The 71,666-nt window shown below is 44.3% G+C and overlaps 1 protein-coding gene across 1 annotated transcript; it reads left to right on the top strand.

Annotated features, from left to right (window-relative positions):
- Positions 1 to 12,568: 12,568 nt before the first annotated feature.
- NCALD (neurocalcin delta) lies at positions 12,569 to 69,138 on the top strand. Its single transcript, XM_041412865.1, has 4 exons — positions 12,569 to 12,674; positions 52,031 to 52,427; positions 58,734 to 58,839; positions 59,038 to 69,138. Exons 2-4 carry the CDS (start codon positions 52,050 to 52,052, stop codon positions 59,133 to 59,135), a joined length of 582 nt encoding a protein of 193 aa, XP_041268799.1. The 5' UTR covers positions 12,569 to 12,674; positions 52,031 to 52,049; the 3' UTR covers positions 59,136 to 69,138.
- Positions 69,139 to 71,666: the final 2,528 nt, after the last annotated feature.

Raw genomic sequence — 71,666 nt, 5'->3', positions numbered from 1 at the left:
AGCTATTTATAAATGAATAGTTTATTGAAGTAAATCAAAATTAACAATCTTCCACCCAGTGATATCCAGAGACATTTCAGTCCTTCTTTATGCAGCTGAATCAGTTCAGACATCCTGCTAAACCAGCCATGCAGCACGTGATGAGACCTCCATTGCTCCCATTATCCATGTCCAAAACCAGCAATGTGGAGTAGCAGGAGGCTAAGGCAGAGTACGGCTGGCCCATGGACACTGGGGGTGAGCTGGGTGCCCCACAGAGGCAACTCAGAAACCAAATGGAAGAACTGGAAGGATTCTGGAGCTGTCTGCAGATGTGAAGGAGTTTGGGGCTCTTGTGCAGAAGAATCATAGGGGACATGGAGCAGGTCTGGGGTCACTGTGGTAGGGAGCATAGGGGCCATGAACACAACTCTAGAGGAAACTAGGTATTGCCTTTGCCCCCTTTCACAGCAAAATAGATTTATTTCAACAAGCAGTAGGAATCAGCTCCTGCTTATCCTGGGAGATTCCACTGTTGCCTTTCCCAGCATTATGTTAATTTTAGATGTATTTCTAATGGCTTATTTTGCTTGCTGCTTCAAAAATGAAAGGCAATGCTCATGATAAGACAAGGCAATAACTTTTCCCCTTCATTTGGGCCTACTCCCTTTCTTCTGGTTAGCTACCTTGATCTAGTCTGTCCTGTCAGTGTCATGGAGGCACTTCCTCTGTTGTATAAATGTCATTTATTGTGTACCCACAGTTTAACTGCTTTATGTTTCATTGTTGCTAATCCACCAAAGACCTTAAAATCCTCTAAAAATTACCCTTTGGCAATGTGAAAATCTCCCTCATCCAATTCATTTTCCAACTGAGAATTTCCAAGAGATAAATCCAGGCTTATTTTATATTGTTTTTGTTTTTGCATTGCCTAGTTATGAAAAGTTGCGTGACAACAGTTTAAAACAGTGACTAACTACCAGCATAGTGGAACTTGCTTTTTTTTTGCCTTTTAGGAATGACTTGTGCCTTTTTTCCAGAGCAGAAGTACCTTTTGGTAAAACAATCCAAAAGAGATGCAGACAAATATGCAGACAGTTGAAAGAAATAAAATGCTTGAGCTGTGTCTCCCTTTTATTGTGGACTGTAGTTTCAATGTCATTGCTCTTTGCCACATATCTTGAAAAGGAAAGTTTTGAGTCAAGTCTAACCATCCCAGCAGAAGGGTAAAAGGGTAAATATGTCTTTGCCTCCCTTGTGATGTGTTTGGAGACAGTGATGGCCACTGCTCCATACCCTCCACACCTTTTTGCAAAATGTTTTTTAGCTCATCCAGTCTGACCAGAGCTGAAGGGAACAGAGCTCAGAACTAGCTTTTTTTCCTCCAGCCAGGTAGCTTCCCATTCCTCAAGCATCTCTGCCCCTTCCTAGTTTGAGTTTGTCTGTCCGTCCTCTGCCACTGTGATCATCTTGCATGTAGACAACACCTTCATCACCATATTTCACCAGCAAAACATTTCTTTTTATGCCATTATAAATTAGAGCACTCCCAGGCTCCACCCTCAAGGAGCTCTGCCATCACCCACCTGCTAGCCTGCTCCAGGTGCAGGAAGTTGTTGTCCACTGGCCAGTTCCTCCTCACCTTACAGTCCTTATAGCTTGCATAATCTGTTTTCTCTAATACTTACCCATATGGTACCATGTTGGGGGTTAGCAGAGTCTAAGTAAATAACATTTTCTTTGGCCAGTGAAATCTTTTTATCAAAAGCAGATATTGGCTAAACTGAATGCTCCTGTTTCATAAAGATATGTGCTTGCATTCTCTTCCTCTGTGTTTGTTCCTCCCTTAAAATCTGCCTTTACGCTACATAGACCAGATAAAGGGACCCATATTTGTAAGCAGTCCTTTGATTAGAGACAGCCTAAACTAGAAATATTTGTTAGAAATAAACTTGTTTGCTGCCAGACTTACTGTTTAATTTGCCAGCTCTTTTATTATTCTTTGATTCTCAGATACGGATCATCTGGTCTTTTGATTCAAACAGATTAGAAGTCTTCAAATGTTATTCCATTGGTAATATCCCCATATTCTGATTAGCTACCCTATCTTTGCCCCTCTGTTCATTGTCCTGTTGTACCACAGATTGAGATGAAAGAATAAATTTGTTTTGGGACTATACTCAGATCATCTTTAACTTGGATGTCACCCTTTCTCTACATAATCTCTCCTCTCCGTCTTTGTTCTTGTCTTGCTGGGCTGGCTTGCAGCACTTAAGTACTTGGGTGAGTTTCATTTGCAAAGTTAACATTGTTTTGGGGCAGTTTTTATTCAATACATTTCAAAAATTTCAAAAGTCTCTTTTTCACCAGTTTCGGGTAACATTTCATCAAATTCAGCATTAATAAAATTTCACTCTCCTGTTTGAATCTTCCTGAAGCAGATAAAACATGCAGCTGTAACACCTTGCACAGCCCTGGAGAGCACAGGGCTCTGCTCTCCAGCCCCATGATGAGTCTCCAGGGACCAGGGCAGGGAAGGAAAGGACTATGAAGGAGCAAACAGGTGCCACTTAATCCCTGGGAGGGTCTGTGACCATCTGGGAGAGGAAGCTGAGCAGGACTGGGTGACAGCAGTGCTCAGAGTCGGTGAGTCAGGAGCAGAGATTCTTGCACCTACCTGTATTTGTCTAGTCTTTGCAACTTCTTAAAAAGTTATTGCATTTGTAGCCTAGAAGCCATCCTCAAACTGGGGTGGCATTCACCTCCTGAAGAACAAAACAGGGCACACCAGCTGGAAAATGCTGCTCTTGACAAGAGTGATGAGGGGATGAAGCGAGGCCTGGATCTGCAGTGTCCAGCCGTGGCTTGTCATCTGGCTTACCGGAGTTATGTCCCTCTCATGCCAGTGACAGCTTCACTTTTGCTCTGGTTTGTTTTGTTTTGATGAGTTTAGTTGCTGGGATTTAACACAACTGGGCGACTGTCCCGCTCAGAGATAATGTGGGAAAGCAGCCAGTTTTCACTCTCTGAGGAGTCCAGGGACATCTGTTGTGCCTGCACGAGGTCATCTCCACCAGGAACAGGAAGGAACTTCATGCAATAAGGCCTTTCACTCAAAGGACAACATAGTTCTTAGTCCTGTTAAAGACAGATAGGAGCCAAAAATGCAGCAATATTGGTAACTGGATATTACAGAATTTGGCTGTTCCTAGGGGTTTTTCTTTTTTTCTTGGGGTATTTCTACATGTTTCTGGTAGGCAGTTGTCAGCTCTGTCTTACTTGTGTGCTGCAGCAATCAAATATTGTCTAAGTGTGGCTGCCTTTGCTCAGTTTTGGTGGATTTTTTTCCATGTAAACCACACTCATGTGGTTTCCCGTCAATTGAAACCAGGGCAGAGTGAGCTCACACCTGCCTGCAAAAAACCATGTGTGCATGCATACCCATGGAGTCACTAAGTCAATGGAAAGTCTGATTGAGTTGACTTGTGGGAATCTGCCTTTACATTCCAGGCCACATGAAGCACTGTTGGGCTCAGAGCATGTCTGCCTGTTTGTCTGTGGGGTCCAGCCATGGAGCTGCCTTACACACAAGATTGCTTTTACACGGGGACAGCCACAGCATCAGGTCTGGTTTCAGGAGAGACACAAAACACCAACTGGAGACTGGAAAGGTCTCAAACATTTGGCTTAGTGTCCAGAGTCCTAACAGACTGCATGTTTTTCATCACCTGTGGGGAAGGAGGGGAAGATGATTAGAGAGAGGGTATTCCATTATTGTCTGCCCAGAGACTGTCAGCTTTTGGTTTTGTTGCTGCCACAGATGCCTGGCCATGCAGTAATCATTCCTGCTGCTCTGTGCCTTCCTCTTGTTGCACTGCCAGGCTGCAGAGCCTGCAGTATGAAAATTCATGTGTTTGCCTTTGGGCAATTGCTGCGAACTCAAACTGCAGGTATGTGACCAACTGGTGTCCACATCCATCCTGCTCAGCAGGGCCAGGGACACAGGCAGGCACCAGCAGCAGGTGCTGGAAAAGGAAAAAGTGAGAAATGGGATGTCAGAGGGATGGAGCTGGCCACTGCTGTTGGAGTTGCTGATCAGGCACGGCCAGGTCCTTCCTCAGCTTGGACAAAGTGGGTACTGAAGCAGTAGGGATGGGCTGCGTCCCAGCACAATACCTTCTCTGGCTCCTACTGCAGTGTTTAGGAAATGTATGACAAACTTATCACCACTTACCTTTTGGATATCAAGGGGAGAAAGGGGAAAAGTGTATGTGATCAAGGAAAGGGCAAAGACACTTGGTGTAAGCCAGAAAACAGATGCCAAAAATGCTTTCATTCCTATCTCTTCAGCAGCTAGTGACACTAGGAAACCTTTCCACATTATCTGTGGAGGAAGAAGTTGAGGAAGTGTCTGCCAGAGACGCTGTATAACAATGTATACAAGGACAGCAAGTTGCATTCTGAAGAGCAAAACTCCAGAGCATGCTGAACTGACCTTTTGTTCCACTCTGACCCGACCTTTTGTTCCATTCTGACCCCTGCTTGCACACTGATAAAAAGCCAGGCAAAGCTGGTGATTTAGACTTTACCCATCTAGCACTGAGTAGAGATTAGCTGCTGGGGAGGTGCTGGGTAACTGGGAGGGACACAGAAATGTCCAGGTCAGGACTGGCAGAGAATAGAAGCAGAACAAGTTGTTTACTGTGTCCCAGTTCAACCCAGGGGAGGTTTTCCTCATGGCTAGATAGTGTCTGGGTGGCAGCCTTGAGCTGGGTGAGGAGGAGGCTGGCAGTGACCAGCCCAAAGGTCCCACGTCCCCCAGCGTTCTTCTGGGGAAGATGTGTGGGCAGAAGACTTCTTTGCAAGGGTGTAGACAGGCACTGTCTGGGCTCCTGGGAGTGAGCTGGAGAGGAAAACAGATTTCCAACACCAAGGGCTGATATGACCCTGAGAGCTTCAGAGGCATGGGAAGCGCTGGTACCACTGTGGATCCATGAAGGAAGGATAACACCCTGCTCTCATTCCTGACGGCGGGCAGTGAAATGTGATGTCAAAGGTGTGCTGAAAATCACTGTTTTATAAATTGGGTTATTCACAAACTGGTATATTTAACAGAAGTGTGATAGAGTATTTCCATGTGCAACTGCAGGATGGTGGCTGGTGATTTGCTATTACAAATTAAATAGTAGCAGCTACTCGGATAAGATTAACTACACAGAAATGGACAGCAGCAACTCAGTAAAAGGGGAAGAAAGAGAGGGAGTGAAAGCACAGGAAAAGAAATGTAAGAAGAAACCAAAAACATTTGAAATTTGACAGATGTGATTAACACTGCAAAGAATTTTTTTAAAAACTGGAAATGTTCCTTTCAATATATGTGGGACTAAAATACATATGACTGAATTCCTGTTACTGATTTCTCTCCCATTCTCCCTATTGGTGAAGGATTTCTTTGGGAGGAAGAGGGTATTTCTATCTTGTTTTTCTGCACCGCTATCACTGTGTGCATAGTTGGTTTCCACGATGCTGTCAGGCTCTTGGGCTCTCATCCAGCAAATACTTAAGCACATGTGTAACATCCCAGCCAGCGTAAGGTTATCCATGAGCTTAGATGACTTTGGGTCAGGATCTTCATTTCTCTGCAGCTCAGATGGGACTTCCACACAGTAAGGAGGAGACGCAGAAGAGCCAGACAATTAGAAAATGTTTTTCTGAGACCACAGAGATCCTAGCAAGAAGGCTCAGGGGGTAATCCACTACCTGAAATATTATTTTTGTCTGGATGAAAAATTGGTAAATCAATTGTTCTCCAGACAGTGCTGCTTTCGGGAATTGCAAACAATCAGCAAACTCAGTCCAAATGATCTGGGCTAGGTTAGACCATACAAATACCAGAGTTTGAGAGGAGAGGGGTGGTCTGTGCTTCCCAGCCAAACAGGCCTCAAGGATGAGGGAGGGTGACCACCAGCAGGACAAGCAGTGGTGGCCCCTCCTGCCCACACAGGTCCTTGCTGAAGCACCAGTGTAGATGAAGACCTTTGCTTCCAAATATCTTTGGCTTGTTTTAAAACACCCTCAATGCTTTCTTTGATCCAAAGTGCATTTTTCCCCCCTGCATGTTGCCATATAATAAATTCTTGATTAATCCAAATTACTTTTCCTTGTTTTCTTTCAGTTTGGCCCCTAGATAAGGACACACAACTGAAGTGCATCAATTAATGGAAAGCATCCACATTCAGAAGCAAAATCAGTCTTCTGGCTGGTCCCTTAGGTGTCACTGACTGTGACTGCTAGATGATGGGATTTTTTTTCCAGCTAAGAATATTTCATCTTTTATCTAGTCTCTTAAGTTTTTGAGCTGGTCTCCTGGTATTTCTGTGCCAGTGAGATGGGATTCCTACAAGGGTGAGATGGGATTCCACTCTGGCACACCTGCTACTGCCCAGAGGCTAAATGACTATTGGGGTAACCAACCTCAACTCCTCTCACTCTCCTGGCTGCAGATTAGGGAAGAGCAGAGGCTTGAGGTCATTCACAACAGGAGGAAAGGGATGAGGCCACCCTCTCGGGGAGAGGTTTGTCACTGCAGTCTCCAATGGTGCTATGACATCTGATCTCTGGGCCAGGAATTGGGTCCTGGCTCCTTTTAGCTGCTGGAGTAGATGATGTCCTGAAAGATGTGCAAGGGTGGCTGAAAGCAAGTTTTGTCTTACTCATGGTTCAAGATGCTTTTCCCATCTAAAGTGAAGCTGAGGGAGTTTCCCAGAGTGGAGGTGGGGGCATTGCAAGGGAAATGCAGGAGAATAAGTCAAGAAAGGAGCGGCTGGCATAGAGGAGGAGATGCAGAGGGGATGCACAAGCCCCAAAAATGATCAGTTCCTATGAGGAAGCAGGTGCAAGCAAAACTTTTAAAAGAAACAGTTGCATATCTCAGCAGTAGAAACAATCAGTGCAACACTGCTTAAGGATAGATGATAGCATCATTAGGCTCAAATGCCAGAAAAGTTGTTGCAGACCAGGTGATCCTTTCTACAGAATGTGTCACAAAAAGGCAAATCTCACTGCAAGAGCCTTTCCCACCCCTCAGCAGAGGCCTTTGCTGGGACCAGGTCCTCACTGCTGATGCTTAACCCTGGCAGAGTCTCCCTTCAGTCTGGGGGCTCTTCTCACCATTAGGAAGGGTGCTGGGGGCCCCCCCAAAGCCACTGGTGCTGTACAGGAAACAAAGAATATTGCTTTGGAAAGCAGAATCTTTCACCCTCCCTGGGAACAGGAATTAGTGGCAGTAAAGAGTCATGCCAAATATATGGAGAGTGTAGGATCTTCTTACGGTGCAGCATTCCTGGAAAACCATCTTCCACCTGATTTGACTCAAACAATAACTCTTTCACTGAGCCACCATCAGTGAACAGGGTGGGCTGAACCACCTTCTCTTCTTGTTTTTGTTTCAAAACCCCCTGTGCTAGTAGTGCCATGACAGCTGTATCAAAACTAAAATGTCTTTTCCTGTGGGTTTTTTTTTTTCCATGTTGTTTTTCTACAAGAGCAAAAGTCAACATGACAAGTTTGCTGAGCCCTGTTTCTGTCTCTTTTTTATCTATGTAACCAATGCCAATGGAAACATTAGCCACTCTTTCAAACAGCAAGCTGCAGAGGCCAGCAAAACACATGTGGTTTGTTCTTTATTAGATCAAAATCATGCCTACTTGCCTTTTTCCTTCCTTTTATTTTTAAAACCAGTAAAAAGTAGTGGATGTTTGAGGGAAGATTCCAAGATGAAACACTTTCTAAGCATTGTTTTGATAAGAGGAAAGCCAATAGTAGATTCTCAGCTGCTTGCATGGATGTGGCTCCTTCCTGAGAGCGGGGATTGACGCCAGGGAAGATCTAGTCTTTTGGGTTCAAAGAGCAACCCATATAGAGTTTCTGCTCCCTGCGTGTCTTCCATTTAATGGGCAAACAAATGTTATCTATTGTTAGCTCTGCAGAGACAAAAGAAGTGCAGGGGGGAAAGCTGGATGGTGCCCAGCCTTGTAGTACTGCATTTGTGTGTAAGTTCCTACACAGGTCCTGATACATGTGTGTTCTGGGCTTAGGTGTATGATATATCAGTGTGTGTATTGTGATACATACAACACACTTTGCTGCAGTCAGTGAAGTTCTGGCAGACTGTCCATCATCTAAGGATGAAGGAGCCAGCCCCTGTTCCCTCCTACTGCCCTCCATGGGCCCCAGACCTGAGGGGTGGGAGGGATGGAGCTGCTCCCAAACGCACAACAGAAACCTCTCCCCAGGAGGCATCATATTCTTGCAGCAGGAGGAGTGCCTGTGTATCATGGTCCCAGATAGAGGCAATGCATTTGTTTCTCAGCAGGCTTCAGATTTTTAATTGTAGAATGTTAAGGGTAGGAAGGAACCCCAAAGATCATCCAGTGCTGATTCATATTCAACCTTCCATCAACCAGGACCCCCAGGTCCTTTTCTGTGGGGCTGCTTTCCAGCCTCTCCTTCCCCAGCCTGTCTGTACATCCTCTCTACACCCCATCCCAGGTGCAGAATCCTACAATTTCCCTTGTTGCACTTTAAGCTGGTGATTGTTCAATCCCTTATTTCTCTTCTAATTTGCTCCTTTTGATGCAGCCCTGAACTCAGTTGGCTTTCTGGGCTACCAGCTAAAACAAAATGTATGAAACTAAACTAAACTAAACTATAAAAGAACTTTTAAAAACCCTAAGCTTTCTAAACTAAACTAAACTAAACTAAACTACTCTAGTAGTTTAGTTTTCTATAGCTTTCTAGACTGCCAGTTCATGTTGAGTTCTTTATCAGCCATCACTCACAAGTCCTTCTCTGTTTTGTATTTTTCCTGTCAGTGTTCATGGCCCATGGCTTTGAGCTTACTTGGCTCATTGAAACTATAGAGGAAGCTGGTTTTATGTTGAGGGTTTTATCATGGAAAAATTAATTCAGGGAATATAGGTTTTTCTGCCACTTTTTGCAGGATGCTTCAGCTTTCTGAAGGACAGATGCTGCTGCTTTTATTTCTGCATCTGTCTGATGGTGTAAGTCTCCCTTGAGCCTAGTCCTGGAAAGCTTTGACAGTTACACTGAGAAGTAGGGATTCAGTCAGCAATTTAGAAAATATCCCCGTGGAGGAGCCACATCACTGGGGAGGTGCAGGAAAACTTCAGCCAAACCTTAGTAACTGGGAACATCCAAACCTACACTGCCATTATCATATGTTCTTCAGAGCATTGGTCTCTCTTTTTTTTTTCACTTAGTATCTTTCAGCTGGCTGAAAATTATAACCCTCTCAACATATAATTAGTACCCCCTTATAAACACTGTGCATGGTTTAAAAACTCCTCCAAGCTCTTGTACTGCAGCAGAAATATCCTGTAAAAGTGAGTGAAAGGGATATTTTTATGCTAGAGGACGAAGGTGCTCTGCATACCCATGTGTCTGCAGGCTTGGAGGACCAGATTTACACAGGAGCAGAGCAGGTGCAGGTCCTCGAGGAACTGTGAGAGTTGGGGTTCTTCAGCCTGGAGAAGAGAAGGATCTGGGGTGACTGTAGAGCAGCCTTTCAGTACACAAAGGGGTTTACAAGAAAGATGGAGAGGGAGTTTTTACAAGGGCATGTAGGGACAGGACAAGGGGTACTGACTTTAAACTGAAAGTGTGCAGGCTGAGATTAGATATTAGGAAGAAATTATTCTCTGGGAGGGTGGTGAGACACTGAAACATGTTGCCCTGTGAAGAAGAAGAGAAGTGGTGGGTGTCCCATTCCTGGAAGAATTCAAGTCCAGGCTGGATGGAGCTTTGGGCAAGCTGATCTAGTGAAAGATGTCCCATGGCAGAGGGATTGAAAGTAGGTGGTCTTTAAGGTCATTTTGAACCAGAACCATTCTGATTGTATGATCCTGCCTGGCTGTCTCAGCCAGCTCTTTAGGGAATCAGCAAAATGGGTTTTTTTTAATGTTTTATGACCATCAAAATGCACGTGTTGGATTGTCCCCTCTTGTGAAATATCTTTTATAAGAATTAAGAACCATTAAAATCTCTCAGGTGCAAGCATTTTTGTCAGACCAATAGAAAGGAATGCACTACAGAGTGTGGAGAGATATCTTTTTAAACTGCAAACCCAAATTTTATGTAGTATTGTACAAACATTGCCATTAAGTGAAAGAATACATCTGTAAGTTGTGATCCAATTTTATTGGTGGGTGTTGACATGAAGTGCCAGCCTTCTATATTGGATTAATATGTGGGATTATGTGCAACACATGTAGTAATCAGTGGGTTTCTAAAATTCATCACATTATTCTTGATTTGTTAAACAGTCACAGGTTTCCTAGATAATTGTGAATATCTTCTTTTTATGGCACGAGTTTTAGACAGTGGGGGCTGCCTTATTCTATTGTAATAACTCTTTGAGCTCTCTTCACTGCTTTGCACTGAGACCCAGGGGGCAGCTCAGGATCTCAGAGGGCTTTGCCCCTAACACCACCTGTCCAAGAAAGCTCCAGTGCAGTGCTGGTGCTGGAGAGGTTGTTGGTAAACTGTGCTGGCAGTGTCCTGCTCACGAAATTCTGTGTAAACCAGCGTTGGCAGTTTTTGATCCCAGGCTCACAGAATGATTAGAAGGGGCTACTGAAGGTCGTCTAGTTCAACTTCCCTGCTCAAGCAGGACTCTCCAGAGCACACTGCTCAGGATTGTGTCCAAAAAGCTTTTCAACAACTGCAGAGAAGGAGACTCCACAATCTTTCTGGGCAGCCTGTTGCAGTGCTCTGTCACCCTCAGAGTAAAGAAGCTTTTTCTCATATTCAGGTGGAACTTTCTATGCAGTTTCTGCCATTGCCTCTTGCCCTATCACCTGGCACCACTGGGAAGAGCCTGGCTGCTTCCTTTTGATACCCTCCCTTCAGATGCTGATAGACATTGATAAGGTCTCCTCTCAGTCTTCCTTTCTTTGGGCTATACAGGTCCAGTTCCCTCAGCCATTCCTCAAAACTGAGATGTTCCAGTCCCCAGATCATCTTTGTATCCCTTCATTGGACCCACTCCAGGAGTTCCATGTCTCTCTTGCACTGAGGAGCCCAGAACTGGATACAGCACTTCAGATGTGGCCTCACTAGAGCTGAGTAGAGGGACAGAGTCACCTCACTTGACCTGCTGGCCACACTCTTCCTATCACCCCAGGATACCTTTGGCCTTCTTTGCCTCAAGGGCACTCTTCTGGTTCATGGACATTTTGCTGTCCACCAGGACCTTCCCTGCAGAGCTGCTTCCCAGCAGGGCAGCCCCCATCTTGTACTGCTGGGGTTCCTCAGCAGGTGCAGGATCTGCATTTGCCTTTGAGTTTCAGATGGTTCTCTGCCCATCTCTCCAGCCTGCCCAGGTCCTTCTGAAGGGCTGCACAGCTCTCTGGGGTATTGGCTGCTCCTCCCAGCTTTGTGCCATCAGTGAACTTGCTGAGGGAGGTGTCTGCCCCTTCATCCAACTTATTGATGGATAAGTTAGATGATACTGGACACAGTATTGAGCCTTGGGGAACACCACGAGCTGCAGGCCTCCAACTAGACCCTGTGTCACTGACCACAATCTTCTGAGATCTGCTGTTCAGTTTTCTTTCCACTTCACTGTGTACTCATCCAGACCTGATGAGCTCAGAAGCATTTTCTTGCTGCTGACACTTTGTCTTTCCTCCCTGCTTCTCACAGGTGAGTCTCTTCTCCAGCCTCTTCTGTGTCCTGCTCCTGGCGCATGCATGTGTTGTGGGGCTCTGGTAAGGTGGAGAGAGAGAAAAAAAGGAAATTAGGAGGAAGGAGTGGATTGTAGCTAGAGTTACAAGGGAATTGGAGACAGTGGTGTTGTGTCTCTTCCTGCGGGAGTAGGCAGCACAGGTGAGTCAGAATCAGATGGAAACATGTGCTACTTTGTCCTCCTTCCCGTGATGTTTTGCTGGGAGCAGCTGGAGAAGCATCCCGTGCAGACTCGCAGAAGGACCAGATGCTGAGGCTAAGGGGCAGAGGCCGAGCTGGCCAGGCAGCTCTGGGGGCCAGCCCGCAGCCCTGCACGGCCGCTGCCCCCATCACTACAGCAGGACCACTGCTGCCTCGCCCGGATCTGGGCACAGCGTGGGCGACCGAGCATGTGTCACTGTGGCTATGAATAAAACTTCAGCTGCGTGTCATTTAGAAAGACCCTAATTTTAGCTAGCCAGCATGTCACTGCGGTGCCCCAGCACCCTCGCGGGGCAGCTTTTGTGCCCCTTTGCTTGGGCAAACCAGGTGTATAATGTCTTTTTTCTGCCGGAGGTTGGGGATGCAGGAGGAAGGGAAGAGCGGCGGTCTCCCAGAGGACAGGGTTAAGGGAGGGCCGGCGGTGGGAGCAGCCCCGTTGCAGGCAGCCCCACAGCCCGCGCTGCTGGCGCGGTGTGACAGATGACCTGCCGCCAGGATTTGGGAGCAGAGCCGGCGTTGCCGGGACAACCAGCGCTCCCGGGCCGGCCGGGCCGTGTGACGGCGGCCTGACGTCAGCCGGAGGCTGAGCCTGCGGCCCGGCCGCCCTCGGAGCCGGCAGAGACAGAGACAGAGCCTGGTGGATGCTGCAGTCATCCCCGCCGCCGCCGCTGAATCCCAGGGGCTGCCAGAGCATGGACTATTAAAAACTTGCATTTCTGCAGTGTGAGGTAACCATTTGCTTTATGTTCTCATCAGGTTTGGATTATTTTCCTTTAAAGAGAAAAAATAGAATAGAAAGCAGCTTGTATCAGTGACTGATTTTTTTTTTTTTCACTTGTTTGTTTTGGCTGGAAGTTTGCCTTGATGATCAAGCCCAGCGCTATCAGATAAATGCAGAGCAGCTTCCAGTTACTAATTGTGTGTGTAGACGGCAAAACGGTGTTAAATATAGGTTAATGATCCATAAAAGGAGAATAAAATTATATCGTTCTCATTTGACACTTTAGGAATATAAATGAACGTGAGTAATCCTAGGCTAACGCATTCAGGAGTTAAAAGAAATGATGTTTCGGCACTGTGTTTCTTGCACCTCTGCTGGAATTTGTTATTTTTTAGTTCTGCCCGGCTCAGGCGGGTTTGTACCCAGCGTGTCCAGTGAGGGGGAAGCCAGCAGTCAATGCAGCCAGGAGCAGCTTAAAATCCAACTCTCAAAGTTCAGCATTTAAATCATCTTTGTTCAGGCGCAGTCCCTGCGCCCTGCGCGCTGCCCGGGCTTTCTGCCCCTCTCCCGGGGCACGCGGCACCCTTGGCTGTGTAGTATTTGCAGGGAAAGAATCAAAACCTTCCTGAAAAATTGTCTGAAATATACCAGGAGAGCAGCGTTGCTGTAATACAGGCTTTTACCCTTTTTCTCACAAGCACACACACACACACACACAGGGCTTGTTTATTCTCCCTCTCTCTTTTTTTTTTTTTTTTTTTTTTCTTTTTTTTTTTCTGTTGTGCATTGACATCAGTTGGAATAGCTAAAAAAAGAACAGCAGCATGAGCAGCATGATTTTTCAATCACCACAGTGATTGAAAAATAAAATTCTATTTGGGTCTTTTTGTGAAAACAAGAGGGAGTTTGTGTCTGTTTCTGTATTGCGCTTACTCTGAGGTGGCTGTTGTGGGGAAGGATATCCCAGAGCTCCTGAAGTTTAGTGCCACAGGCTGAGTTTGTTTGTGTGGGAACATATAGATTTGTTTTAAGAACGGATTACAGCTGAAGCATCATGTGCGTTGTTTCCTGGAAAAGTATGTTAGATCTTTCTTATCTTCTCTAATTATACACTCCTGTTCCCTTCCTCCCAAAGTTCAAAGGGTTTATTGATAATGGTAATGATTCTCTAAAGCAGCTGCTGGTCTAACAGTGTGGAGCTACAAAACAATTTAAAACACAGAGCAGTAAAAGATTTTTAAAAGATCTATGAAAATTATTCTATGTTATATGATGTTATCAAATGAGGCATAAGTAATTGTTTCAGAAAGAGAGCCAAGACCGATATTAAAACTGAAGGCACTTCTCTAAGGAAGTTACGGCTTAGTGCTCTGGATTTCACTGCATTTGGCATTCTTAGCAGAGAACAAGGATAAATGCTGAAACATCTGAACTGTCTAAACGGTCTGAAACGTCTAAACCATTTCACTTGGTGTTATCTCATCAGTCCTTTCCTGTTCCACTGATGCCCTGAGACATTATTGTTGGGGGGGGCTGAAATATTTCAAATTGTCTTTATTAAATTCTTCACCTGATGCCACTGCAGCAGTGCATGGGGAATCTTGCCTGGCTCCTCACAGGTGAGTTTTACCCAGGTTTACAGGAGCCTTGCAGCGTTGGAGGGGGTGGCACCCCATGTGCAGCCTTGCCACGGGGAGTGAGCTCTGGATGTCCCTGCCTGGTGAGCTGCCTGGGCTGAGCTGGGCTGCTGTGGGGAGCTGTGCTTCAGCCCGTGGCATTCATCCCCCTCCATCAGCATGTGAGTCCCCAGAGTGTAGAGGTGGGCTAGCAGGGGAGGACAGGGAGGTGGTTTAAACAGCCCACCACCCTCTGAGGTCTGCTTGTTCACCAGTTTATACCGCTGGGGCAAGTCTGCAGAGGGACCAAGGCGTGAAGTATGGGGACAGATTTGAGCTGAGTGGCACCTGCCATTCAAGAGAAGCCATTCATCATCATGTCTGCAGGATCTGACACCGTGTGTAGCTGCTGTCACCTCCCAGATTGGACTTGAATGATGGTGCTCAGTGTGGGCTGAGGCTTATGCTCATTCATTTAGGCTTGAATACAGTGTCCTGTAGCATTTGATGCCTTGAAGCCACCTGTAAGGGGAAAGACAATTGATGCAACTTTTGCTCAAGAGCTATTAATTAGAAATGTCTTAAAAATACCTTCCTCGTCTCCAGATGGAATAGAGATGTCTTTCTTTACTTGAAAAGGCTCTAACTTGACCTTAGAGTGAAGGATGGCAAACTGCTTCACATTTTAGCAGAAGGGTCCTGTACATGCTGCTGCAAGAGGTCTGAGAGGCAATGTCATAGGGGAAGTGGGTAAGTGCCACTGAGCTTGCACAGGGATGCGTCCTGACTGGAAGAGTGACACCTCCGTCCCCTCTTGATGAGTCTTTGGGGGCTTTGTGCATCCCATCACCAGGCTCCACCCGTTTTGCCCCAGAGATGGGAATGTGTTGCAGGCAGGCAGTTCACAGGCAGTGCCAGAATCTGCAACTGGAGGTGACACAGATCCCTGCTCAGGAGGGAAGGGAATGGTGTGTGACAGTCATCCTGGGACCGTGTGCCTCTGCTTGACGATTTCATGCTCTTGTTATCACTGGTCAGATCTGTAGCAAACCCTTTGGACAAGCACTCGGGTTTACCTTGGCAGGGTGTGAAGCTGCCAGGCAATGTGATGCTAAGCATCCCTCCTTCTCTGAGCTGCCACGCTTGCACACCCCATGAGAAAAGAGCAAACAGCCTGTAGGTTCCTTCCCACCACCGAGAGGGGAAGGTGGCTGCATCCTTCACCTTCTGCCCAATGCCACAACTGACACTGCCAGCTTCCTTGGGCTTGAAATCCTGTGACGTAAAGAGAAAAAATGTGAGATGCACATGGGCTTGGCAACACTCCACCTTCTTTTAGGGAGTCTAGACTGACCCTCCAACTTCCCATCAGCCTTCATATCATTTGCAAATGTCACCCCCTTTGCACACACACGAGGAAGGGACGATCTCTTCCTCCAGTCTCCGTGTCCATGGCGAAGAGCGAGCAGAGCAGCAATTCCCGAGGAGCTGGAGCACTGCACCTTAGGAGAGAGCTTGGCTAAAGTCACGTCTGAGATCTCCTCAAGTCACTTCTCACACAACTGCATACAGCAGGAAAATCAAAACCAGATGTGAGCTGTTGATGCCTCTAGCCTCATAATAATAACACACTCAGTGTGCTCTACCTTGGTCTGGTTGAGTTGATGGGCATTGACAATCTAAATTTAGGCCAGAATCATAATAAAACCTAAAAACCCCTTGCAGTGCGGAACACTGTACCTTGAATTTTTTCAAACAGAATGCAATTTCTGCTGTCTTTTTAAAGGTCCTAGCTACTGCTGAGGCAATATTTATAGGGGGGAATAAAATCCTCTGTAGAGGGTGGCAGTTGTCAGTGGGAACTGATGCTTCAGTATGGAGTTTCAGCATCTTAAATTACTTATTGCAGAAGTTGATTCCCACTCTGCTAAAAATCATTACATTGTGCTAATTTAATGTCTGCATCAACATTAGGAACAACTGGTTTAAAAGATAGCTGATCTGCAGTAGAGATTTGGCATTTTAACCAACAGTTGTTTTTCCAATTAAACACAGATGCCATATGTAGGGTACTCTGAATGCAAAATAAAAGCTGACCTGGCTGTTGGTTCCAAGCTAAAGCAACAAAAATCCTAACTCTGGAATGTTTTTGGTAGTCATATTTTAGACATAATCTTCTATGGTGAGCCAAAATCTGTACAGACAGCTTTAGTCAGATAACAGTTTAAAAAATAGACTATGTTTTGGCTGTACTTTTGCAGCTGTTAAATTTATCTTCTTAAATAGCAGGGAGTATGAGTTGAGGGTTGAGAAACAGTAATTTTGTAATTATTTTATATGGATTGAATTATTCTGTCATCAAATTTGCATTTCAGACAGCATTACGGTATGAAAATATAATTAGAAACTGTAATTCAGGAATTGCTGAATGTGATATTTCCCAGAGGGAGCACTGTGAAGAAGCTGCCCTTACTACAACTTTAGCAAATGTTGAAATCCTATAGGTGGAAAATGTGAAGGCTGAGTTGTAAAGTTCCTCTCCCTTCTGTGGTCTTCACCATACTGTCAACTTTCTGCTTAACTTCATTTTTCATAAGATTCATTTCCACAGAATTATCTAATCATTACGAGCTGAAGGGCTCAGATCCTGTTCTGCTGAGTTTCAGACTGGCTGTGCTGATAGCTGCTGAATTGCTTTCAGCCACAAAATGACACTGAGATAATGTAAGAATCTGATTTACATGCAGAAAAACCAAGAAGCTTGTCACTTGGTCTGAAATGCTGCTTTCAATTTGCCCAGCACCTGAAATTCCCAGCCACACCTCCTTTCACAGAAGATAGCTGAGAGTGGGTCTTGGTTTAGCTTTATTTGTCTTCTTTTGTAGTTCACTATTTTTTGCGGTACGTGTTCACAGTGTTGTACAAAGTTTTAGCTGTATAAAACCCACTGATGTCAATCCTCATGGTTTTTATTCTTGTGATAGTCTATGGTTCATCATAGACATAGTAGCTGGAAACAAACATGTCTGGTGTTTTTTAGCTGGGCTTGTGTTGATAAATCCCGTGTGCTTTTGTTTGAGATGTGCACTTTCTAGGAGAGCATCTCCATGGCAAATTTTTCCCACCACCTTGTTGGGGCATTGGTCAGGTCCTTATGTGAAACCAAGCCTGGGATGCACAAAGCAGGGATGGCATTGGGAGGAGACAGAAGCTGAGTGTGGGACATGCTTGATGCTTTGAAGTCCCCATACATCTGTCACAGTCCTTCTGAGTGACAGTCACAGTGCTACTGCAGAGGAAATGTCACGACAGGAAAAGGAGAAGTGTGGACCTGTGACCCCAAGGATGGCATGGATACATGGGCTGGCTGGTAACATGGTTTCTAGAGAGCCAGGGATGCTGTCACCCCCCGAGTGCTCTGAGGATCAAGAGCTTTTCCCATGGCTGCCCAGGGCCACCTTCCTACACCCAGCCCTGTCACTTTGCCTGGGTGCTGGGGAAGATGTTTGTTCCATCACTCACATTTTGGGTGATGCACATCTTGCCCCCCATGTCTGGTATTTGCAATAGGATCATAGAACCAGAGCTTCAGGGTGTCACTGCAGATGGCCATTTCTGTAAGGAGGGTGCAATAAGCCAGGTTGGCTCTTTAGGGACAAGTGGCCTTGTTTGAGATGCAGGTGCTGGTTTACAGTTGGGACGTGAGCAGTTCCTGAACATCACAACTGCATTTTTGCACATTTACTTAGGAACTGCAAAGGAGCAGGAGGCAGCATTTCAACTGACAGTGTCTGCACAGGTTTATACCTGCCACATGTGTCACAAAGCCTCTTAGCTGTGTGCTGAATTTCATTGTCAAGGTAATGGGTTTGGGAGCAGGCCAGAGGCAGGCTGTCCAGCCACAGGGGCATGGTGGACCAGCAGGGATGGGACGAGGCGGGAAGGAGAGCCCTTGGCAGGGCTGACTGAGTGTGCTGGCAGGATGTGTCCAGGGCAGGCTGATGTTCTTGCACTGCTGTATCTGCCCATGCAGGGAGCTCTGGCAGTGCTGCCTCATGTCCCTGGGCATCTGCAGAACAGGACAGACAAGACTTTTTGCTCTATGAAACAGAGCTGTCAGAAGGAGTTGGGAGAGTGAAATACTCTGCCTGTGTTAGCAATGATGCAGTGATGTTGTTTAGCTGCCATGTGATTTAGCTGTGGCTAACAGGGCTGCACTCTCTTCTGGGCACTGGGTTCGAAGAAGGGCTGGAGGAACACTACAGTCAACCCTTGTGCAGTGCCTGCTACTGAATAACAATAGCTTCATGCTTGTTCTACTATTATAAACAGATCAGCTTTTGGAGACATCCAACATGACTTGTAGAGAGATTTTATTAGACAAGCAGATCAGGTGGTTTACAGGCTATCACCCAAGAGAAGACAAGTTAAAGCTGAAGAAGGTCAAAGTTGGCTTCTTTCCTTAGCAAATTCCCTCACTCCTAGAGCAGCAAGATTTCCTGATTATGCCTCACACAGTCTTTCTGCATCTCCTCCAGGACTGCAAAACCACAATGGATCCAGCACATATGAAGTGTCTAACTTCAGCTGAATAACACTTAAAGAGATTTCATGAAGCAATTCAGCCTGAGAACTTTTAATTCTAACGAAATATTCTGCTCACGTTGTGCTTGCAAATCCAAGATGCCAGGGGGATGTGAACACAAAGCTGTTGATTATTTCCACAACTGCTATGTGCTTCCTATCACAACAGTATTCTTTTGTGCAGAATGGCAGCAAGATTGCAGAGTCCCCATCTTTGCAAGCCCAGGTCCAATTAGAGCAATTATATCTCAGCAGAAGCACTGTCTGTTGTCCTCTGGACCTGCCTGTCAAGCATCCTATTCATTGCTGTTTATCACGTATGAGGCTTTTCATGTAGAGTCGTTCTGACCCTACTGAAACAGTCCCACCAGAAGGGTGGACTGTGTTTTTATTTCATCGGCTGATGTGGATGAGAAGAGTGCAACATTATGGCTGGCCAAGGATACATCTTTCAGTCTAACCATGGTCTCCTCTCACTTGAGTATTATTGCTGGTTTGACACAGCGCACAGCTTTCATGTTCAATTATTTCACTTCACCCTTCATTTTCAATTACTTTACTGCTAAAAATTGAGAACATTATCAGAACTCACACTTCTTCCTTGCCACATTCAAGGGTTTCCTTAATCAAAATCCCCAACGTGAATTGCAAGGCATGTAATGTTTGATGGCACATGATATTAAATCACTTGCAGCTCTGATGTCTGTGTAGACTCTCTGGTCTCTGAGTTATGGGATAGTGGGAACTTCTGCAGAAAGACCATTTGTGTTTTGCTTTGCCTGTCCTGACAGGGCCTGATGAAGGAGCTGAGTGACTCCTGCTAAGGAAGTCCCCCTTGTTACCACTAAGGTAAAAGCTGAAAAGCAGAACTCAGTGAAAGGCAGAAGTGCTGAGACTTGGGAAGGTCAGAGGGAATGCAAAGAGGAACTGTTTCTGAACAAAAAAATAGATATTTACTTTCTCCTACTGCTCTTGGAAAGGAAAATCCAGGGAGCAGTGTTTAGAGTCATCTTTATGAAACAAAGAATTATTTCTGACAATTCAGAAATGAGACTGCCTGTGAGAGAGCATGCCCTGTCCCTGCTGCTACCTCCATGGCATCCATGGGAGTCCTGGCCAGCATGCACAGCAGCACTTGGGCAGAATAGGATTGCTTTAGGAACTGAAAACAGTGGTTCCCCCACATTTGTTTCCTATTTTGCATCTCTTCTGCTAGGTTTTAGCCCAGAAGGGCTGCTTTTGTCAGGTGGAACTGCAGGGCCATCTGCAGTAGTGGTCCAGACGTCACCTGTACCTTCCCTTGGCACAGGATGCTGCAGGCAGGAGAGCTATGCCAGCTCTGACCAGGGCTGAAAAGAGACCTGCCCAATTTGGCCACACCATGGCAAGAAAAAGTGAGAGCTGATCAAACAGCAGTATGACATGCTCCACATCTGCTCCATGGGGGTCTTGGTGAATTTGTTAAAGATGAGTTTATACTGCTTCACTGGATCTGCAGCTTGGCAGATTCAGTTTCTTTTCTTGCAGCGATGGCGTTTTCTGTGAGAACACGGGGCAGTGTTCTCTGCTGCTGTGCAGAGTCAGACCTCTTCACTCACCATGGACACATAATGTTTGTGGTGCTTCAATTAGAAAAATACAATTCTTTCAGAGATGGCAAAAGGTGACAGAAGGACTAGCAGGATGACTGCTTGACTTATATGCTTTTTGTTAGACACTGGGACCTTTGCAGAAACCCCTGCCTCAATTCAAGGAATCTGATGAGAAATTGAAGAGTATTTCACTATTAGCTCACCAGGTGCCAGTTACTAGTAGGCTGTGGTGTTGCTCCAAGAGCCTGTAGTAAGACACACCCTTCCTGCATGCCACTCCTACCATGAGTGGGAGTGGCACTCCAAGCAGGGTGCTGGGGAGGCAGGTGGGAGAGAAGGAGTTAAAACAAGCCACAATTACCAATTTGAGACGTTCTCAAAAATAGCAGCTTTTTTTTTGTTTGCTGAATTCCCCATGCTTTTACAGTGCTATTCCCATTATTCTTGTCTTTCCCAAAATAACATTTTTAAGCAGAAGAATGACTTGAGTGGGGAGAAGAGGGGATCTGCAGGCCAAGTGGGACAGCTGCATGCTCCTGTGTCTGCAGTAAGGGGTATTTCAGTATTTCAGGCAATTCTGCTTCCTCACTGGTAAGTCCAGTAATTCCTCCCTGACAGCCCTTGCTTCCCACGGGCAAGTGTTGGGCAGTGTGCTCATGCTGTCCACTGTTTTCATAGCCCAGCTCGAAAAGAAGCATCTCTTGCTGGTGGATGCTCCTTTGAAGAAGAAGGAAAGGATGCTTTTGGAAAAATAAACCTGAAGGATCCTGGCTCCAGGACTAGTGATGCAGGCAGATCCCACTGAGCTGGGATGCAGTTCCAGCCTCAAAGCACCTTGTGTGTCCCACCCTAGACTGCTGGCCCAGGAAAGCAGCTGCTCTGGAGGGGCTCCCTGACAGCACCCAGCAGGGCTGGCTGGGGATCCTGCTCCCTTATCCGTACAGTCAGGCATGCAGCCAGACACAAACAGGGTGAGCTCCAGAAACACGTGCCAGCAGCCTTCCCCTAGGGCTACAGGGAGGGATGGTAGCAAAGAAGCTCTGAGAGGAATTAAAAATTAAATGCTCATGGCAGTAGCTCCCTGTCACCACATCTCAGCAGTTCACCTTCACCGTGGCTGGCTCGCTGCCCAAGCACTGGGCAGGAGCAGAGAGAGGAGCATCCCATTCTCACTGCCTTCCCTGGAGATCAGCCAGCTCTCCTGTGGTCCTGGTAGATGAGGAGGAGCTGCCTCACTGCTGCATGCACACAGAGCTGACCAGAACAAGCAGCATGCCTCTTGGTGGAAATCCCCTGAGTCCTACTGAAAGGCATCATGCCCGGAGGTGGCCGGCCCCAGAGGAGTCACACGCCTCTTGAACAGGTGCGGCTGTCCAAGCGCGGGGTGCTGAGAAGCTGAACTGGCCATACCACAGCCCTCTCTGTGGTCTGGAGTCTGCAATAAGCCCAGCAACATCTGTGCTTAGTGTAGGTGGAGGCTGAGCCCACAGAGACTGGCATTCGGGGTGCAAGGATCAAGCCAGCTGGTATTTGGAGGTAGAAGGGCTGAGCTCCATGGGGACATTTGGCCCTCCTTGGCATCCAGTCCAGCTCCTTGGTGTGCACATGCCCTGAAACCCCTTCAGAGCCCCAGCAAATTCATCACTGAGCCCAAGGCCCCTTGCAAAGCATGTCCCAAATGATTTGAAATTTGGGTCTAGTTCATAATCTCCTCTTAATATCCCACACTAGGCAAGCATTTACTTCCTCCAAGGCTTGATATTTCTTATTTTGACACTAACATTCAAGTAGGTGACAAGCTATCCAGTTTCCTGAGATAATGGCTGTGTCTGTACTGTGGCCACTGGCTGTCCATAATAAATGAAATAGGGGGCAACCGCAGCACCAGAGCTCAGTAGTCAAAATCGCTTTCTCTGCAGAGCCATCCCTATCCCAGTCTAGCTCCCAATCAGTTCCTATCTTCCCAGCCTGTCCGCTGGGTCCATTCCAGGGGGCAAATGGCACACAGTCACTTTTCAGGAGGGTGCAGAGTTCAGCAGCACAGACAAGGGAACTTCTGTGCCAGTTGGCCCCATGCTGGGGAATGCACCCAGATGCATTTGCTTCATAGTCACAGGTGATGTGCTAAATGCCATTGTGCATAACTGGGTGAGAATCCTTGGGAGGGGAAAAGAGCCTTAAAAATAGAAGTGTTTTTTCTGAAGCCCAGGTCTAGGTAGAGCTCACGAGCTGCAGGCTCTTGCCACAGCCAGGAAATCAGCCTGTTGGAGCGTGACAAAAAGGCTGGCAGCTCCAGTCTGTCAAAAACAGCAGTGGGGTTCTAATAGGACCAAAGTGAAGGAAATGAGGAACGTGGCTGGAAGAAAGGATAAAGAAAAGCCTTTGGTCCATAGAGCACCAGGCTCTTTACTCCTCTGTTTGTACAGAGGAATATTATCATGTACACTGATGACCTGACTCTTTACAGAGAGTGGGTTTGATGCTGATTTCATGTTCTTTCTCAGTTCTTTTCCCTGTGAGGCTCAGTTTTAATTCTTTTCTAGTTCACAATCCATTTATTTTTATATGTGAAAAATGCATAGGTCAGTATCCACTACTGTTCTACCGTTAATCCAGAATAACTAAATTGTTATTATCTGTATTAGACTTCTCAGCGAGAGACCAACATGTTCCACTTTTTTAATGCTGTCTCATGTCTAAAATCTGTTTTCCAAATCCTCCTTTGCCTGAAGTGAGCACTGTGCACTGCACAATGAACTCTCCAGCTCCCTGGGGACTGCCCAGCCCCATGTACAGCACTGCCTTTAGCACACAACACTGTCAGGAATTTCACATTTCACTCTGCAAAGAAAGAAGTGGTGTCCAGGTGCTGTCCTCCTAAAACTTCAGGGTTGAAAGAGGTCAAAAGCAAAGGACACTTCTGAATGAGTTTTCTCCCGTACTTCTGGTTTTGTTGAATTCAACCTTTATGTTTTTGATCTTGAAGTGTAATGTCAGTAGGGTTTGAGAGAGCCAGGGGAACATTTGCCTATCTCTTTGCCTGAGGCTCTTCAGGTAGGTTTGATTATTTTCATTACTTCCTCTGTTAGACATGGAGTGTCTTCCACTTTCCCTGAATTTCCCAGTCATATCTGGTCACAGATCACTTTGTGCTACATGGAAGCCATCATGGAACTCTGATGTTATCTGCAGATTTGCATCAAAGTCCTGCACAGCATGAGGATACTGGCTGAAAACTTTGAACAGTGGGGTTTAGTAAAGCAGGACTTGGACATGACTGTGTGAAAGCATAAAGTTTTCCCTTTTGACTTGCAAACAGGAGTTGCTGTGCTTCTATTGCTCCAAATAATACAGGAGATTTGAGAAGACTAGCATTAAGACAGTTTTTCAGAGTCATTGAATATGTTTTAATCCTTATTAGCCTTGAGCAGTGAACTCACGGAAGGAGAGGTGTAATTAAAGATCTGTCTTGCCTGGCCTGCTGTGCATTTATAGCTCTGCAACTGCTTTCAGTAGTGAAACAGAAATATGTCTTTCAAAGGAAAGCTCAACAACAGGAAATACTTCTTTCAGAAATATGAACACAAGTATTTCATCCAAGAATCATCAGATAAAAGCAAAAATGTTCTTAAATTTCTAGTTCCACTAAGCACCTGGCTCTAATCTACAGTTCCTTGACTTTGTTCATTTTTTAACCCAAAGGGGATCCTATTTTAAGGCATTGTTATTTCATCTGATAATAAAAGTCTATTCAACCACTTGTGTGTTTCATCAGTGTTTGCATTTCTTGTTCTGTACCATATTTTGCACTTTTCTCCAACCTTTCCACTGAAGAATCAGTGGTGTCCGAATTGCCGCTGCTCAACTGGACATAACTCCCTGTTCCTTGCTATTTGAAGCTGGTTACCTAATTCTGCTGGTGGGTAATTTTGATAAAGATTTCACAGAGTGCTACATTTATCTGCACAGATAATAGAATGACAGGTTTTTCTCCCAGCCATTGCAGAGGTTTATGATTGCTGCTTCTCAGGTGTCTGGCACAAATGGAAGTGGCACCGTTGTGGGACGTGCTTGTTATTCAGGCATTAGCCTTGAAAAAACCTGGATTATTGCATGGTTTGTCACGTCTGTTTAAGCACACTATTTCTGAAACTGCTCCTCCTCCAATCAATTAGAAACTCCATTAAATTGGATAAACATATTAAGAAAATTAAGAGATTTACTCAAGAAATCTTTATTGCATTTCCTTATAAACTACTGATTCTAATGTACAAAGAAGATCACTTTAATTATAAGTGGACAAAAGAAAGATCTACTCTATGTTCCCATGAGGCAACTATCAGCAACATGCACCTTCTTCATCTAATGCAGTCATGACAAGTAATTAGGTTTGGTAGTTCTCCTGGGAACAGCAGTTAACTGCATTACAGAGCCCCCAAGAGACAATGACATCAGGTGGATTTGTTGGGTTTTGTGGGTATCTGTTCTCAGCTGTTTTTTCTTGCCCTGAGGAAACTCATGAGACAGCCATAATGTAGGCAGAGGGTTCAGATGATGAGCTGTTGATCTCCCCATCTCATCTCCAGCCAGTTCCACTGCACTTGGTGCTGCCCTCTGGAAGGTCAGAGGATGGCAGAGAGCTCTAGTGGCCCTCTGTGCTTGCAGACATGTGCATGGCTAGTTTTTTTTGTGCAGAGGGAAGTGCCTTGGTGCCATTCACTGTGTTGTACTTTATTACCCTTTCACATCCAGAGCAAACAATTTTCAGAGGAGAAGGAAGAGGTCAGTCCAAGGTGGTGTCCTAGAACAAGAGCTCCCTGCTGCCTGTGTTCTTCCCTGTTAGGTGGACATTTGACAATGGAGTGAAGGTCTGATAAGCAGAGAAATTCCTCCATATCTGTCGTGGTGTGGCTTGGGAGGGAGCGTGAGGCAGCATGGTGCTTTCCCACTGTCACAACTGAGACAGTGCTGGGCATGCCTTGAGGCAGCAGGATGGCTGTCAGGAGGTTTAGGTGCCTACAGCCTCTGAGCCCAGGTAGGGTCACGAAGTGCCTGATGAGAGTCTGCTCTGTGCCATCCTCCTGTGAGTCTCTGCCAACCCAGAAATCTTGAAAACTGACCCCAGCTAGCCCAGGAGCACATGATCAGCTGATAAAAAAGTCATACAGATGAAAAAAATCCTTTCCTCCCTCTTCCTGTGCCTCTGTTCAGTCAACACTGTAGTGCAGCTGTCACCCAGTAATTTCAGTGAAGTCATCAGAACTCTTCAGAAGAAAAGAATGGTATTAATAAATTATTGTGTTCCTTAGAGGAGACAAAAAGGATGACAATAAAGAGGTGAAATTTTGTAGAAAGCTTGAATTACTCAATACTGAATAGAGACCAGGCATGTCTGTAATTCACTTTCTAAGAAAATGCAAAACTTACTATTTCTTGATTTGGACAACAGCCCGCTAATCCTCTTGACTCCAAGGTTAAGCCCAACCAGCTGTGAATTTTATTGAGGTTACTTATAAATCTTAATTTCAGTTAAATTTTTTGCAATAATGTATTGCTGCTCTCAGTGCTATCTGATGCTTGAAGTGACAGAGCTGGCCAGCTTTCCTGACCTGTCTGTTGCATCCTGGCACTTGTTCCTCTGCTTGCCTAAAGCTCCCCTCACATTCCTGCCACTCCCCTGCAGATGTGACACTGCCCGCTGTAAGAAGCATGCTTGTTTCTTTGGATGCTGTTTCCCTTCCAGAAGTCAGGACAGTAGGGGCCCTCCTGACTCCCCCAATCCACTGCAGGTATCCATGTCATATAGACCCTATTTGTGGAGTTTTAAATTGCATTTTCCCACGACTTTGGCTCTTTGTCTTGTGATCTTTGAAGAAGGCTGTTCCACAGACTTTGCTGCTCTGGTGGTTTGAGATTTGCTTCTCATTCCCAGCCAAAATTTATTATGGCTAGTTTATACCCATTTGTTCTTTTGCCAGCATTGTCCTTCAGTTTAAACAGCTTTTCTCCTTCCCTGGTGTTTACCCCCTCTGATGTATTTATAGACTTCAACCATATCCCCTCTTGGCCTTTCTTTAGCAAGGCTAAACATCCAAGTGCCTCTGGTCTCCTCTGAGAGCACAGGCTTTCCATTCCCTTATTTGGCTTAATAGCCCTGCTCTGCAGCCAGTGCAGGCCAAAATCCCTTTTCCTCAGCGTGTTTTCAACCTGTTTTCCTGGCCATGTGCTACAGTAATCCAGGTGAGCCCTCATTTTTTCCAAAACCTGCTCATTAAGAGCGTTGGTATTTCACCCTCTCTGAACTCAACAGATTGGTCTCAGCAGGTTCATTAGAAAGCATCCCTTGTGTCCTGCAGGACACATCATATTGGTATTTTCCTGTTGTCTTATGGCTATATGAGTCCTTCAGCTCTTCCTCCTGCTCCATCATTTCTAGTTAAGAACATAATTTCTTCCCACTTGTCCCTCACTTGCTGCATTTTGCAATAAGGAATTTCATCCCTTTGCACTATTCCAGTGCTAAAATTGTCCCATTCTTCTTGTGGGGTAGTCTGGTGTCCACCTGACGGTGCCTGTCACCTTGGTGTCATCAGTAACTGCACTGCTTTGAGATGATGCATCCTGGCTATTAATGAAAATGTACAACTACATCCATCCCGAGACTCAGCTTGGAAGAACCCTACTGTAACCACCTTCCACCTGAGATTTCTCCTCTGATTTCAATTCATGATCCTGAAAGAGGAAACATCTGCCTTACTCTGTCCAGCACATCCCCAGAGGAGCGATTTGCTATGATTTTACCCACGTGGTTTTGAATTAGCCTTTCTATATACATCCATGTATCTATTAGAAACGAATGCTTATGTGCGGGTTGGAAAGCCAGTGCAGGCAGACTTCCTACACAGTTTCCATTTAAGGTCAGTTTGGCCAAGAAACTTCAGTTTTAACCTCTAACATTTCTACAGCTTCAGTCTGAGATCTCTTCAGCAGCACTTGCCAACTGTGGTGCTCAAGTTGGGGTGTTAGCAGATGTGTTTTGCTCTGCTTCAGTCTCCCAGTGGGTTACGAAGCCAAATTCTTGATTCAAATGACTACACTTATTTTTCAGACTTAGTACACTTTTTTTAATGGAAGTTTGGAATGGGGTGAAAATTCTTTTGTGTTCTGGCAAGTGTCCCTCATATCTTGGCCTGCAGAGGAAGGGCAAAAATTATATTTGTACCCTTTACATTCAAAATGTGTGAGATTATAAATATCTTGTAGTCTTAAAGCATTCCTGCTTGTTCTTCAATTAAGAATGTGAGATTTCTCCCTGAACATCTCCCTGTGAAGTCTGACAAATATCTGATTGTCTTCTTCTTGGTGCCAAAGGGCTTAGAGACTTTTGGAGGAGTTGGTGATGACATCTCACAAACCAAATAACACAGCTACTTCTCTTTTGGGCTCAAACAGACCAACAGAGGAGAAATGATAGAATATTTAGCTGACCATTTGATGACAGGAAAATCAGTCCTTGTCCTCCTTCCCATGAGTAGTTCAGGTTTTGTATAGCTCTCAATGTTATCAGCTACTACTTCTGAATATGTTGTGTAAATGAGAACAGAATGAACTGAATGAGAACTAGTTACTTTAAAAAGAAGGGAAAAAGAAGAGGAAAAAGAAGAGGAAAAAGTGTGGTTTTGGGCCTTCAGAAATGACAAGTCAGTCTAGTTAAGTTTGTTCCCTGCTTATAATTTAACTTTTTTATATGAACATTAGAGCATTCTCTGATCTAAACAATAAGCTTTTACCTTTTCATATTGTGGGCTGGTTGAAAAGCCTTTGCCTAATGGCTACATCTGAGATGATGTAAAACCAAAGCCCAGATACTCCTGTGAAATTCCAGACTTCATCTTATTGTTTGATGGACCAGTTATCCTGGATGCTGCTCAAAGAATAATTTATTTGAGGATTTGTCAGCTAAGCAATCAGGTAGAAAAGTCTGTTTTGTCATGAAGTTTCATTTTCCAGCCATTTTTGCTAAAATCAAGGAACTTCACATCAAGAAGGAATTATATAACTCAATCTGACACTCCATGTTGAGCAAACTGAGACTGTGGTCTGCTCAAGCAATTTTGCGAAACTAGATTCTCATATTTCTGTTTCTGCCAGCCATAAATTTGGAATTTGCTCACTCACTCTCTAGATTCCATTTAGAGATGGTGTTGACTAGATTTCTATAGCTTGTATAGAGACAGTGAAATTTAGATTTCTAGATCTGGAGTTTTCTGTAGGTAAGTAATGTGGAGAGTTTGATACTAAAACAATCTTCTCCTGAGCTGTTGTTGGAGGATGTATCTTGTTAAAGGCTGATTCTAGATTCAGAGCACTCAGTGTGTACCTACACACATTCTCTGAGCCAGTCCAGCCCCCTTGCTCTGTTCAGGCAGAACAGAGTGGCTGTGAGTGCCCAGTGGTGGATCCTTTCCACCAAGAAAGCTCCCTGCTGATCTGAACCTTCAGAGGGAACATTTTGCTGGTCTCTGCCGCTCCTGTCAGTACAGGGCACAGACTGGAGATGAGCAGAGCTGGACTGCTGGGTCCCCAGCACATGCAGAGCTCATGGTATCAGTCAGAGAGGTCCCTGGGGGCTGCAGCCCCCGTGCCACCCCACGGGCTAGTGCAGAGTCACAGTGTGCAGCCAGGTGCCTGGAACCAAATTCTTCTCCCCTTTCTTCCCTTCCCACGGCATCATCTCTTGCTGAGAAACTTGAATGTAGGAAGCACTCAAACCAGAAGCATAGGCAGGGGAGTCTGCCAGTCTGCAGCTGCTTAGCATCTCAAAAGGAAGACTGAATTCCATGTATCTGATGATCAAGATGCAGGCAGTCACTTTATTGACAGAATTAGTTCATATTCCAGTCAATCATGTGTACAGATAATGCACTGTGGGATTAAGCTACTGTAGCAATAAATTTCCTAACCTAATTTTAAAAGATAAAAGCTCCAGTGAAGTGAGGCTTCATGGCACAATCCACTCCATTCAATTTCCAGTCCTTCAGAAGAGCAGGCGAGAGCGCCCTCCCTCAGGTTGCTGCTCTGTGTCTCTGACCTCCTCCTACAAAAGCAAGTTTTCCAGGGAAGGAAATAGAGCAGCACTAAATCTCCCCTCCCTCTGGCTACCAGCATCTGCTGTCACTCTTCTCTGCTCACATGAAAGGTCATATGGAGCTGGCTCGTGGTCCTTATGGTCTGAGAAGCCCTCCAAGTAAAACAGGGAATGCTGTCTGGCCCCAGAAGATCTGCCTCCCCTTGTCTGCATCCTCCCCTCTTCTGCAGCACTTCCTGACCACCCTACTCTTCCAAGGAGTTTTAGAGAGCCACAAGCACTGCCAGTCCACTGCGCCTTTGATCTGGAAACAGGAGTGGCTTCTGAGTACTGGTGGCACATGAGGCGCTGGTCCCCACTGGCTGTTGCAGCTCAGCAGCAGAAGGAGGGAGAGAGCAGCCTGTGGCACAGTGATGCTGGGTAGATATCTCAGGCCTTTGTTCATGTTTTGGGCTCAGGGAGGGCTGAATGCACCGGCATTGCATGAGGTCTGATGGTGTCTGGGGATTGCTCAGTGCCCACAGGCCTCCCGTGGCAGTAACTGAGGGACAGATATTGCAGCCATAAGGAAACCCCAAGAGCTGAGCATTTTAGGCTGGATGGCAGCTTAAACCTCAGCAGGGCAACTGCTGAACTCGTCCATCTCTGCAGCCTCAGAGATGGGAATGGCTCTGCTACAGTGTGGTCAGGCCCCAGGGAACGAGGTGGCTGCGTGTGCCTGGAGCAGCTGTGCAGAGAGGCAGACAGGTGCCCCTCAAGGCATCACAAGTCAGAATCAGCAAATAGTTGAGGCTGGGAAGGACCCTTAAAGGTCATCTAGTCCAACCCCCAGGTCTTAACAGGTCATTAATTTCCATTCATGATTGAGCTGCCTTGCACTGCTAGTGACACCAGAGTTTCTTGGAACTTCACTGAATTAAATTTTCATCTGGCCATGCTGCTGGGATGGTATTGTTAGAAACCACAGGCATGAAGCCCATGTAATGCTGGTGGCAGTAGCTTTATTTCTCTTGGCCATGCTAGAGGAGTTCTCAAGCTCCAGCAGACTTGTCTGAGAAATTTGTTGTCTTCACGTTTGAAAAGGCAGCATTTACACTGCAGGCTCCAGCAATGTGCTGGGTATATACTAGTTTAATATAATTTTAAGTCATTGATTAGGACAAAAAGGAATCCCTGTGTTGGTGTGTTGTCTTTCTTTCTGAAGGCCAAATTGTTTGATGGTCCAAACAGTGTGCTAAAAGCATCTGCAGTAAGAAGGCAGTGGCATCTTGTTCACATGGAAAAAAAAGAGGAGTTTTTCTTCCTTCAAACAAGAGTGAATGGAGCATTAGAACTATATATACATATTTTTATACTCGGTAGTTTCTCACAATAAGTGTACCACATGGCATAGAATGGAATTGTTTTAGAGGAACCAGCACACACATTAAAGCTTTGATTGTAAACTTCCAGCTCAGAGAAGGAGATGAGCAATCTCTATGTTCAATTATAACTGCAGATATTTCCTTTTTCCTAAGCTGGTGTCTGTTACCATGGCCACAACCTTCAAAGTTTTCTGCTGTTTTAAAGTCATTACTAGGAGTGAAAGAGCAGATGTTTAATTGCATTCTTCTTATTCCATTCACTAAGTGCAGCCGACATTTTAGAAGACCTCAGTAAAAAAATAAATCCTTTTTTTATTGTTTATCATTTTCCTAGAGAAAAATAGCAGAAGTTAATTATTATATGCCAATATGCAGTTTGTCTACAACTTCTGAGTAGAGGTGAGGAAAGCAGTTTCCTGACATCTTAAGGACTGGGTATTGGATTGGTATTAGCAATAATCAGAGGTAAGTGAAAACCATGCTGTAGAAAATACAGCAGTTGTTGTCCCGGTCACTGACAACCCCAAAGGATTGAGACTGTCCTTTGAACACTCTGGTTTCTACCCAAAGAAGTACTGTTAAGCCAGAGCCATGTATTTGTACATCACAGCAGAGTCCTGCCCAGGCCCTGCTGCCCAGGTGTTGTGACTGTCACCATCCCCACTGTGTGTACAATCCTCTGGGATTCATCAAAACACGAGACTTCACCAGAAACTTTTCCTCCACCACATTGTGGCATTTCTGGTTTGTGGATAGAGACAATAATTACTCAGGAGATTGCTCAGCCAACAGGACTGCAGGGAACGTGGTCCCCTGGATGTCTCATGGATTGTTCATGGTATGTTCCTTTTTTCTTAGACAGCATTACCACTTGTGTCACAGAATAGAAGATTTGTTCATTAAAGCTTCTTGTACTCAGGTTTGCCTAAATTTAGCATTTTGTCTGTAATGTTGGTGACTCCAGTATGTGAGGAAAACTTTGTCATCTCCCTGTGCACACCCCTCCCCACTAGACTCTTCTCAGGTAAAAAGAACAACTTGATTATAAGAAAGATCAAGTACGAGGTAGGTCCTGAATCCTACTGAGACTGGTATGTGACTTGGTTAATACTGAGAAATTTCACAAAAAGGCAGACTGATGCCTGCCCACTTCCAGGGACAAATGGCTGCTGAGCAGGGACTTTGGGGTATTTGGCTTGAGCAGGTTTGGATAGAGCAACCCTACTTCTCTTGCTACTCTTACTTTAAGTGGCTAAACTTATTTGGATCTGTGTTTTGTTGCTCTGTGTCTGAGCTCTTCACCAAAGACTTCCTTGATGTACTGAAGTGTTGGGAAGGTGAATGCACTAGAGAAGTGAAAGATGTGTATTCATATCTTCATATTCAGGCTGCTCTCCTGTTCAGTTCTACAGATAGGTGTTCTAGACCAATGCTGTTAAAAACCCTCCTAAGTTTTCTTGGATCACAGCTCCTAGGTATCAGCTTCCTAAGGAGTTATGAGATCTCATTTTTTAGCTGTTTTTGCATAGCTCCTCTTGGTGGTGGAGTTTGTTCTAACTAGTACTGCTACCAATTTGAAGGTATTAGTGTATTAAGAGGATCATAATCTCATCTACAATTATGCTGATAAACACTGATTTAAAGATTTTGCAAACTGGAGCAAAGGACAGTGCTATCTCCCCCTCAAAAGCAGAGCTCACACTATGGAGGGAGACCCAGAATGGGACAGGAACCCCAAGTGGAAGCAGAGATGCCAAAAGAGGGAGTTTAGTTCAGGGTCAATGGCTGCAGAAAATCCCATGATAGGAGATGCTTCCAGTGTCCAGCAGCTTCTCAGCATCCCTGCTGCTATGTGATGCTTCCAGAATGTCCCCAGACAGCTGCTGCTGGGCAGGCAGGGGAAGAGCTGGCCAGCTATGGACGTGCCTCTCAGCCATTGAGGAGAGAGTGTTGGCTGCCCAGCAGTCCCTTCTCCTCTGACCATGTGAAGCTTCGCTGTCATGTTTTTGCCTTTATTTTTGGTTATGCAATTATTTTGCTAAGTTGCAGTCTCTTGTGTTGCTGTAAAAGCTGCTCTTGCCTCTGCAGAGTCTGTAATTAAATATGACCCCTCTCATGTTGTGCCTACAGTACACCATGCACTATCCAAACCTCTCAGTTCCTTACACTTTTTCCCATTCGCTTGTTTCTCAGAGACATCAGTGTCATTTCCATGGTTGCAGTGAGTTCAGCAATAGAAGGTTGATCTTTGGGCTTTAGGAACTCATTCCTTGTGGAATAGTAATATAATGCTGCAGACTTACCCTAAGTAGCCCAGCCACCTAGTGTGGCTGAGCCATTGTAGGACAGAAACAATCTTCTGCCTACACAGAGGCATAATCACCCTTGAGCAGGAAAGGAGACAGGAGAGCATCCATGGAGAGGACAGCACATTTTTAGGCAATCCCTTACTTAAGGCATGTTTTTAGTTTGCAGTGCTGGAAGGAAAAGTAAATGCCTTGCTTACAACATCTGCTTCACACTCCATGCATGAGTGCTCGCATCCCTGGCTGCAGCAGCTCAGCAGAGCTGCGGTGCCAAGGTAATGGGAAGGTGCAGGGGGATCTGTGCCAAGCAGCTGTGACAGCTGACCTCAGATCTGCCCCATCCACCAGTTCTGAAGGACCCATTTGGTTCTCTCTTCAGGGCACTCACAGTTCAGTGTGGCATCCACCTCTGCACCCTGCTCCCCACTCTGAGTTGTACTCAGCTGCATGGTAACCTAACCAGGGGGTGTCTTGTCTCCTCCTCTTGAAAGGGTGTCCCTCCAGTTAATGCTGTATATATTCACATATGTCGTGTATATAGTTCATACATGTACATATGCATATATTACATGGAAAGATAAAAGTGGATTTTCAAATTTAAGTAGTTGGAAAAGCTGAAATTTGGGTGATCTGTGCTTTCTCTCTCAACTCTTCTAGTGTGCGTCTCTTTCATATAGTAGGAGCATATGTATTAGTGCAGTCAGTTTCCAATATGCTTTCCAATATGCTTCATTTTTGTGACACCCTTTGGAAAGTAGTTACAGAAATCCAAGAGTGGGGTCTCTGTGAATAAGGAAGATGGCTTCAGCCAGGGGGAATTTACTTACAATTCAACAATTGCACACCCCAGTGTCTTTGATTCAGTGCATCCTCAAGCAGAGAGGGTCCTGCAAATCAGTGGAATCTGCCCAGCATCACACCACAACTCTCCCCGCAAATAATTTGAGTGTACAAGGGGCTTACATGCATTACTGTCCTTGAAACTGTAACTTTGCCCATTTGCTCAAGTCCTATCACTATATCAAAAAGTATCTGGAGAATTTTCCATTTTGAACAGTCCTGTCTATGTGTCTTTCTCAGAATGAAGAAGATGCATCCGTGTTCCACAGTCATTACAATGCACCTTTCTGTGGTGTCTCAGTGTTTCTAGATCATCTCATCAAGGACCTGTAGTTTCTTCTGTGAAGGTGCTGTTCTACACATTTTTGGTCAAATTTTAGTTAAATATGCTTCTGTTATCAGCTAGCTTTGTAAATGAAATGGATCAGAATATATAAAAACTTCAGAGTTCCCAGATGAAAAAGTTGATGTCTCAAATGGCCATAGAGTGATAATCTGCTAAAATGCATTCCTGCAGGGGAAAAAAAAAATCAACAGAATAATGCTTTTTTGTTTGTGGCTACTTTCAAAGTTCACATACAGAGGTTCCTTTCCTTTCTTTGAGCATCTCACACATATTCTGCAGAAAGAATATTTTAATGATGAACCTGAGCTGTCTAATCTTCCCTGAGCATCTTTGTTTACTCTGGGCCCACTTCAAAACTGTGCTTAAAATATCTGTTTGGTTTTTGTTTGTTTTGGGTTTTTTTGTGGTTTTTTTTGGTTTTTTTTTTTTTGTTTTTTGGTTTTTTTTAATAAAGAGCAAAACTAGCTTCTAGGTGAAATGTGTAAAATACTGTCCATGCTTGTGACTGTGCAAGGGAAGCTGGACAGCACATTCTGTGTTCAGTGTAAGGCCCCACCTGCTGCCTGGTGCAGGGGGCATGCAGAGGTATGTCCCCAAGTTTTTGGAAGATGTTTGGACTAGGAAGGTGAGTTCTGCCTTCTTCCTTGGGGCAGAAGGAAATAAATCCCCTGCATGTGTTCATAGATGAACAACACAAAGTTGAATATGAGTCAGCAGTGCCCAGGCAGCCAGGAGGGCCAAGCGTGTCCTGGGGGCATCAGGCACAGCAGAACCAGCCAGGCAAGGGAGGGGATTGTCCTGCTCTGCCCTGCTCTCCACTGGGCAGCCTCACCTCCAGTGCTGGGAGCAGTTTAGGCACCACAAAATAAGAAAGCTGTAAAGGCATTAGAGGGCACCCAAACAATAGCAACAGAGACAGTTGGGGACAACAGGGCCTTAAGGGGAAGCTGTATGAGGAGCAGATGAGATCACTTGTTCTGTTCAGCCTGAAGAAGAGGACACTGAGGAGAGACTTCAACTTCCTCATGAAGGGAAGAGGAGGGGCAGACACTGATCCCTGTTCTGTGGTCCATGTGACAGGACCCGAGGGAATGGCCTGAAGCTGTATCAGGGAAGGTTTAGGTTAGATTATTAGAAAAAGGTTTTCACCCAGAGGCTGGTTGGGCACTGGAGCAGCTCCCCAGGGAAGTGGTCACAGCATCAGCCTGACAGAATTCAAGAAGCATTTGGACAATGCTCTTGGGCACATGGTGTGACTCCTGGGGATGGTGGTGAGCAGGGCCTGGAGTTGGACTTGATGTTTGTTGTGGGTCCCTTCCAGCTCAGCTTAGTCTGTGATTCTCTTACTTAGACCTCCTAGTTATTAAGATGATGGCAAAATCTGCTTGTCTGCGAGTGTTCCCACTCAGAGTTGCCTTCTGCCTTTTCTCCATGCTATATTTCACTGTCATCAGTCAAGAACCAGAGAAGTGATCACATGGTGCATGGACATTCGTGCTCATACAATGTGAAACAGGTGCTGTCAGCAGGATGGTTTAACAGTATAAGAGACTTGTAAGGGAGATAATAGATTTTTATCATGTGAGTTTATAAGCTGTGAAACAGCAGAATCTACCTTTGGCATACACTGATGGGTGTTGCAGGCTGGCATCTACATGAAGAGATCATTAAAGAATTTCTGCCTGAGCTGGAATGAGGTCACACCTGGAAATGAGTTTTTTCCTGAGGTCTCTCTCCCACTTGGTTTCAAGTAGTCCCCCTCCTTTCCCAGTTCATCAGCTGGATTCAATTGTCCCAAGAACCAAGAAGTGTCAAGTGAGATGAGGCCTTGCCAAAGCCCCCACAGTCTTCAAAACCAGTGGATTCCAGATCTATTTGTTACCAGATATGATACAGATCTTCTAATGCACCATCTGGCTCCTTTAAAATGAAGGTGAGACTGCTCCACAGAGGTTAGTGACAACCTCCTTCTCCACCAATATCCCTCTCTGCTCCAAATGTGCTAATTACCCTTTTCTGTCATGCTTATAGTGCATTAACAATGATAAATTTGCAGGCCACCTGTTTCTCTTCTATGTTTATCTCAGGGCTTAATGCTTTGTTTGACCTGCTAAGGCACTTGAGAGAGTCCATTTATTTTTGCCTCATTAGGGGGTCAAATAAAAGATTTGTTATGGCCCCCTTCACAAACACAGCTTCTTAGCAGTATTTACCCCATCTCATCCAGTTCTGCAGTATTTAGCCTTTTCACATGCAGAAGCTGGTGAGAACACCCAAGCTCTGTGCTAGTGAGAACAGCCAAGCTCGTGCTGGTGAGGATTCTCTCCTGGTACTCTGCCCAGGAGCAGCACATGCAGCCTCTCGGGTGCACTAATGCAGATCTTTGGTCAGAAAACAACCCCATGATGGGATTCCCAGGTGCATAACTAAGCAGTGAGTGGAGAAGGGTACACAAAATTTGTTTAGAAAAACCTTTTTTTTTTTTTTTTTTTCCCTGAATAAGGAACAGGAAAAATCTAAGTGGTGAGATGTGCATTATTTCACTACAGCTTTCCACTTTGTGCTTGAGGTAGCAACAACTGTTGTGCAAGGACTCCATCAGACCATGTCACTGCCAGCACATATCCTCAACCCTTGGCCCACACAGGTTTCTTACCACTTGCTGGACACACACAACACTTTGTTGTGGCTAGCCAGCATCATGGGGCAAGTCTTGTCCTGACAAGCAGGAGGAGAGAGACATTTAAAATATGAGACCTTTATTTTTATAAGGCATGACACGGAGAGTGCAACAGGTTATTACTGCAGTAAGAATGGGGCATATGGGGCACACAGAGCAAGAAAAGAAATGGAACAAATGTCAGAGACAGAACTCCGTTGGTGAGATTATGATTACATAGGAGCATATGTCACTGAAAGAATCTGAAATATTGGCCATCAGATAACTGGTAAATCTTTCATTAGCCACAGGCAAAATATTCTCATCAGAGTCAGCATCTCTCATGCCAGTAGTCCCTGCCAGGGGTCCTAGCATGTCCGTGTCCTCAACTCCTTTGGATGGACCTATAGATGTGTGGCACGTAGACTGCTCCCAGATCTCTGTGAGATAAATCAGGATTTATTCAGGGACTGGGAATGGAGGGCTCAGCATGGGACACCCCTGCCCACACAGCAGTGGTGCACACTTGTTTCTGTGCACATACAAAACTGAGAGCAGAGAGATCCCATCATTTAAGTGAAGTACATGTAGTCGAACTTTGGCCTCCACTGCTTTGACTACAGAAGAAAACAAGGGTCTAAAAATAAGGAAATGTTTGCCTCTTGGAAATTTTCTAAGTGATTAATCTAAGAATTATTGATGTTTCTAATTTTGTCAGAAGAGGGAGGACCATCAGTCACACTCAAAAATACCAGCTCTTTGCTGATAACTCATAAAGTGGAATAGCTTTTTAATGAAGTTCCAGAAGAAAGGTTTGCTGCCAAAATCAAGGATATTGCTCTATCCCACTCATATTACTTCATCAAGGAAACTTCCAAGAAAATTTTGACTTTCTCCCAAAGTTGTGTGGGACTTTGCTTTTTTTTTCTTTTTTCTTTTTTCTTTTTCTTTTTTTTTTTCCTGAAAGCCAACTCCAAAGCCAACTTTACTGCCAACCTTTAAAAGAAGTAATGACAATATATGCTAATAGGAGGTTTCACAAATCAGTATGAGATCACTGAAAGCGGTTCCCATCTGATCACACATGAATGAACAATGTGTGGGTTTGAACTGTGTTCATGATATGATGATAGCTCCATCTTTCATTCAGACTGAGATCAAATGACTATTACCAAGAGCTGGGTGGTAAACTGTTGATAAGTCACCGTTTTATCATCCTGTGGAGACTAATTTGAAAACATCCTGGTTTTAATGTAACCGAGAGATAGATTTTAAAGCACCTCTCAATGAAATGGATATTGTTGCTTCATGTGGCTCCCTAAAAGCTATATGTAGCAAGCAGGAGGAGAGAGACATTTAAAACATGAGACCTTTGTTTTTATAAGACATGACACTGAGAGTGCAACAGGTTATTACTGCAGTAAGAATGGGGCATATGGGGCACACAGAGCAAGAAAAGAAATGGAACAAATGTCAGAGACAGAACTCCGTTGGTGGGATTATGATTACATAAGAGCATATGTCACTGAAAGGATCTGAAATATTGGCCAACAGGTAACTGGTAAATCTTTCATTAGCCACAGGCAAAATATTCTCATCAGAGTCAGCATCTCTCATGCTTACATACATTTTCACTCCTCTCTGTGTCTGAAAAGTAATGCTTCCCAGGAAAAGGAATCAGATCATCAAAGTCTGAATTTATAGTTGACATTGTTGCTGATGCTGTTCAGAGTTCAGAAACTGCTCTTAAAAACAGCATTAATAGTACTCTACCATGAAGGCAAAAGCAGCAAGGCAAAGCATGGTAGGTGAAATGGTAACAGTTTTCTATTAATTAGATACCAAATACGTCTTTGCTACATATTTATTTTGGATTATTTAACCAGGGAGAGACACAGAGATTAAGCTATAGATTGTCTTCTTCCAACGTTTCCAAACCCTGCTGCTTCAAAGATAATATATTTTATTGTTAGGATATTGTTTTGATGGTGCATGGCATCAAAAATGCCATTATTTGCAAATGCTATAGTAAGAATGGACATGCATGGGAAATGCAGAAAAACTTAAGAGAAATTATATGACAGACTTTTCAGAGATAGTAGGAAAAGTAAGAAAGATTGTGTTTGTTTTTGGGAGCTGAGGAATAGTAGTGGAAAGTAAGAGGTAGGGGAGAAAGACAAAGTATAAGACAAAAAGGACAAGGTTTTCTATACTAACACAATAAATAAAAGTCCCAGAAATTGAAGAATGAGGAAAGGCACTAAAACTCACATACAAGAAATCTCAGAGAAGCTGACATCTTGAGAACAGCAAAGAGGCAAAAGTGCACTGGCCTAAAAATGTAACAGCTTTTCTGTTTATTTACAGTCACTAGGAAGTGGTGAATAGTGACATTTTAGTTCATGTTGGATAGAATCTGGTTTTCCTAAAGTTAAACTTTGGAAAGAGCTTTCTGGTACTGGCACTTCTTATTTTCTTCAAGAGTGATACAAGTTGTTTGTTGTTCACATGAGAAAAAACAGTTCGTTTGTTTGAAGACAGTTATCTGATGGACTTTGTTTACTTCCTCAAAGGATGTTAGTAGTGAAGGAAGAAGTGCTGTTAACCCTTTCTTTTGTGAAGGAGTTCATCTTAGTTGAATTTACTGAAAATTTTCAGTGATGGCAGAAAAGTTTTCAATCTCATAATTCATATTGTCCTGGGTTTTATACATGATTTCTTGTTGCAATTTGTGCAATGCTATAAACTTGTAAAAAAATTTCTTGAATTCATGCAAACAATTTTTTATTACACTCTGTATAATGACTGTATGATACATGGCATTTCAAGAGTTCCTTTGTAAACCAGCTCTGTATGTGAGTGTTTACTACCTAACTTAATATTGAGAACTGCTGTGGTTTTGTTTCTTGATAACAAGCAGTAGTAACAGCATCAAGTTTATACAAGCATTTGTTTACACGTGTGTGACAGACAGACAGAGAAGCATGGCAAATTATTTTTGCACCTAATTTGTCAGATGTTTTTCTATGCCTCTTAAGGGAGTTTGCTTACCGACCTTTACCATGTTGTTCAAACTCCCAAATTCATTCCTGTTGAGTAATTTCTAAAACGAGGCAGCACACTGTGTTATGCATGAAATAGCAGTTGGGTAAGACACAGCTCTGGGTTTTTCACAGCGGGCTGACTTTCAAAGTGAATACAAATCAAAATCTTCTTCCAGTAACTTTATACATTATATCCAAGCTAAGTTTCCTAAGCTAAGGTTTTTTGTGTACAAATGGTGCTCAGAGGGAGCAGAATCTCCACATTAAATACCTGTTGTGCACCCCCAGATCCATCCCTCCCAGGTCAGCTGTCCATGCAGGGTGTGGAGCAGGTGCTGTAAGGTGGCTTGGTTAATCATCAGATTGTCAGGAAAGGGAAGAGATCCTGTCATCACCGATGGTAACCACATCCTTGTCCGTGGAAACTTCTCAGGGGGCGCAGCAAAGGAGCTGAGCCGGGGTCCTTGGGTGAGCTTTGCAAGCTGCCTGCATTGCTGGACCAGCTCAGGGGCAATTACATCATTTTCCTGTACCCTATCTGCAGCATGAAGGTTGAATGTGAAGACAGAAAAGAGGTCTTAGGAAAAAACAGCAAAGACATTGTTTTAAAACAAAATTTAAATATTACTTTCATTTGTGCTAAAATCCTTCATGTCAGCATATCTTCTCAAATAGAATTCATATTATGACTTTTGTGGATGAAGTTAACTTTTGAAATAAAATATATTTATTTAACTGTTAATGTTCAAAAATGGGCCTTTATCATGTAGCAAATATTCTATTTCAATTATCAATTTAAAACCTTTGTAAAATGGAAGTAGCTTGCTGCACTGCAATTTGGGAATTACAAGTTCCTTTCAAATGTAGGAGCTGTAGGCTGTGCCATATGTCACTGGGAGGATGTTTTCTCATATATTCACAGGAAAATCTTGGATTTGCAAGATGAATTCCATTAACTTGGCAATAGAACATGAGGAATAAAATAGAAGTGGCTAGCCTCAAACTCCCCTAGACAACTAGAAGCTAGAAACTTGCCATATGTCATTGACTTCCATGAGCAATGCTGAGCAGTGGAATATCACCCTCTCTTGCAGCATTAAATACTGCCCTAAGTCATTAATACAAAGCAGATGGCTTTGTAGTTGATTAGAGCTGGTTAGAATCTGAAATTCCCATTCCAAAGGAAATTTTGACATTTGTATTTATTTTCACTGCATATTGGAACAAAACATCAAAATTTCCCAGTGGGATGGATATTAAAACTGCTCTGGAAACACCAAGTTTTTTCACTTCGTTGGTATTGAATTGTTTTCTCAATAATACCAAACCACTGTAATTCTAAAATTAATCAAATATAAATGCCAAAACAAAATTAATAAACACATAAAGTAACACTGAAACATTTTGCCATGTTAAAAGGGAAAGATTAAATTGAAATTATAAATTCTGACATTTTTACAAAATTTGTTTTCTTGAATGTGACAAAATGTTTTGATTTCTAAGCATCTAAGCTGCATTACCCTAATGAAAATGGGCTCTACTGAAAAAATGTTCACCCAGTGCTGTTTGCCCAGGGCCAGTAATGTACAGGATCATCTTGCAAGTTCAAGGAAGTAAAAATTCAGAGGAAATAAGACATGCACAAAGAGAAAATTAACACATATATATGCAGTTTGGAAACATCTTTGAAGACTGCCTTAAAAATTCCTACAACTCCCACAAAGTTCCTTTAGTCATCTAGATCTCTCTTACATTAGCTCTCTTGTTCAGGCACACTTGAGAGTGTTAAATGCTGGACAAATCATCCCTGGCATGGACCTTCATATTTATGAACTTGCAAACTCTGACATTATCTTAGTGAGTCTTGTTTCCATCTCCTTAGCAAAATTCTGGTCCTGACTGCCAGAACCTCCCACTCCCAATCTCCAATTGCCTACTTTCCTGGAGAAAGTTCCAGTATCTTTCTTCAATATGAAACAAAAACTCACAGTTACTGTCCAGGTAGGAACCTTCACAATCATTCCTTTCCCTATCTTATAAACATCTTTGAAAATATCTAGTTTGCCAGCTAATGGCTCCATTTCTTTCCAGTATCACGATTTCATTTTTTTTCTGTCAACACCAAGTCTCTGCTGTGGGATAGGAGGCCATCTGTTAACAATTTTTTTAAGGGGAGTCTAAGCACAAATGTCAGTCTTTTGGAGTCACATGCTATTTATTTACAAAGATAAAAAAAATCAATATCATGAATTCACATCAGCTTCTCATCTTACTTTGTGCAACAGTAGCTTTCTGCTTTAGTTTCCACTACCCTCCACCGAGGTATTGCATATAAGATTACATAAAAGGACCAAACAAGATGTAGGACAGATTAGAAACCCGATGAAGTAGCTGCTGGATGAGTTTGGTGACTGGTGTGCTCAGGTGCACTGGGGAAGATTATGTTACTACTGGTGAGTGCCCTGCACAAAGGAGAGAAGCCCTGTGGAAGAAAGGAGAATAAACTGGGTTTGACGTGGCTGGACACGTGGGTATCAGGACAAGGACAAACAGCAGTGACGCAGGTGTGTAGGAAGGGTGGCTTTTCTAAAGCACTCAGGCCCTTAGTAGGTACCAAAATCAGTGGTGCTGCTTTCTGGCAGGTCTCAGTTTACTGCATACAGATGTTTTTTGAGAAACTACCTATTGCACAGGTGCCCAAAGGGAGGGTGTGTTTCGTTTGACAAGCCCAAGTTTAATTGTGGGTACTGGGAACTTGAAAAATGTGACCTTGAGCATTTTAGGAAATGTGGCCCAGAAAGGTATTGTCAACCAAAGAGATTTCAGGCTCACAAGTTACTTAATAGGAAACACAGAAAATTTCCATCATTTGGATCTTGATATATGGTGTTCTGAAAGAATGTTGATAGGTAAAGTCACCTCCAGATGGAACAGGTGAGAGATTTTGCCAACTCCCCTGCTGTCAGCTTAACACTCATGTTTATAAATACTGCAGATGTCCTGTGCTTAGTGAAACAGCTGAATGCAGTAAAATCTGGAAAGGCAGCCTCCTGAGGGTGGATCTTCTAATGTACTGTTAGCAAAGTCTCTCTTGCCCTTTGCCATACAAAATTAGGCAAAGGCAAACATACTTTTACAAAAATACTATTTCCGTAGAGTTTTAAGAAATCAAATACATAAATATATATCTAATTCCCAAAAGAGTCATTTGAAGTCTGCCAAGACAAAGAGTTAGTTATTTTAAAGACCTTAGATCATTCTACCCAGGGTTAATGAACAAAATGTTGTGGTTTTTTCTTATTCACCATATGGTAAAGTGTTGTTTCTCAACTTCACAAATGAATGATTATGAACCAAAAAAGCATGTGAATATTGGCATGGTTTTTATTGTTGTGAGTTCTGAAAGAATTAGGAAGAAATGAAATTAAATAGCAAGACCTTTTCTGAGTGTAAGAGGAGGGGTAAACAAATCTGTATGAGTTCTTCCTCTTTTGTCTGGTTTATCTTTTTTTTTTTGTTTGCTCATTTCTCTTTAAGGAAGAAAAGGTTACTTTCAAGCCATTCTGGATGGGTGAAGCCTTTGGTGGCCCTGGGGAATGACTGTCCACCACTTATTGCATCATTTTTTGCCCTGCTCATACAGTTATGGCAGCACTTCCCAAAGGGACTCCAGACAAAGCCCAGGACACTGGGAAGGGCTGAAGTGCTAGATGCTTCACTGTGTGGTCAGAGGAGCCCACATTTACACTCTTACACTTTGGAGGGTCACTGTATCATCTGGGATTGCTTGATATGTATCTCCAGCAGTCCTTTTCCATGTGTCTAACTGCCTGATGTTAACTGAGCAGACAATCTTCCTAAAGATGCCTAGGTGTGCTCTGTCTAAGCAGCAGAGATTTTGTAAAGTGAGAGAGCTTCATCCCCGCTCTGTTGATGCAGCAGCAGCAAGTACCTGACTGCCAAAAGGTTAATGACAAACCTGATTGCTCCATGCAATCAAAATCTAATGGGTAGAGGTAGCCAATTACAGAGACTCCTCCTTGGTGGATAGATGTACACCAAATTTCAGCCAGGAGCAGCTTCAGAAACAAGCTCTGAGTCCTAAATGCAGGACTTTAAGATGGAAAGAGTGGCCAGCCATGAATGAGAGAGGAGTCAGTGCACAGTGTGATACACTACAAATGCACATAACATGCTCTTTTCCCCAGCTCCCAATATTAGAAATGCTCATGTGCCCAGTCATCCTTTTTGTGCCACACGCTCCACCTTTCAGGAAATGCTTTGGAAACAGAGACCTTTTCTGGAAGCCCCAGTGATGCTGAAGGTGATGCAAAGGTGAGGGGTGTGCACATCAGCCCTTTCACTGCTTGAGACTGACACAGTGTATTGGCCTCTAAACAACTCAGCCAGGACTGTGGGCACTGCTGAGAGTAACATGAGAAGCCCTGGGCCATTGTGTAATTAACCCAGTGGTGCTGAAGACCCCAGCATTTACTGAGGGGACACTGCCTTTCTGCTGCATCCCCCTCCTACACCCTCACACCAGCCCTTGTTGCTAAAATGCACAAAGGAATGATGATAAAGAGAAATATGAGACGAAGTGCAGCAGCTGTAGCATTTCTCTGCCAGAGCAAATCTGAAGGGAGAAGAGCCTGGGCTTTTGATGTTATCCATGAGCACCTCCAAGTCTGAAACATGGGAACTCTGTGCAGCTGCTCCTGCTTGGACTGCCCGCCTCAACCAAAACACAGAGCTATAAGGATTTGCTTTTATTTCTGGTTCGGAGTTCCTCCTGGGGTACCAAGAAAGCACAAATTCTGTCAGGAAAGAACAAATTCTGTCAGGAAAGAAGAAATTCTGTCAAAGGAGAAGTTAGGGGCACCTTTTGTAGGGGAAGGATTCCCAGTAAGGGGCTAGAGAAACAGGAAGGTGACACTAAACAAAACAGGAACTTAGAGCAGTGAAAATGTCAGGATCCTGGAATCGAACTAAGATCCTATACAAAAAGATGAGTGAATATTGTGATGAACATGTTTGGAAGTACCAGTGGGCAACTGGATGGCACATGACCTCTCTTTCTTCTACTGACAAATAAAGCATAAATACTGAATGATTATCCCATCCACACCTCTTCCTTGGGTTTTCTCCTCTTAATTTCTTCATTAGTCTTCATTCCTCTTTGATGTCAGCTATAGTTTTAGCCAGATGTATTTGAGTACTTGTTTACTCCACTGCAGATCTGTTTACTGCTGTTTCTTCTGAATATTGTAAGAGAATGTCAGATTTTTTTTAATCTTGCTCATTAATTTCATTCAGTTTTTGCTCTTTGCCAATATAAATAGATAAATGGAAGGTGCAAGGCTCAAATTTTTTTTCTGTATGTATTTATTTTTTTGTTAAGTCCCTGTGTGGTTTTTAATAAATTTGGTTGTCTTTCAAAAATATGTTCCAAGATGCTGTTAAAAAATTAAGCAAAAGCCTTTCTTGGCAAGCATCTCCACACTGGTTACTCAAATGAATGTGTGAAAACAAACTAGAAATGGCCAGAAGGAAGCTAAGTGGCTGCTTCCAAGAGCCTGAGGGGTTGTTTTCTCTGGGATGGAAATAAAAAAAAAAAAAAAAAAAAAAAATCTCTTGACCAGGTAGTGCTTACACTTCACGGCAGGAGACTAAAACCAGAGGAGTTATTCTTCCCAGCACAGGTGCTGCTGCTGCTGTCACGATGCACAGTGTCCCACCAGTGGAATCCTGCACTGGAATTTCCAGTGGGACAGTGGAGAGCAGTGCTGGAGGTGGCTCTGAGGCTGTGGATGGGAAGCTCAGGGATTGGTCAGAGTCTCCTGGGCTGGAGCAAACCAGAGATCAACAAACACATCTCTGCCTTGCTCAAGTCTCACTGGAGAGCCCCAAGATCCCAAGACAGTGCCTTGCCCACATTTACATTTGGTTTGCATTCATGATGAGGCCATGGCCACATTGGTGTTCCAGCCACAGGGAAGCAGCACACACAGATGGGGAGGGACTGTATCATTTCAGAATTTGAGACAGCTGTTGCTCTGAACTGTCTCATTACATAGCTCATACAGCAGTTAGCAGCATTACAGCCCAAAGGAGTAACTGACCTTATGAAAGAAAGTTAAGCTTTTATATCAGATGGTGTTCACCAAACCTTGACTTTTGTAAATACACAAAACTTCCCCCTTTCTGTAAGGGCATGGACACAGATGAACCAGAGCTGCATTTGGAAGCATGTGTACACTGTATGTGTACAAATAACAACAGAGTTTGCAGAGACTGACACATTGTGGTGAGCCGGTACTTGGTACCTGAAGCTTTACCAAGCAATGACAGCAGCTGGCAGAGGGGAAGGGAGTAGTTCTAATGCAGTGAAGGAAAATAACAGGGCAAATTTTGGCCAGGAAGCCCTAGGGATGCATCCCCAGACAAAGTCTCATCCTGTGAGATGCACCTCAGTCTCCCCTCGATATCCCTCCTCTTATTGCATGTTAAGGGGATGCCTTACTGCCAGGTTTGGTCAACAGGACAGAGCAGCACCCCCCCTCCTCTGAGCTTGTGACAGAGCTGAGTTGCACAGTGACAGCAGAGAAAGAACTGGTAGGGGTGCCAGAAAGTGACAGCAGAGGAATTTGCTTGCCAGAGCTCTATCTGCTGTGCTGTGGAGGCTGGTATGCAGAGACAGGAGACTGCTGGTGGGTAGGACATGAAAGGTGAGATCCCTGCCATTTCCAGATGTGCAGACAGTTAAGAGATAGATGGTGTATATGGGTCCATTTGTCACACATCCAAGTTTTCAGTAATGATCTGACAGGAGGAAAAACCACAGCAGGGATGGTGAGTGGACAATCACACTTGTACCTCAGAGTGGCATTGCCACAGGGGACTGACTCATGCTGGAGCACTGCTTTCTCACCGTTGTCAGGTAGCAGAGTGGCTCAGAGTGATGCTGTTGTCCTGTTCAGCCTTTGGTTCATTCCAGCAGTCATCAGGATCTTGTGCAGCTGCTTGGCAGAGATTGAAATCCCACGATTGCTAGTCTCGGGAAAATTCTCAAATTATGTGTTAGAAATATATTAAAGACAGCATTGCACCCATAAGTGGATTATTTCTTGGAAACAGGTCAAACTGTGTGTCAGAAACCAAGAAACAGAAGTTTCTGAAGACAAAAATCACAAAATTGAACTTTCATTGCTCCTTTCTGAAAACTTTTCTGCTTTCATTTTTTACAGAATTGGTGTCTGTAACCAAGCCTATGGTGTGACTCACCTTGCTGCTCCCACCAGAAACAAATCAGGCAGGACCTTTTTCAAACTGGTTCTTTAGACCTTTGAGGAGCTTTGTGTCCTGTTAGCTATGAAGTACCCAATAGCCTAAAACTTCCATTTTTAGAACAAGGCTTCCCTGCACAAATGCCCCCTTCTCATAATACTTTTGCCCAGCAGGGGACTTCCCCTCAGATTTAAGCCTAAAGGAAAATTAAGAAGTCTTGTTGTCTTTGGCAGACTGAGCTCAATCCAAAAAAGGAAAAAAAAAAAAAACAAAACAGAAAACAAAAAAAAAAAAAAAAAAAAAAAAAAAAAAAAAAAAAAAAAAAAAAAAAGGAAAAAAAAAAGAGTATGGAGTTTCCTTTATATGATGGGTGTCAATTTTGAAAAGTAAAAGCACTGTTAACATGTGTTGCTAGAACTTGCTTACTATAGCAACAGAAAAAAAGAAAACATTTGTTTTTTTTAAAGAAATATGTTTAGATGTTTGCATTGCATGTTTGTTTGCATTGCACTGCACTCCTTGCAGTGGGCTGGCTGTGTGCTCCTGGTTGCTGCATCCCTCCAGCTCCTGCAAGGCTGTTGCTTAAGCAGGCAGTGTTTGCCTTTCTCTGGGGTTTCAGATTGAGGTAAAAAGCATGTGTGAGCAGCAGCAAGCTGCTGGCAGAGACACGTGGTAGCAGAGGTGCTCCCTGCCCGTCTGCCCAGGCAGAGCTCCCTGTGTGCGGAAAGGCTGGAGCTGCACACAGGATCTGCGGCACTGCAGGGACAGGCGTCGGTCACGGCAGCGTCACTCTGGGCTTGTGCTGAATCGCCACAGCCCAGATGTCTGTCAAACAACTCTGTCATCTTCATCTTAAAACTCCACACGTGGACCTGAATAGAGGAACTGCAAGTGTTTCCTTTCAGGAGCATGGCCTATGACATTTCCTCCCATAACCAGTGAGCAGGGATTCCTTCTGACGCTTCACTTCCTGACATTCTGTAGTTGTTGGCTGAAATGGTATCAACCTTTCAAGCCATAAACATATCACATTCTTTTACCAAAAAATATTGCCTTATGAATTAAGACCTTGATATTTTGATATGTTGTTCTATGTAGCAAGTCATTCACGTATATTATATCTAACACCATTGTATCAGAGGAAGAAATTGCAGAAATGCACTTAAACATATTCATTAACCACTTAATTTGTCTTTCTTTTTGTACTCCTACAACATCCATTTCTCAGTATTGTAAATATTTTACTTTGCCACTGTGATTGCTGTTCACTATTTACTTGCTATATTTAGAACTTTTAATAATTTTTTAGAAATTTGAAAGATCTACAGGAATGATAAAGTGTGAAAAGGCGTGAAAATCAGTTTCAATTTCCTTTTGTTCTGTGCATTTATTGCTGTCATTGTTAGTTGACATCCTCTTAGTTTACTGCACTCTGCCCACAATCTAATCTATCTCGAAGAGTCAGACAGCAGTCTATGAAGTAATTGTAATGATCTTCAAGTGTCTTCAATGATTTTCTGTACTTGGACTGCAAAAGCATTTTGTTGTTGATAGATAGAATAGGCACAATAAATCCCATTGTTGTGGTTCCTAGAACACCACTTATTAAAAAGGAACATTCTGGAATGGAAAGAACATGATAAAAATTCATCACAAGTGGACTGAGGAATAGTGCTACTAGTTTTGCCTGGTCACCTGGCATCACAACAGCTGTGGATTTCATTCTGCAAGTCACATATGGTTAGCTGTCCCTTTCTGCCTGAAGAACACTGGTTTTTCTGGTTGTGATGCTCTGCAAGGCAGTGCACTCTACTCTTTGTGTTTTTTATTACTTGGCAAAAATACGTTGCACCTACAACACTGTGCAGCTATAGAGGCATTCATTTTTAGAGTGAAATACAGTCTTATTGGCCACCCAAGTCTTCCATTTTCAAATGTTTGAGTTATTAAAAAGCAGGAGGGGGATTATATGGCTAATTCTAGCTCATTCCCACCACAGCTGGCTTGCACCCTAGTCAGCAATCTTCCCTCCCTACTCTCTGTTCTGGAAAGTGTTCTGCCCCTGGCACTGTGGAGGAGCTGCCAGCCGGGGGTGTGGGCAGCTGCTACCTACACTGGGGATTTTACTGGGGGGCTTGTGTTAAACTGGTGCCACTATAAACTGACCCTGGCCACTTCCAGTTGCTCTTCCATCCCACTGGCAGACCCTGATCATGTTGTTTTGCCTGACATAAAGCCTCTCGCTGCCCTAATGTAATCCATTCCCTCGGCTAATTCCCAGGTTGTTTATTATGGGCCCCATCCAACACTCGTGGAAAGCAACACAACGTTCAGCTGCCTTGGACTGCCTATGAAACAAGGAGTTTTTTGCTATTTTCAGGGCATTAAGAGCTTGGATTGCTTAAAAACTGTACAGCATGTTTTGATCAGGATGAAAAGAGAAAAGGCAGTAGAAAAAATTACCTTTGAGGTGACATCTTCCAGTTTTCAAGTGTTTTGGAGACACTTTGGAGGAAAAGATACTGTTTGGTCAACATAGACAACCAAGCCCCTGAGATTGTCAGCAGATGGATGGGCTCCCATGGGGCAGGATTCTTCACCCTTCCCATCCTCCTGTGAACAGGGAAGCCTGTTCTCCATAACCATGTAGGCAATGTGTTTAGACAGCACATATAGTTACCAAACAGTCATGATGTTTGGTTTTTGCCTTTTTTCTTTTATATGTTCTCTATATTCTTTGCACATATATTTGTAACTCTGCAGCATATTGTATTAGTGACTAGTTTTCCCAGTACTTTTCCATAGCCTTTCCCTAGACAAAAAGACAGAACAAATTACAGAACTCCAAGCCCCTGGGGTACAAGGCCCCAGTGCTATCTTGGTTCTTCCTGGGAACCAAGGCTGAGAGTGCTGAGGAGAAAACTCCAAAGAAAGGACTTCACCTGAAGGAAAATTGCATCACCACTTGCATGTCCTCCTAATTGGTGCTTTTTATCAATAATGCTAATTTCCTAAAACCCATAAAATGTATTCACCCCTAGAGGGGGTAGACTTTTGTGGACGTCTTTCAATAACTGCTCCTGAAGGCCTTCAAATAAATATCCACCTGTGTATTACCTCCTTACTAAAATTATCTTGAGTTTCATTTCCAGGCTGGGAAAAAGGCAACAGCTATATGCTGCCAGACAGCCATCAGCGAATCCTGGAGACACAGATAGATCTAGGATGGATCCTGTAGTTTTCCACTTGAGAAATACAACTTTTTGGTCATTCTGGTCCAAGAATACAGGACATTCAGGAATCAGTGCTCTAGCTGCCTTGGGGAGTTCAAAGTCGTTGGGGAGAAAAGGACCTTTCCACAAGAAAAAAAAGTAGCATCAACCTAGGGGAACCTCAGTTTTTTCTTCCCAGTGTCAAACAGAAGAGACAGTAGATTAGCTTCAAGTGGTGGTACATTTCTCAGTAGCTGCTCCTGTGATGTATCGATACTCTATTATTCTTTGTCTTTTAAAAGAAATATCTTGGTTAAGAAAGGACATTTTATTGAATGCTCATTAGCCATTCCAGCCATCATTATTAAATCCATCTCTGGGCCAGAGGCTCTGTTCTGACAACAGTGTGAATCATGTTTAAATTATTTTTAAATTCTACTTTAGCTATCCATACATCATATCTTAGTTGTGACTGTCATTTGTGTGACAAATTCTCAGGCAGGTTTCTGTCAATAGAGAAGGGCTTCCCACAAATCAGCATAATGTTAAGCTTTCAGTAAAACTGATGTTGCCTTTTGGAGCAAACATACTCAGGCTCCAAAACTTAAAACCCAAAGGCATCCATCATTAATAAATGTGCTGCACAATGTGATATGTACCAACTTGCCTCAAATGAAATATAATTAAGGTGATTAAATAGAGACTGCATCCAATAATACTTCTTAATGGTTAATTTAAGGGAAATGAATTTCCAATTTCATTGCCTGGGTACAAAACACAGTAATAGTTTGAGTGGGGGAATCCACTGTTGATAAGATCTCTTCAGATTTTATCTTAATTTTGAAGTAAAATGGGAATTTATTTATGCCAAACAAAAGAGGCAGTTTCTGGGTTGCTTTCTGGTTATAAAGATATATATGGAAGGGCTTTGGAGCTACTGGTTTCAGCATACCCTGCAGTCACACCTTGATCCCATTTTGGAACAAGACCAAGGGAACAAAGGCCTTTGTAACAGCCTGGTTTCCACCAGAGATACAGAAGTTGTGTCTCCTTAGGCCAGGTCCTCAGGACAGTGGGGTGACTGGGATGGAGGGTGTGCTACAGCACGCGGCTGCTGTTAGCTGTACCTTGCAACAGCCATCGCTTGCCTCGTGATTTCAAGGACAAAATAGGATGGCAATGAATACAGTGTAATTACTGTTCTCCAGACTGTCAAAAGGCAATGCAATCAACATGTAGATTACGTTTATTAATTTTTCCAGAGCATACCTGTAGTTCTGGACATTTTCCAAGGTTTTGGTTGATACCCAAGAGTGAACTATCATCAGAAAACTCAGAATACAGCATACTGTTCTTCTACAGCCTCCAAGCTAATCAGTATCAATAATTAATAATAATTCATATGTGTTTGTTTTTGCTTTGCAGGCAATACTTTAACTCCAATATGGGAAAGCAAAACAGCAAACTACGCCCTGAAGTCATGCAGGATTTGCTAGAAAGTACAGACTTTACAGAACATGAAATCCAGGAGTGGTACAAAGGCTTCTTGAGAGACTGTCCAAGTGGACATTTGTCTATGGAGGAGTTTAAAAAAATATATGGAAACTTTTTTCCTTACGGGGACGCTTCTAAGTTTGCAGAGCATGTATTCCGCACTTTCGACGCCAACGGAGACGGAACAATAGATTTCAGAGAATTCATCATAGCCTTGAGTGTAACGTCGAGAGGAAAACTGGAGCAGAAGCTGAAGTGGGCATTCAGTATGTACGACCTTGATGGGAACGGCTACATCAGTAAGTCAGAGATGCTGGAAATCGTGCAGGTATGTGCTGCTCAGGGGCACTCTGGGCTCCCTCCTCGGGAGCAGATTGTGAAGCACTGTTACAGTGAATGAAAAACTGGCAGCACTGGTTTGCAATCTTCTATAACTGCTTGGATATAAAATGCTGTTTCATTTGGCAAAGATTGTGTTGCAATTCAAACTACAGCTTAATACCCACTGCAAGTTCTTCCTGAGCAACAGGCTGCATGGATATTTCCTCCCCGGGAGCTCTGTTGGGCTCGAGCTCAGCAACTAACCTGCTGATAAATGTGATTCTCTAACCCTGTCAATTAATTATGATAAATTGCAGCTGGACCAAGTAGGTATACTAGAGCAACCTGGCAGTGTACTTTTAAGGAAGGCAGGCTGCCTCCACAATAAGAAGTAAATCTTCTTTAAAATAATGTTATTATGAAGAACCAGCTCAGCCAACATATTATAAAGGTGTTTAGTCTGCCTAATTCCAGTGGGGTCTGCATTATTAGATTCATACTAGCTGTCTTCATACTAAGTTGACAGTATAGATAAACCTTATCTGAGTAGATGATGATTCCATACATAGCTTCTTTGGTTGTGTTTGCTTGTGGTGTTAGTAAGAGTCCCACGTCGCTGGCTTTTTCCAACATGTTTTTGCCCTTGAGGCACATCACTCTACTGAAAGATTTAAAACATTTTTTATAAGGCAATGTATTTACACAGCTTGAATCTGTATAATGCAGCACTGGTTAAAAAAAAAAAAAAAACAAAAAAAACAAACCTGTTATCAAGATCCTTTCCTTTCCCTGGAAATTTTGAAGTGCTAACAAGGTACTGTATTATTCAGACTTGTATTTGCACTGAAAACCAAGGGAAAGTAATGCACACAAATTACGGGCTGTGATGGCCAGCTGCACATAAGGATCAGCCTAACAGGTGTGCTCCTGTCTTTCTACCAGAGCCCTCCTGAATCCTTCAAACAGTGGCCACTACCAGCACTTGCACTGCTTCAGCAAGACCAGATCCACAGCTCAGCTGCAAATCTAGAGTTTGTTGTCTTTCACTTGGTCTGTTTTGTGCTCCTGTGTCTGAGTTGAGGAGCAGGACCTCCCTGCCTGTGCCATGACAAACCCCATGGAATATTTGCATTAGAAGATCCTCTGGTCCTTACAAATCTTCCTCTCCCCAAAGCAGGGTAAACAGACTGTCAATTATTGTTTTTCTGGCTGTATTTCTCCACATGAAAAAACAAAAAGAATCTCAAAAGAATTAACGTAGTACATAGGAAACACAGGAACCAGAGCAGGGTGACCACCCACTCCTCTGGAGGAGGAGACACCCTGTGGGCTGCAGGACCCCTCACTGCTGCTCACTGCCCAGGAAGGCACCGTGCCAACAGGCAGCACAAACCCCCAGGGCAAGGAGAGCTACAAATAGGCAGAAAAAGGCCACAGATTTGTCCATGTCAAATGAAATGAAATTGCTGATGGCTGTATTTGCTGTAGTGAGCCAAACAAGGACCAGAAAAGCTGGAAGCTTTTTCCAGATCTGCTTGCCATCAAGTCTAGAGGCTGAAATGCTCTGCCTCCTCTTCATGTTTATGTCAGTACCAAATCATAGCATTGTCCTTTACAGCCAGGATGCCATCATCAAACAGAATTGCAGCTTAGGGGTCAGTGTGGGGCAGCATTCTGCCAACGTGTGCATCCAGCACCAAGCAGCACTTAGGCTGGGCACAGCCCCCAGCCTGGCACTCCAGCAATCCCTCTGCCTTCTCGGGAGATCTGGCTCTCTCCTTTCAGACTGAATGTGAAACTCAACTGCATGATGCTTATAGTCTCACCTCATTTTGAGGGACCCAATTTTGAGGGACCACACAAAAAGCAATTATGGAAGTGAACAGCCTGAAAACCAGTTATTTCTGTACCATGGACTATCAGCAATTTTTAAACCACAAACCCTTTCTGTGATGGAGCTTCCCATAAGGCAATGTGCCTGCAGGTCTCACCCTGTTCTCTTCTTTTTTTTTTTTTTTTGTTTTTTTTTTGAATGCATTAGTCTCTCTGCATTGCACTGGTCACCAGGAGGTCCTTCCAGTGGGATGGGATTTGTTGTGTAGTCTCTGGAAACATGTTCAGCTGACATTTGAAACTGAAGTAGATGAGCATATTTTCTTGCTTTGTTGAGAAGTTCCTTTGATGTAGAGTGATTAGATACAAAAAGCCAGCAAACAACTACCACTTTCATTTATGAAATGTTGTTTTTTCATATGGAATGACAAGATTCTGTATCAAATGTCTTCCTGGGAGGCCTCAGCCATCACAGTTTTTCTGAGAGTGAAAACCAGAACTCTGCCATATCTCTATGTCTCAAAGGAACCCATTGCAAGTCCCTTATCTAGCATACATTTTCAGATTGATAGAGAGGGATTATGTTTTCATTGGGACTTTTCCTGAGACAATACATCAAAATGAATGCTAAAAGAACACCTTTAGTCTAAAAGTCTTAGTTCAACAGAAAAATACTGTCCCTGTTACTGTGGGATTACTGTATTTTAAGTAGTGTAGGGGCAAGGCACACTTTTCTTCTTTTTCAGTCTGCTTTTTTCTGTGCTTTGAAACTCTCTCTGCAGTGATTTTCACTGTTGTGCTGATGCTTCCTTGCATTGTCTTTCCATTGCTCTGGCCGAATCTAACAGCCCTGCAGGCAATGCAGGCATTGCACTCCTGCATTGCATCAAGGAGATTGAGGTAGCAGCGGCAGCAGCAGCACTGGAACAGCAGAACTGCTGGCTAAGATGTCCCAGCAGTGACTGGCCAGTGCCAAGGAGATAAAGGTGAATGGTCCATAACAGCTTTCTCAGGCCTGTTTTCCTTGCTAGATGGCAAAGCACCTGCATTCCTTTAAGCTCTGTACACCATCATGCCCTTAACCACGCAGGCACAGCCCAGTGCACTCACCATGCCGGTCCACCAGCATCCCTTGGCCAGTCTCCAGAAAACCCTGCTTAGCGATCCACATGGAGCCAGCTGCACAGTTTGGAAGATGAAGGACTTTAGTGGTGGGCTGACAGTTGTAGAGCCTCAAAAAAGAAGGTCCACAGGATACTGCCACGCTCACCAGGCATAGCACATCTGCAGACTACTGTGGGAAGAGGCTTCATAGCCTGCCCTCTTGACAGACCTTGTCACAGCTCCTCTCAGATTCATGTCTCAGGCTTTTCATGTCTCCCATATGTTTACCTATAATCTAAATAGCCCAGTCCACTCAAAAATAGCTGCAAACCAGTTAGAAGATTTGTTCCCCTTGCTGAAGCAGGACATATTTGGCTAGTCTCTTAAAATAAGAGTTCAAATGAGAGTTGGAAAACCTTGCTCTAAGGATACATTTTTTCACTGTATGGACTCATAAGGCATTTTAAGAATACTGAGCAGAGACAAGAATAACACTTTCAGTTTAATAAAAACAGAGCACACACGTTTCACTTGCTGGGATAGCTTATTTGCAAGCTAGGAAGAAAAGAAGCTGGTATGGGAAGAAGCAAAAGCTGATATGGATCTGTAAAGACAGTGTCAAAAATCTCCACGACATTGAGAGGAAAACAATTTTTTTCAGGCCAGTCATTAACTTCATGAGACTTCTAGCCATTAGAATTTATTTCAAAAGAGTAAAAAGGATCAACTGAAAATTTTTGCTGTCACTGCTGCCACCATCACCATAATGAGCTTTTTGACAGTTTGCCAAGCACACCAGGAAAATGCCCTCATCAAAGCTTCTGGCCTGAGTGCAGCAGTGGCAGCCTGCAGCTGGGAGCAAAACCTGTGTGAATGGGCAAAGGGATGGGATTTGCCCTAAAATCACCCATTGCTGCTCATCCACATGGAGCTGGAAAATCAAAGGAGAGAGTTCAGCTGGGCAGCAGATCAAGCTGGAGCCGGTGCTTGCTCCAGTGATGCACACAGGGCTCTGGAGGCTTCCTGGTGGCATTCAGGGTGCCAGAGAGCTGTAAGGAGCACTCCTGACAGAAGTTCACTTATTAAAGCTGCCCTGACTCAGGAAACTGCTGACAGGTATCAGCTTCCAGTGTGGAATGCCAGTGATGGTTTTCAGCCCAGGTTCTGGGAGGCCGAGGAGTTACACTCCACATGCGGTGGAACCCCTGCAGCCTCTCAGTCCCAGGTCCTAGCCCAGGGCTGGCACAGCCCAGCTCTATGTAATTATTGCATGAAACCAAATTCCTTTCAGAGCTTGCTCTTTCAAACATACAATAAAGAGTTTTGTGTAGCTGCACTGAATTAATATGGGGCAAGTCTCAAGATTCTTAATCAGCTTTAGCTGGCTTTTACTTTGGGAAAACTTCCCAATGAACTTCTGAGTAAGGACATAAGAATTTGTCCAGAGTAACCATTTTCAGCATGAAAAGAACGCTCACTATGTTATTCCCATCTGGCTTTCCTAGAATATCTCATCTGTTATTCCCTTCACACGCCTCTGTGAAAAGGACCCTGTAGGATGAAGTCATCCTGAAGTGCTTTTTTTGTCCTAAAAATCTGCATATTCTTACTATGGTTACTTTGATCAGGGTAAACATGCCCTCACTCCCAGTCTGGGGCATTCCTCCCACACTTTCAATGCAGATTCTCTGCTTTGCCGTCCTCTCACCCAGAGAGAGGGAGTGACCCCTCCACCTCTCTTCCTACCCCAGACAAAAGCCAGACAGCTTCAAATGCTTAAACACTGGCAGATTTATAAGCCTCATCTCTGCTCTGACCCTTGCAAGCCTTGCATGCTGATGAGGATGAGCAAGGTCTAAATTCTTACTGTCCACCCTCTCCATTTTTTTCCTTCCACATTGCCTCCTTCCCCCAATTCCCTCATCCCTGTGTTTCCGTGCTTGCATGTTCATCCTTTCTTCTGTGCTTCTGGTATCAGAGTATTGTGGTTGTGTGGACAGCATCCCTGCCTCTACTGAGGCTCTTGCCCAGTACTCTGGAACACTGATTCTCCTGGGAGATGTCAAGGGTGAGCTGCTGGCAGAAGAGAAGCCAGCAAGATGGCCAAGGAAGCGGCTGCTCCCTAGTCTGAGTGTAAAATGTCTGTGCTGCTTAGTGGCACCCTCCATCTGTGCTGTCACATTCCTGGAGCCAGTCCTTGGGGATCCTGATCCAGATGATCTGAGCTGCTAGGCAGAGTGACTTCTTGAAGGGAAAGAGGGGAGAGGGGCAACCCAATGAGAAATCTTGGCTTGCACGAAGGCCCCCCCTCCCAAAGCAGGAGGAAAGGAAGAACAAATATCTAAAGCAGTCAGGTGACAGCAGGTGACAGCCAATGAGTTGCAGTGGGCAGCAGAAGGGGCCAGTTGGACCAGGGCAATGCTGCCTTGGGCTGGGATGTGCTGCCCCTCCACATGGCTGGGAAGAACCCCCAAGGCCACCACTCTGCAGCCCTCTGAGTGCTGCTGCTCTCCCAGGTGTGGCACTGCAGAGACAGCTGACACAAAGCCCTGGTCTCTGCTGGTGCTGCATGCTTATGTTTGCCAGCAAGGTTTGGATTGGATAACCAGTGCAGAGAGAGATCCTCATCCTTAAAATTAACCTTCCCCCTCTTTCAGGAGCAGCTAGTACCAAAGGTGGCTAATGCATTTGTCTGTGCAGAGAATAGCTATGGGCGGTAGTGGTGTTCTGTAGGACCAGAACATCTGGTCTCTGTGGAGAAAATTGTGGAAAGGATTTTGAGCTGTGCACATACCAGCACAGGTGACCCCTATAAAAAGGTCACCTCCTTGATGGCCCAGTCTTTGCTATCTGTGAGATGCTGCAAATGCAAGGAGTGACTGCTGTCCCCACAGACAGGATGCTTAAGGGAGGGAGAGAAAGGAGATGGGGGAGAAGAAAAGGCAGGGTGAGGAGACAGGTGTGGTGAGGGTGAAGCCTGTGTGCCCAAAGCATGGAGATTCATCACAGTGTGGGCAAGACCTTGGTGGTCTGGCTGTTCCTCCAGGCTCTGGGAGCTGCCATTGCCCAGCGTGTGGTACAAATGATAAATTTGTCCAAAGGCTGTTTTGTTAAGGAAAAATGTAACCCTAGTCCAAACCTACATGGTGTTTGACCATGACTAAATAAAGAAACACAGTATTTCATAAACCAGTGTCCCACTGAAGAGTGAAGCTGCATGTACTGATGCTGCCCCACATCCTTCAGCATCCAAGGAGCAGGTGTTGCTGATGCTCTGAGGATATTTTCTGCCTCTTTCTGTCACAAGAGGATCATTGTATCCTTTCATCAAGATAACGTGCTTCTTACCAGCTTTTTGCTGCGGTCTGTCACACAGGCAATCTACAAGATGGTTTCTTCTGTAATGAAGATGCCAGAAGATGAGTCAACCCCAGAGAAGAGGACCGAGAAGATCTTCCGCCAGATGGACACCAACCGTGACGGTAGGCACCCTGCGGCTGGGCCGGCTGCGGTGTCCCGGCCAGCACGGTGTAGGCAGGCAGGCAGCTCTTCGCCTTGCAGGGCTGCTTTCACAGGGATCTTCCCAGCTTCCCCAGCTTCCTTCCATCATGCTTGCCCAGAGGCTTGACAGGTGTGCTGCAGCCCACCACGTTCTCTAAGCAAGCGTGTTTCTTTTCTAGGAAAGCTCTCTCTGGAAGAGTTCATCCGAGGCGCCAAGAGCGATCCATCCATAGTCCGTCTCCTGCAGTGTGATCCCAGCAGTGCCGGGCAGTTCTGAACCTGTACTTTGGATGAATTATGTATCTGCTTTTTTTTTTTTTTCCTTGCCAAACAACATTCATGGTAGTGTTGCCTCTGTATGGCCAATTATGCCTTCATTTGTGGCATCTTATAGCTTATTTTGTTGTGGATTAATTATAAGAATGCTGAATTGCTCTTAACAATTTGTCCAGAGCATGGGCAGTACTGTTCTAAACAGATATTGTGGTGTTATCATTGTTTTAAAAATTTAATTTTGTTTTTTTTGTTTGTTTGTATTGGTTTTGGAAAGTAATGTGTTGAGGAGGAGTAAACCAACAACAAACCCCTTGGCAGCAAGACACACTGACAGATTTTAGATTGCTGCTTTAGTTGTTAGGTATTCACCTGCAGGACCTGAAAGTGTAGTAAGGCTGAACCAAAGGGGTTGTGATGGGTGGGGTAGCATTCACCTGGAACCTCCTCTCCTGTCCAGGAGGCACCAGTTGAGAACAAAGGCAGGATGGGGAAGAAGTATGAAAGTGCAAAACGTGTGTGGGGTGTATCATCCACTCCTATGCCTTGTCGTTTCAATGCTGTGAACACTTTCCAGGTTGTGAAGAAGGGACAAAATGAAGGTTGACATTTTTTTACTAGGTTTACAGTGGTTGAAGTCATACGGCTTTATCTGAAAATTCAGCAATTTGCAATCCTGATCTCCAAATCCACAACTGACAATACCTCTTGCTGTTTGGGATCAGCAAAAGCAGACACAGATATTAAAAGCTGGGTCTTGGCAATGAATTTAAGGGAGATACGTGTTGAATGTGAAATTTTCAGGTTAGTAATAAAGCAGTTGCTACTAGGGAGAGTGGGCATTCACATGAGGAACTCACAGACACCTGCAAGCAGCTCCAGCTAAGGCACATCTGCTGTTCTCAATGCTCTTGCATAGCAGGAAGTTTTGGGGGTGTTTTTGTCTCTCTCCATGTAGCTAACAGAGTTTCTGGGCCTGCTCTTAGGGGAAGGCTGTCATCAAAACTTGTTTTAAACATAAAATTGTAGCATTTATATTTCATTTATTTTAGTAAAGTTCAAAAAATCTGTACTGAAATGAGGAAATGGTACGCTTTATGATATATTTATATATATAAAATTAAAACAAAAAAAGATCAGCTCTTGAAAGAAATGTTGAATGTTTATCTTTCCGCCTAGGTGCAGGAGTTCTGAAATTTGCTGCTGCAAAATTTTATCCTTTGGTCAAAGTTGCTGTATGCAAAGCTAGTAGACACATGTGGGATTTCTGAGGGAATTTACAAGCACTGTTGCAAAAGAAAAGCTGGAAAAGCTTCAGCAACAGGAGGCATTATGCTGACTAAATTGGCATTAATCAGTCATTAGCTGAAGTCTGCTTTGTGATCCTGCTGGAGAGCTACCCATGCAGGCAGCACACAGTGTTGGGAATTCATGAGCTCGTTAGAGTAACCTTTGTCTGACAGGCAAAGTTGGCATTTTGTCAAGTGACCTTGTAGATGCTAATCCCCAGTAGCCTTAATTTAAAATAAACCAAGTAAAAGAAGTCTGCTTTGCAGATGATGATTAGCTAAATACTAATTAGAAGTCACGAATAAGTAGTTGAGCATAAATAATGTTTTGTGGAACACTAGCTAGCATGTACAATAACTGACAGAAGCAATCCTATACCTAATTTTTCCATAGCATCTGCTTTGCCAGGTGTTAAGGGCAAAGCCTTTTAAGAGAAAATAAAAGTAAATTGAAAATAACGTTGTTAATCAGCTGTACTAAAATTTTTATGAGTGGCTAATGACACTCAATAAATGTCTTCAAGCACACATTTTTGTCTCAAACAATCACAAAAATCCAATTGATGATATATTTCCATTAAATTCATCAAAATACTGAGCCAAGATGAGTGTGGGAAAATAAGAAAGCAAAGGGGGCCCAGACACAGACACAAACAGATTTTAATACCCAGCACTTTCAGGTGTTAGAAGCAACACTGGCAAGTTTTGCACCAATTCTTCTGGCTGATGAAAACATTCCCTATCTCCTTCTCCCAAATCCTAATTAGACACCATGTGCACAAATCTAGCCCTTTGAAAGACAGTCTGTGCCTACCTTCTTCAAGGTAATTTTCTGCTTTACCTGGAGAGGCCCTCTCTTCATGTCCATCACCTCATGGATTTTGAAAGTCATGTACTTGAGGGTTGTTTTTCAGCAGAAGAAGCCTGGCCAGACTCTGGATTGCAGAAGGAAGGTCAGTGGGCATGCACAGATCAGCACACCCCTCTGCCAGATGGGAATGACCCGTGCTGCCACCCCAGCCTCTCTGGGTGCTCCATCACCACCCTTGTGTGGCAGGACAAGGTGACACCAGAGGATCCCTGCTGAATTTCCAACCTCCTGGCTCAGTCCAAAGCAGCCCAGACCTGTGGAAGTTGGCATTTACTGAAGGTGAACTCAGATACCTTCTACGGTTCCATCTTCTTCTTCATGCTGTGAAAGCAGTTGCATGTGACTGAAGCTTTTAAAATGTTGTCTTTTCTTTAAGTGACTGCATACCACCTCTTTTTCATTTTACAAGATACTTTTGGCTCAGAACCTAATCTCTCAGTTTGTTTTTGCTCAGTAGTTTTGGGGTGTTGGGGCCAGGCTCGCCTCCTGTGTTACTCCCGTACAACATGTGTTTGAAAGCACAACCTGTGGTGTGACCCCAGCAGAGATGTAATGCTTCCCACAGTTCACAAAATTTGGAATAAGAATTAGCTTACAGCTGCAGAGGACATAGCTGCAGATAAGGCTATTGTATAAACATTTACAGAGTGAGCTAGGGTTATTCTTTTACCTGACTGGCACTGATGATTGGTACTGTTTTAAATTATTAACTATCCCTTTCTTTCTCTGCCTCTGCATGTACTTAAAGAGTGATTCATAGCTGAAGTTGTGATAGGAACATTTGCAGACCTGAAACCATCAGGACAGCAGTGGTGTGCTGTGCCTCAGATTGAAATTTTCTGCTTTGCTATCATTTGCATTTGTAATCATAATTGCCTTCATAAAGCTTTTGAAGGCAAAGTGGTGTATCCTGTATAAAATAGCACAGTAAGTCAGACTTTTGAGTGATTCATTAGCAATATCTCCACACAGGAAGGATGGCAGACAGCACGTACTATTTTGTAGAACTTCTCAGTTTTGTAGATGCATTCTCTACTTCTACTTGCATGTGCAAGAGGCAGCCTTCACTATGTGTTGTCCAAAGGAATTAATGAGTGTATGTCACATGTAGACTGAACTCATGGAAAATGCCAGTCCCATTTATCTGACATTCCCAGTCAGCTTGTCAGACTCCAGGCCAGAACATGTGAAGTGAGGACTATGACTTGTGAGTTTTGCAATCCTCTCTTTGTTTTAGGGTGCTTAGGGAAAGGAAAAGGGAACACAACCCTTTTAAAACCAACACAGGTGTTTGTGTGAGCACTTCAATTTTGAGAGGGACTGAAGAAATATTTATGTTTCAACATTATTTGAAGCCCTGTCAGTTCGTATTTCAATGATGTTCCTGAGGTACCCAGAGCTATGCTGTTCCCTTGCAGTTCTTACGAGCTTGTAGGATTTTTTTCTTTCTGGAGCATTCTTTATTGCTCTGTGTTATAAGGCATGACCTCCACATTTTCTACTGCTTAAAACAGTAAGTCAGAAGTGTGTAAATTTTGTAGCTGAATGAGGTCTGTGTGCACAAATATTGCACGCCAGCACAAGAAGTAGTCACACATGGCCAAGTCCCTGTGGTTTGAGCACTGCCAAACTGGGATGAGCCCCAGGACTTCTCTCTTCACTGATGGCAGAAGTGCAGTAATGCGGCTCAGCTTGATTTTCTTTCACTGCAGATCAGGTTAAGTCGCATTACCTTGCATTTGCTGTGGGCAGAACCTTATCTCAGCTGACTCATGGAAACTTGGTGAACTGTGGTAACTTGGTGCTGAGCCCTAATCTGCAGACTAAGCTAAGATGAGAAGATGGCCTTGGCCATACGTCTCAGTACATGTGAACCTGAGAACACGGCGACAACTGGCAGGTCCCAGGGACATGTGGCAGTGAGAAGGGAATCTTCTGCCCCAGAACAAATGCCCTGAGCTGGGCTGCCTCCTCCTTTTAAAACTCTCCTCTTTTTCAGCACCACTGGTGTGAGATGCAACATGATAGCAATATAGCAGGTCAGGATCGAGGAGGCATCCTTCAAGCCTTTGCAGCTTAGCCTGCAAGTGCCAAGTGAAACAACCAGACCAGTCTGATTGTTGGCTGGACAAGTCTTCCTGAACACCCAGTACACCAGCAGCTCCTTTCATCTTTCCCCTGGTGTTCCCTCAGTTTCCAGGCACAGCAGTCCTTGGGCTCAGCAGTTAGATGTCAGGTACCTGGTGTAAGACTGGTGGAGAAGGATATTTCACCTGCCCTCTGCAGAAGTATTTGGATGCATTCTTTGCTCTGTGTCTTACTAAGCGGGATCTCATGCAGGAGTTGGAAAGTGGGAAAAGTTGGTTCTCTTGGTATCACAGGCAGAACTTGCGCTTAGACATGCAGAGAAACTTGTCAAGTGCCAGAGAGCTGAGCAGTGCTCAGAGCTGCGTGCAGAGTTCTCCACTGACTGTGCAGCAGGCGGATCAGATAAACGGCAGTGATACGGCAGGCACATGGGGCAATGTGTTTCGAGGTAGGGCTTGACTAGAAATGGCACCTTCCACGTGAGCAGCTCTGTCTGCAGCATATTCTGTCAGAGGTACTGACAAAATACACTCTAAAATTAAGCAGCAGAGCTGTTGACCATACCCTGGCAGGTATTGAACAAACAGCTCCCAGGATGAGCATAAGGCTTTCCTAAGTGCAGCTGAGGACAAAACATTGGCTATGGGAGTTCATTCCTGGTCGTGATAGAAAAGAAGAAGGGAAAGCTCCATTGACTCTCAAAGCCCAGGTGTCATTTTGCAGGCTAGGAACCATGGAATGAACATCTGTGTTTTAAGCACATAGAAAAGACAGCAGGGATTGTAAACTGGCATGGAAATCAGTGACATTAGAAAATAGGACCACTGCTGAGGGACTGCAGAAGCCATTAGGTGCCTCTGGCCTTCAGAGCAGCAGAACCATCAGTTGGATGTGCAGCCGATCTCCTTGCCCCTTGCAGAAACTATGCCTGCATACTATGGGTATCTAAACTGCATCCCTTATTCTATCCTGGCTTTTGCTGCTGTTGTTTCCAAATTACCCATACTGAGAAGTTATTTCCAGGTGAGGATTTTCACAGGATAAGATATAAAGCTTTCCAAATGTACTGTCCATATCTTAACAAGCTGGAAAAGCCAGATGCAAGGGGCTTCTCATTGTTTCTCACAGGTTGTGTTATTTCAATGTGTAGCTGGGATTAAGCTATCATCTGTAAAATGCTGACTAATGCTGTCTATTAAGTAAAGCAAAAAAAAAAGAGCCTGAGTTGTAGTGAACAATGTGACAAGACTAGAAAAATTAAAAACTGTAAGGACATCCCTGCCTGTAGCCCAGGGTCTGAATGTGCACAGTGAAACCCTCTTAGAACAGCTCCTCTGCTCCAGCCCAGTCAATTGGTACCTCCTGGGCTGCTTCAGCTCCGTGTGGTGAGGCTGGGGACTCTGGGTCCTGCCACATGGTCATCTGGGATTATTAGGCAGGCTGGGGGCTTCCTAGATCTCGAGGCACACAACAGCCACCCACCCTCTGCATAGTATTCCCTTACTGTGCACCTGAGATGTTTTAGATCTTCCCCTCTTGCCCTTATACCAAAGACATTCTCACCTTCCCAGGGCATGTGCTCAGGGTGTCCAGCTCTCCAAGTCTTTGCAGCCACCTCCCAGTTGCCATTCCCAGCCTCTGCGTGAACAAGTAACAAACACCAGCCCTTGATATGGGGAGGAGCCAAGCTTGATGCACTTAAATGGAACAGCTTCATGTGGTTTCCCATCTTTGGCCCACCTGTGTGTACCAAACTATTTATCTCCTGTTATTAAGTAATGGCAGTATTAAACATTTTAAGGGCACACTGAACCTCTGAAACAACTTGGTTTTCATTATTGTGTATGTGTTTGTCGAGGCACTGCAGACTGAATGTGCCTGGTGCTCGCTCTCCGTGCCCTGTTTACTCCAGGGTAAAGAGCTGGTTCCTTCCAGGCTGCTCCCAGCAGCACCTTCCCAAACATCCCCGTGCAGTGTGTGGGTGCCCCAGGCCTGCAGGAGCACCCAGGTGCTGTGGACCAGGAGATAATTTTGGTATAGTTACATCAGGTAGAAACTCTTCCTGCTATCTGTCAAAAACAAGTGTTGGGGGTGTGACCTCTGGTTTTCTCCTCCCTGGGGACAGGGGTTTCAGAGGCGTTCAGGGCTGGCCTCACATTTCCCCACCAAATGGGACAGCAGGATGATGGTGATTAGTAAACCCACCTGAGAAAATCCTCTTAGATTCTAAACTTCATTTGTGCTGCTCATTGGCTGCACTCAGAGGGAAGATTAATGGGTCCAATGTGGTACTTTGGGGGAGAACTTGCAGCTCCTTGCCACCACCACCTTTTTATCTCCTGTCTTTGTTCCCATTTCCAGGGCAACCAAATAGTTTTTTATTAGTATCTAGAAGAAAAAGAAAAATCAAATCCAGGGTTTCAATCCAATAAGGATCTAAGGAAGGTTACTGAAGATATCATGCTCAATGTTAGCTGTAAAAATGTTCCACAAAGTATGTTTCATTGGTATTTTCTTTTTAATTTTCTTATTCATGTTTCAGGCATGTTTGTGATTTATTTCATTATTTTGTGTCCTCTTAGATGTAGCCCTGCTGGTCCTTCAGCTCTTATCCAGAATTGACTGATCAATTACTAGTGAGGTGGGCACGTGGTGCCTGGTAAAAATGAAGAGCTTAATTACCTTAGGGATTTTTTCTGTCTGCATGCTTGCTTCAAGGAGACAAATTGAGCTGCATTTCAGTATGTTTATCTCTTCCACTAGCTCACTTCAATTCCAAGCAGTCTTGTAGTTAATATTTGTATATTCAGCAGTTTTTTGCTCTTGAACCTGAAGTGGCCAATATTGTCTTCCTCTGACAGGAGTACTTAATACCTTCTGATTTTTAAATATTGCTGAGTGATGTGATGGATGCAAAAGTAGTTACACATTTGTGTGCTGGTTTTGGCTGTGATAGAGTTAATTTTCCTCACAGTAGCTAGAATGAGGGTCAGTTTTGGATTTGTGCTGGAAATAGTGTTGATAACAGAGGGATGTTTTCATTACTGCTGAGCAGTGCTCACATGGTGTCAAGGACTTTCCTGCTTCCCACCCCATCAGCAAGGGAGCTTGGGCTGCACAAGGGAGATGGGAAGGGACACAGCCAGGACAGCTGACCCCAACTGACCCCGGGGATACCCCACACCATGGTGTCATGCTCAGCGTACCAAGAGGTAGGGGAAAGAAGGAGGAAGAGGGTGACAAGTTCAGAGTGATGTCATTCGTCTTCCCAAGTCACCACTACCTGTGCTGGAGCCCTGTTTTTCTGGGGATGGCTGAACACCTGCCTGCCCTGGGAAATTGGTGAATAAATGCCTTGCTTTGCTTGTGCATGGAGCTTTTGTGTTCCTTATTAAACTGTCTTTATCTCAACCCATGGGTTTTCCCAGTTTTGCCCTTCCAATTCTCTTCTCCATCCTACTAGAAGGGAGCAAATGAGTGGCTTTGTGGGACTTAGTTGCTGTTTGGGATTACATCACAACAATTTGTTTAAATGTGGGCAGATATTTTTGATGCTGTAGAAACTAATAAATTGAGATAAAACATGGCCAAGAGCTGAATGGATCAAAGTGTCCAGTTCCTATTAAGTCCATGACCATTTCACAGGGAGAGCTTTCTCTGTTCCCTCAGGCTGTTGCCTCATTGCAGCACAGAGTAGACGTAACAAATCGAACTTATAATGATCTACTGTGAGCAGACTCACTGCAGCAGCATGGAGTTCAGTATGTCCTGTGTCTTGGCAAAATTAGATACCTCTCTAGATGAATGCTTTGTAAGCAAACCTATGTATCCTAAGGAAGACTTACTATTCAGAAAGGAGAGGGACAACTATGAATTAAATTAATTTGGTCCGCATATTTTTCTTACAGCTGTCTAGAATTGCAAGTGTCCTCTGTGTTGTTGCCTGTAGCTGTTGTGATGTGTTACTTTCCCCCCCTGGTTCTGTTGTGAACTCATCTGGTGGTATCCTGATTCTCCAGCTGGTTCTCTGCCAGGCAAAGCCCATGAGAAGGACATGAGAGGCGAGTGGCTTTCAGGCACACCAGGGACAGCTTTTGGGGATATGGCCCTGTGCTGTTCCATGCTTTGGGAGTCTGTACCTACAGAGCAATATGTTAAACCTACCTGATAAAATGAAAGTAGATGATCAGGCCACCAAAGAAGATGGAGAATTTGTGAAGGGTTGTGTATGTTTTGTGCCCCCCAGCACGTGCACGGCTCCCCCAGCTAATAACTTCCAGTTAGGACCTTTCCTGAGCTCTTAGTGTTAGAATAAAGATTTCTTCTGCTGATAATGTATTTGTATTATGCAATGTACTCCGAAAACAGAAGATTATCTCTCTATGACTGTCCTCTCCTCTCGAGAAGCTCTTCTCCTCTGTACATATGATATGCAGAATGTATGGGAGTCTTACCAGCGTTGGTTTGCATTTTTAAGACTGTACTAATTAATGTGTGATACTATTGTGTTTTTGTAGTGGCATCTTTGATGTAAGATGTAAAAACTATTTAAATTTTTTTTTTTTTGTTCAGCTTTTAGAGATAGCACCAAGGACTGCATGTTCACTAGAATCAGCCCTTTCCCGGGGCTGGCATAGCTGCACGCAGGCACCGGTGTTTCACCCGGCATGTAGCACCTGCGTTCCTCTTTTAATAGGGGTCAGTTTTGAGTGGAAACGAATTCTTCCTGAAAAGTCTAGTTTTGTCTTTCCCTCTCTCAGATTCAAGCTTCCCCCTCCCACGCTGTGTGCCAGCCCTGGCCCCAGGAGGAGACCTGGGAGGAATGTCTCCTGAGCCAGGGCACCCCGCTGGCATCGGGCTCCCTCACCCCGTAGCTCACTCAATGCATGCTCCTTGGAACTTGGTTTTCCCTGGAACTGCTGGCTGTGCCAGCACAACAACGGTGGGTTCACATTGCAAGACAATTTGTGCAAGTGACTTTAAAATGAATTAACTAAAATTGAGGGGAATTAAGGAAAAGAGCCTGAGCAGCAATTTTAGGGTCAGAATCTTATTGGGGTGCTTAATATAGCAAGAACTTGGGGCCAGTCCCTAAAAGGACCATTTGAATGGCTTAGGTCTACATTTCTTGTCAGGTTTGGAGAGTGAGGTGGGACTCAGATCCAGCCTTTCAGGCAGAGTTGACTTACTAGATAGACTGAGTCTGAGATGCTTCTCCAGATTTTGTCGTGGGCCAAAAGACAAGACATGCTGCAGCTTAGGAGTTATTTTTCTTTCAGGTTCTCTTTTTTTTTTTCCTTTTTAATGGAGAAAGCAGTTCAAACTGCACCTGGTAAAACGACTGACTTCAAAAGCATGTTTTTCCTTGTTATATAGACACTCACAAAACAGCATTGTGTGGCTAAAAAGGCACATTTGTGACAGTTTCTTTCTGAGTGCCAAAATATATAAGCAGTATTGTTTGAAGGGAAATAAAAATTTTTTTTACTGTATTGTTATTACTGTTGAACAAATATATTGTTTTTAAATGTTAGATTTTGAAGACTTTTGTATTGTAAATTGTTTTGTGACACGGTGCTTTTTCATACTGGAATTACTGATTGCACCTAAATATTAATTATTGCTTTCTTATATAAATATGTGACCTTGAACAATCTTGATGAAAACCAATGTGTGGTGGATACCAACAGTTCAAAAAAATTCACCTATTGAAATCCCCTAAATGTTCTTTCCTACTAATAAACATTCTGCTGCAGCTAGTGATGGTGTGCCATGTGCTTTACTCCCTTCACGGTGGAGCCTTAAAGCCTCACGTAGCTCCTTGGTCTGGGGAGAAAACCCCAGAGAAGCCTTTGCCTGCTGCCTCCACAGCTCCTGTCCTGCTGACTGCTGTGGGCACAGTCAGAGCTGTGAAAGCCAGTCTGGAGGGCTCAGCCAGGGCTAAAGCCGTGCACGGGCGCTGGGCTGGCACGCTGCAGCCGGCTGGGCGCTCCACTGCTGCCACAGTTTGTGCTCCAGCAGCTAAAGCAGCTGGGCAAGGAGCAGGATATCATGGAGTGCGTTATAAAAGCAAAGGAGGGACAGCACAAGGCTGAGAGCCCTGGTCCTCTGAAGCTGGAAAGAGCAGCTTAGCTGACTGACAGCAACTTTCCCTGTGGTAGATAAATCCCTCTCCAGGTTTAGGGGAGTTTTTTACCCCCTAATGACTATCACACCATCAAGGGAGCAGGATGTGGCAAGGGAGCATGGGCAGGGTGGTAGCTGTGGTTAGTCGCTCTGAGACGAGGCTGATGAGGCAGCAGCAGAGCTTGTCACAGCAGGGACTCCTGCCAGCATCAGACAGGCTCTGGAGGGGGCTGGCTGACGCTTCTGTGCATACTCCTTAAACTCCCCAAATTTTTACCTAGGTTAAATTTGGAGCTGGGATCAGCTAAGTGCAAAAAGTAGTTTAAAGCCTCCTGGAAGGTAACAGAAACCAGTGCCTATTTCCTTTTGAGATTAAACAAAAATGCCTATTTGTGGAGCTACACATTAATATGAGCTTGAGACAGGCTGGAGCCTGAATGAAGCACCAGTTGCAGTATTCAGGTATCTCCTGGGCTCAGTGCAAACAGGCCTCATTACACAAGCTTCCAGTGTGCCAGATTCCCTGTGATGTACATTCCCCTCACCCTCCCCTTAGGGCCACCATACGATTTAGCAGAAAAAGACTGGGTGTAAGGAGGTGTTTATTTGTACAGGGTGCTAAAATACTCCACTTACCACCCTTGCTGTCCCTCCTGTCGCTGGGCAAAGGGGTCTGCCCCAGGCACTGGAGCACACTGCACTCCCACAATCCCGGAGTGGACCTCCCACCACCTCAGGGAGGGGGGAGCCTGTGATCCTGCAGCTCATGGCTCCATCTGGGAAGTAGCATGCTCCAGAATCTATCAGTGTTTTCTGCAGCACAAATTGAGCCAAGAGACTGAGAAGGTGCTGAAAACGAAGATTTGCTGCTCCAGCAAGTCCCCTAAAGTTTCAGTCAGGAGCTAGAGGTGGAATGTTTTGCTTCCTGCTCCTAAAAAGGGGTGAGTTCTTCTCAATGACCTTTAATCAAGGTGACCCAAGTCACCGTGCTAGAGCTGGCTCAGCCATGCCAGACACAGTCCAAGCCCTGAGCACGCAGTGGGTGCAGTGGTTCCCATCACTTCTCCTCACCCCTCCATGGCCTCGCAGATGGAGCACTGCCAACCACGCAGCTTTAAAGCATTTGCATCATAAGAGCCACTCAGTAAAACCACTTCCTGCAAAACATAATTAAACATCTATCACAGGCAGTGCCCAGGAAATGTGATTACCTTAAAGGGCTCCATGGGAGCTGATCCTGGCTCATCCCGAGCACTGAACTCCTCCACCCCACTGTAAGACAGGGCTGTCCTGCTACTGCTTGGGAAATCAACCTTTGCTGAGTGAGGCAAATACACTCCCAAGCAATTTCCCACCGACTAAGATATTCTCACCTCCTGAATCTTGTTTGAAAAGCCAAACTGAACTGGTGGAGAATAAAATGTTTGATGGAAATGTTTTACTGCAAGATATGTGGCCAGGTGTGCTTCCGTGCTTTTGGAGTAGATGTGGGTAAGGATCTCAACTCAGGTGCCCAGGAGTCACAAAGATGTAGTGTCAGTGCTTCCAGCCAGGTTCACAGGACACTCCAACAAGTCACAGAGTCACAGAACAGTTGGGGTTGGAAGGGATTTCTGTAGTTCATCTGGTCCAATCCCCTGCTCAAGTAGGGCAAATGCGAGTTGTTTGTCCAGGACCACTAAATATCTACAGGGATAGAGACTCCACAACCTCTCTGGGCAGCCTACTCCAGTGCTTAGTCACACAGTAAAAAGCATTCCCTGATTTCAGAGGGAGCCCCCTGTGTTTTAGTGTGTGTCCACTTGCCTCTGCTCCTGTCACTGGGCACCATTTAGAAGAGCCTGACTCCATCCTCTCTGCACCCCCTTCACATACTGGTACATACTGATACTCTCTCTTCTGGAGAGGTGTAGTAATACACACCACAGCAACAGAAATATTATCTCATACATAGGAATATTTATTTTTTTCCTTCTTAAAAATGTACAAAAAATAAAATAACTGTATTTACAGCTTATCAAACCCCTCTCCCAGTTGCAACACTATTAAGTTACGTGAGCTATATTCTTAATATAAAAGCACACTATTTATACATTAAGTTTTCTTGTTTGCCAGAAAGACGGCTTGTCACAATCTTTGGCACAAACATTCTTGTTTGTAT

This window comes from Onychostruthus taczanowskii, unplaced genomic scaffold (genome assembly GCF_017590055.1).
Source record: "Onychostruthus taczanowskii isolate IOZ18803 unplaced genomic scaffold, ASM1759005v1 scaffold4, whole genome shotgun sequence".
NCBI classification, from domain to species: Eukaryota; Metazoa; Chordata; class Aves; order Passeriformes; family Passeridae; genus Onychostruthus; species Onychostruthus taczanowskii.
This window is presented reverse-complemented; position numbering and strand designations above follow the sequence as displayed.

Bases quoted from the DNA above. Each gene is read 5' to 3' on its own strand.
- NCALD (XM_041412865.1), top strand. From the start codon at position 52,050: ATGGGAAAGCAAAACAGCAAACTACGCCCTGAAGTCATGCAGGATTTG. The intron at 52,428-58,733 runs GTATGTGCTGCT...TCTGTCACACAG, and splicing joins AGATGCTGGAAATCGTGCAG to GCAATCTACAAGATGGTTTC. The intron at 58,840-59,037 runs GTAGGCACCCTG...TTTCTTTTCTAG, and splicing joins GATGGACACCAACCGTGACG to GAAAGCTCTCTCTGGAAGAG.